The 72,089-nt window shown below is 37.2% G+C and overlaps 1 protein-coding gene across 1 annotated transcript; it reads right to left on the bottom strand.

Moving 5' to 3' along the window:
* Positions 1-35,834: 35,834 nt before the first annotated feature.
* On the bottom strand, positions 35,835-63,774 carry SLC17A6 (solute carrier family 17 member 6). The gene is made up of 12 exons (XM_088175383.1): positions 63,131-63,774; positions 59,847-60,099; positions 58,837-58,955; positions 47,564-47,678; positions 45,413-45,500; positions 45,224-45,310; positions 44,183-44,325; positions 42,034-42,183; positions 40,661-40,793; positions 39,849-39,959; positions 38,293-38,420; positions 35,835-37,953 (listed from the first exon to the last, which is right to left on the bottom strand). The coding sequence occupies exons 1-12, from the start codon at positions 63,214-63,216 to the stop codon at positions 37,621-37,623; spliced, it is 1,746 nt and encodes a 581-aa protein (XP_088031509.1). The 5' UTR covers positions 63,217-63,774; the 3' UTR covers positions 35,835-37,620.
* Positions 63,775-72,089: the final 8,315 nt, after the last annotated feature.

Raw genomic sequence — 72,089 nt, 5'->3', positions numbered from 1 at the left:
AAATAGCTCCTGCCCATTTTACTGAATGTTCCTTCAGTATCCTCTCCACCTAGTTAAAGAGCAGACAACTTCTGACATGTGATGAGAGATTCTGGACCTGAGGTCATCTAAATTCAGGACACGGTCTGAGCACAGTGTGGTCTGTGACATTAGGATGCCTGGGCCTCCTCCCTGGAAGAGCAATTGTACATAAAGGTGGTTATAAACTCATCCTACAAAATCACAGAGTCACAGAATGTTGTTTTGGAAAAGACTGCTGTAAATCACCTGGGTCAGCTCATTCTACAGCAGAAACTTGTTCAGTTGGATTTTAATATCTCCAGCATTGAAGGCTCTGTGATATTCTTGAGAAACCTGTACACCCTTTGACCACTCTTACAGTAATCAGGTTTTACTTAATTGTAAATTACATTTCCTGTCTTTTTATTTCTTTCCATTGCCTCTTCCCTCATGGCTGGTGTCCCGGCACCAATTCAGGACACATAAATCTCCTTCGAGAAAAGTGGAAAAAAAGTGCTTGTTTAACAAGCAAAGTACTCACAAACACGGGAAAATGAATAATATTAAACAACGGAACCTCTCATTGTTCTGAAGTGATGGCAAATTCAGAGGGAGAGTCTTTTCCTTGGGTGTAGCTCGGCTCACTCAGTCTCTTATCAGTCCCTCCTGTGCTAGAAAATGCTGCATCCTGGGCCCTGGTGGCCACAGGCATCAGCTCCCTGTGCAGGTTTGAATATTTCCAACAGGGAACTGTTCCGCCTCAGCCAGCTAAACAAACTAACTGAAAGCAAAGGAGAGTTTCCTCCTGCTCCCTGTCTGTGCTGCAGACAGCACAGTGCAGGAGAGAGAATGCTGAAGCTCTTATCTCCAGGTTTTTGAACACAGCCACCTCAGACATTCCACTGCTTCTCCTTCTCCCCCCCTTCACTCTCAGTCCAGTTTTAAAAGCACAGAATTCAATATCCATCATGAGCAGAACAGACAATTGGGGATACAAGCATCATATAAAGTAACCTTAGGACACCTGGGCACCACCAAGAAGTATCTGGCTCCTTCTCTTCTCCCCTCCCCACCACCCAGCACTTAATCTATTGCTGAGATAGCCAAGAACCTTCCCCAGCCTGGAAAACTCAGCCTGTCCCAGCTTTTCCCATGTGACAGATGCTTCAATCCCTCAGTCACGTTTGTGCACCAGTTATTGCCACATCTCTTTGTACTGGGGAGCCCAGACCTGGAGCCAGCACTCCAGTTTGTGCCCTGTTAGTGCTGAGCAGCAGGAAGGAATCACATCCTCTGATCTGCTGGCAACACTATTTGCAATGCAAAAAGTAGTCTTAAAATGAATATGTCATTTTAGACAACTCATAAAAAATATTTTACTAAGCTAAAGAGGAAAATACGTAAAACTACTAACTATTCATGCAAATAAATTTTATGCTTTTTATTTTCTTATCCTACAAATGCTTGTCTTATACTTTCCCCCATGCCTTCTTTTTTTAAGAAAAAGTGTTTTTGCAGCCAAGTTGTTTGTGCTGATGGATTTAGAGGATTTTATTACCAGGCAGAGGTATCCAAGTATGTGTCATCTCTTAAACAAGTGCTGGGTTTTTGACTGACATGTCATGGAATTGCAGGCTTTTTTCTCTTTGCCTCCAGAATAGGCACCCTCCTATTTCATAATGCTTTGCAATTCATCATTTGGTTTTCTCATGAAATCCCAACGAGCTAGTTTTTGACTTATTGGCTGAACTATTTGAAACTCAATTTATTTTGGCAGTTGCTGATCACAGGTTGTTGTTGCTATGATGTTATGAGGCTGAGGCCACAAGAAGAGAAAACGGCAGACCAAAACAGATGAGATTCTGTTTCTGCCTAAATCAGTAACAAAATATGACTGAGTTTGTGAGGCCAGGATCTCATCCGAAGTAATTTTTCCATGTTCCCCTTCCTAAATCTCAAATTTCCTTTAATTCCTGAAGAATTGGAAATTTAGCATGAGACATATAAAGCAGCAAATTGTTGGATGTGGATTACACTTCAACCACGAAAGCCCTTTAGAACAGATATGAACTGTGCCCACCTCCATATGTTCATGCAGTTAACTCCCAAATCGGTGAAACCAAGGGTTTTTTTCTTTATTTTCCCTTTTGCTCTCCTATCTGACTTCTCTTTGATTGCAATGGGCAGTATTGATAGTTCCCCAGAAGACAATATATGGGAGGGTGTTGCTGAAAAACTCAAAGGCAAATATAAATTAATAAAACAGATGCAGGTATGTTTTCCAAGGTCTGGCAAGCAGAGAGATAATTAAATTTGGATTTAGGAGGTATAGAAATCTTTAGCAGCAAAAATTTGAGGAAGAAAATCCTTAGAGAGTTCTGCCAAATGTTAGAATAATTATCTCTGAAATAAAGCTTTATTTGCTTTCCTTCATTGACTGTTGTAAATTCCAGATGCTGCCAAAGCTTTGACTGTTTGATTGATTAAATTGATTATTTTGTTTTATTCTAGAAAACTGTATTTTATACAAATTACATAGCAGAAACACAAACTGTATTAGTGAGACACTGGTAGGTTAAACCTTCCCACACCTTCTCACATCTTAGACTTCTTTCAGAACATTTTTTGAGATTTCAAAAATATACCTGCTTTAGCATGCATGGCAGAACTGCAATATTTTAGCAGTTTGTTCCAATATATAAAGAAATTGGAATCACCAAAGATGTCTCACAGGAATAACCATACATGTCTTACAGATGTCTATGGTCATACCTCTGCTCTTCCTAAATACAGACACTACCAAGTGAAAATGATCTTTGTGTCTCATCCTCCTCACTACCTCACAAAAAAGCACCCGAGTTCCAAATCCTGTCATTCTTAAGTGGCAACATCTCCTGATTGATGAATGTTTATCTGTAGCCAAAACATTTATATTTTCCAGTATATAAGGAGGTTTGGTTTTTTCCCCTTAAAATTCTGAGCTGTTTGTAGTAAGCAGACTTTTTAGGTAGAATAATAATAAAAATACCTGAAAATAACATTTTCTATGGAATAATTTGGATGGTCTTCTATTGAATAATTTTGATGGAACACTTCCTTCAAAACTGCTTACAGGACAATTTAATATATGGACCTAACATTTTCTTTTATTAGATCTTCTCATAAGCTAATTATTCTGTTTCATTTTGATTGGTTTTTTAGTGTTGGATTACTAATTTAATCTAAAATGCTAAGAAGCAAAAATGAAAACTACAGAGACCAATTTCAGATGGAAATACACTAATATTAAAATTTCCCATATGCATTTCTAAGCCTTTCTGTAGTTTACAGTGTGCTTTTTGAAATGTGGCAGGGAATTAATCTTGCAATCTGCTGAATTTTGATTTCCCAGTGGAAATCAACCAGGAATGGACAAGGCTACAAGCAATGTAAAATTATCCTTTGCACAGGGGAATGCTCAGGACTGGTTCTGTGTGATGGCAAAGGAAGCATTTGGCAGTGGCAGCAGATAGCTGAGGGGAAAAAAAACACTGAGAGCTCTGGAAAACTAGGTTAGCCATGGTACCTCTTTGGAAAGGAAAAGATTCCCCCACAAGTATAATTTGCCATCTTCACTTTTCCATTCCCAAAGGAAGAGTAAAGCCAGCTCTGCACGTCTGTCTTTCCCTCTCTCTCCCTCCTGTGTAGCAGAATTACCTGGGCTGTGCCCCTTCATCTCTCATAGCTGAGCACACAGTGCTATCCAGACAAATTGCAGGCATTTCTGATTAAAAGGCATTTCTCTGAATGACTGTGCTTGACTTTCCTATTTTTACCTCTAGATATCATTCTTTTAGTAATGGAAAAGGGAATCCAACTACCAGAATGGCAAGGAGTTCTGCATGCCTGTGGCAAAAAGTGGCCCCAGAATGAAGCTGCCTTTTAACCACTATGGGTTACTCTATTCCAGCAATACACAGGGGAGCTAAAATTTGTGTTCATTTCTGTTTTGGTTACAGCTTTTATATTGGGGTTCATCTTTCCTGCATATCCTGTACAGTTATCATTGACTCACAGTAGATAAAGGAAATTCTTTGGGTTTACAAGTTAAGTATCTATTGCAGTTTAACTGAACAGGAGGGTTTGTATAAATAACTCTACTACTCACATAATATACAGATGTTATCTTGTGGTTATGTCAATTTAAAGACAGTCTGTTTACTAAGTAGTGTAGCATGCTGTATCTTTAAAATTAGACAACACCTATGTACATAAAGTGTGCCTTTAGTTATTATCAGCAAATAAACCTTTAGTAATGAGGTTTCAGATCTATTGGTTCAATGTTGGAGTAATTCTCTGTGGAACTGACTTCAGCCCATTAAGCAAGCCTGCTTCTGCTCCCATGGTTGTTAATTTGACAGGACTGTGTCACATTAAGTAGAACAAACATGTTTTCACCTGCTCAGCCATCCAGAACGGACATGGCTGTTACTCTAACAACTGGATATTGATTGGAAGCATTCACCCTTTCTGACCTAGGGCTGGTACATGGAAACAGAGCCAGGACTGATTAAGAAATTGTATGTGTTTGTGCACATGTGTGCAGTGTTAATGGTCCACATAAATTTCAGGCCTTTTGAATTCATGTCATGTTAATGCTCTGAGCACGAGATCTGTCACTCATTTCCTGCAGAAGCTGCGAAGCCTCATTTATCTTTAATTATTTATTTGTCTGCATCCTTGTACCCATCTGGTCAGACCATGCTTTCAGGGTCCACTGCCCCATATTGAAAAATTTGTTTATTAGCTGTAGCTCCAATAAAACTGTCTCAGGAAATGATGAAGTTGAAGAATTGTTTAGATTTGCTACTGGTTTTGAGCTCGTATATGGCATAATTCAGTAGATAGCAGTGTGCTAGTTTTGTGTGTTCTTGATACAGAGAATATTGTTAGTTGGTCATTTCTGTAGACAGCCAAGAAACAGAAGAACTGAAGGAGACCAAAAAAATAAAATAAAAAAGGGGGATTTTTAATCCGTTAATGAAAGCAGGCTACCTTGCAATATCAATGTTTGATATACTGCAATCACTTCCTATAGATTTTGCTCTATTGCTTACATTTAATGCACACCTGGATGTGTACCTGGTCTAATTTGCAGCACAGAGAGCAGAAAATGGGGTGAATTGTTGCAGTATCCCGTGCTGGCCAGCTGTGGTGAGCCAGTGTGGAAGGAATACTCTGCTTGCCTTGCCACAAGGAGAATCATGAACTTACAGGTAATTCACCTGGTGGAGCCATGTGCTCTCACCTCCTGCAGACCTTCCTCAATTTTTGATGATTTCTTTTCTTTTGATATTCTTCTCAATTTTTTTTTCTGCTCCCTCTCAAATATTAAGGTCTTCAGCAACTGTGCTATATGACTCAGTAGAATTATGCTGCATCTTCCCAGATTTACTGTTTCTAAAAATAGTACCAAGATCTGATAATAAGTTTTTACTTATGAAGGAACTACCACACGTTGTCTTAAAGGTAAAGTTGGGCCACTCAAAGTGAGATATTACAGGATTACATGCTTTAGAATTCACATGCTTTTAACATGGTGATAGAGGAATAATCATAAGGGCTAAATATCTCTCATATGTTTTCTGCAAAGTAAAATATGCACATATGTAATATATACTTTCCACTATTTAATGTGGATTTTTTTTTTCCAGCACTAGAATAAATATTTATTAAAAATACAGATACTAAAAAAATACATTATAAAAGACTTTAAATAGTTTTTAAAAAATTAATTTTTAAAACTTAAATACTTAATTTCCAATGTAAAACACTTAAGAAAAAATATAATATTATGAAAAAAAATTGAAAATGAATTTTTTTTTTCTTATTGGTTTCAAGATATAACAAACAGAAACTAAAATTGCATTGCTCTTGCATTTCTCTCCATAAAGCAGGAAGAAGCAATGCAACAATGAAGAAAACAACACTGAAATTTATCTGAAAATAGGAAAGAAATTTTATGGGCATGATTCATTAAAATAAAATACATATACACTACAGTGATGAAATTGACTGGGAAGAGAAAATGGAATAGCTAAGTAATAAATGAGAGGTCCTGAGCAGCAAAAGATAATGTTCATCAAAGAGAAAAAATGATGTATAGGAAAATTTCTCTCTACAATTTTAGTGAAATACTTCTACAATGAAAGAGCTTATTAAAAATTATCAGGTTTATGGAAACAATTTTTCCAAAGGATCTGTTTTGGTATTGAAAGTGCATTTATTCCCACCTTGTTTTACTTTCAAGCACCTGGAACAATCAGAGGAAATATTGCTTGAAAAGCCTTCAAGAAGAGTATGTGGGGAAATGAAACTTAATATTTGTTTACTATAGCTCATAATTTGTGAAGAAAACAATCTCAGAATTTTATTTTGATACTCTGCTTTGCGGGGATCATTGGAATTCAGCTGAGTGGACATGATGATGAAAAGTGATTCTGGCATGACTGCGTTTGAAGGGAATTAAAGATTCATGGAAGCTCTGCAGAGGGAAGAACATCAGAATACACAATTAGTCATAGGGGATAATTCTGCTATGATTTTAAAGTGATCAGTGCATTGCTTTTTCATACTATTAAGCTATAAATTATTTTATATTATTACCCCAGAAAATCAGGCTCTTCATTACAGAACAGTAGTGCTGCAGGATATTATATAAAAGTAATAATGTATATAACAAAGTCATCCATCACACTGTGATAAGCAGTTAGTGTTGAATTGCAGCTGGTCAATAATACTCTTCTAACTTTGTTAAATGTTGGATTTTGATGAATATTTCATTTGGAAATTTTAGATGTATACTTTAACAGTATTGAGCTTTATTGGCACAAGATCTTTCTGATTCTTAACATGATTTATATAATCACAGAATGGATAGGGTTGGAAGGAACCACAGTGGTTCATCTGGTCCAACCTCCCTGGTCAAGCATGGTCATCCCATGGCACAGGATTGCATCCTAGTGGTTCTTGAATATCTCCAGTGAGGGAGACTCCACAACCTTTTGAGCAATCTCTTCTGATGTATGGTCATCCACATCATAAAGAAGTTTTTCCTCATATTCAGGTGGAATTTCCCGTGCATCAGTTTCTGCCCATTACCTCCCATCTCATTGCCTGGCACCACTGAGCAGACAGAGCCTGGTGCATCCTCTGACACCTCCCTGCAGACACTGGCATTGGCAGGTTCCCCTCTCAGTCATCTCCTCTCCAGGCTGAACAGCCCCAGCTCCCTCAGCCTTTCCTCCTCAGGGAGATGCTCCATCCCTTCATCAAATGGAACAAATAAGAACTCAGTAACTTTTTATTATCCTTTTAACTTGATAGTCCATGTTGGCTCCAAATCAAGTTTTGAGAAGTATAGAAAAGATGATATCATTATTTCAACTCCACTGTAGTTGGTAGTCCCCAAATTTAAAGCCAGAGAAATCCATGCTTAAAAAACATGCACCTTGTGAGAGAAAACTTACAGAAAAAGCAGTATTCTTTGTACTTGTAAAGACAATGATTGAAAGCAAGGTGAGGGTGGTATCATATAACTGTGGTAGAGCCAGATATCAAACTGGGGGTGTAATCAGACATAATCATAGGAACATAGAATAATATGAACTGGGAGGGACTTGTGGAGATTGTTGGCTGCAATCCCCTTGCCCTCAAAGCAGGGTCAGTTTAGACTTGGCTTTGCTCACTGAGAAGATTGTCCAGTCAAGTTATGAATATCTCCATGGACAGAGATTGCACAGACTCTCTAAGCAACCTCTCTCAGTAGTTATCTACTTCCACGGCAAAACCAAATTTCATATGTGACAGCACTTACAACTTTTCACTTTGTTTCCCCAGTGTATATCCCTACAATTTCAACTCCATTCTCCTAAAAGCAGTGGAAGATAGCAGTAGGACTGACCCTCAGGCATCTCCCAAAAGCTTTTCTCTGAGTGCATCCACCTTCTCCTAGAACACAGCATATGTAACTTGCCTGCCCATGCAGCTGCCTCTCACTCACCTTGCTCAGGTGTGTCAATGTCTTTCACACAGAGGGACACCCCAAAGGACACTCTCCTGATGGCATGCCAGAAGAGAAGCAGCAAGCCTTTGCTCAGTTTGCTGGGTGCAGTTTGCTGGCAGAGCCTGGTGTCATTGGCTGGGTGAGCACACAGCTGACCCTTGCTCTGTTTGTTCCCCATTTCTCACTGTGCAAAGGTCCTCTCCAGCCAGTGGTGCCCAGAATAATTTAGGGTTGGCATTGGATTCCTCAGAAATAGTGGCCTAGTCTCCCCAGGTATCTGCAATAGACAAAGAGGCTGATCCTGTGGCTTTGATTCATGTATTCTTTACAACTGTACCAAGCTATCAATGTTTTCATTATCAGAAGGGTCAAAGGGTGTGAAACTAATGTCTGGCTTCGAGGAAAATAAATTATTGTTGAGGAAGCTGCTTGAACCAAGCCCTGATTTTAACTGCTCTGTATCAGCTTGATTAAATCAACGCTGGATGGGACTACCAATAACATTGGTGGGCTTTGATTGAATTGCAATGCTTCAGGCAATTGTGAAATACCTTTTGAGTAATAAAATGTTCTACTTTTTGTCCTCTACTTTATTTTAGTTTCATCTGTGTAAAAGGAATATATTTTTTCTATATCAAAATAAGAGAAACAAGTCTGCAAATTCATTAAATCTAGTTGAGTGACAAGGAAAAACAATTAGAAACTGGTAATAGATGGGTATATTGATATTTGGGTATGGGTCTCTACCTACTTTTACAGTAGGGCAAGACTTGCAATCGAAGTAATTGTTTACTCACTGATTTTTTGTAAAAAAAGTAATATATATGTTTTCCAGCAGAAAAGGATCAGAATCTGATTTATTTTTGTTTCAGATGTGCTTTTAAATTTTCTTGTGTTTTCTTTATAACAAGGACGTACATACACAGTCTTGTGTCTTTCTGTCAATGTTCTTCCTGAAATTCTGAGACTAAATGCACAAAGGGTTTTTTTCCCATATGCTGTAAACAGCAGTGTGACTGGAATGAGAACAAATCTGCCACACAAAAATCATTTTGATCATGCTCAGGAATCCCGATCAACATTTTGGTTTTCTGTATCCTTTACTTGGAATGAATAGGAATAAATATATCTATCTCATCAACCTAAATATATTTCCAATCTGATTCATCCTGCAAAGCAGATTAGAGCATCTTATTGCTATGCTGCTGCTTTTCCTTCAGTGGAGAGAAGTAGTTGATAAAATAGATGTTTAAATCCTCATTACTCAGTGTTTAATAGCAGTCAGCAATTTAAATAAGAGTGTTCAAATATGCTACAGGTAGTATTTGTGCCTCCTGCCAGCTCTCACTGTGCATGGTTTAGGATTTAGGGTTTCAGTACTTCCTTTAAAATGCCAGTATTGAGATAAAATGCAGGACTTAATTTTGAAGCTTACAATGTAATCCAGTGTATTTATTGAAGCTAAATTTGTTCCAATCAATGCTCATTGGTTTTAGGTGCTCTTTGAAGTCAATAGAATTTCTGCCCTAACCCCAGACAGATTCAGGAATATCACCAAAATTAACTTTTAGATAACTTTAAACTTAAATCTATGCTATTGCAAGTATATATATTTCCCCCCTTTTTACATGGCAACATGATTGTTGGTTTCTTGGAACAGCTGGGCCACTGGATTCATGATCACTTCTGAGAATATATACCTGAATAATTCCTACAAACTGTGTGGAGTTATTTTCCTAGTGAATGGTGTCATTTTCAGTCATTGATTAAACACAATTCCTAAGGAAAATAAAAAACCCTTATATCTTCCATGGTTGTGTTGCACAAATTAACAATTTTTCCCAAGACACAACACTATTTTTAATATAAACATTAAGCACATACTTAATTTGTTAGGGTTTTTTTGTTAATATTCACAGAAATTGCTATTCTGTGGCTCATGAACTGTTTCATGAATAGCTCTGTTGGTAGAAAAAAAGACTTAGTATGCAGCACAAAATAAGTTGCTGATCTTTTCCTCCATATACATCATTTTAAAGTTAAAATCAACAGAGGATTCTTTTTAACTACTTAGTTAGGCTTTTGTTGTTGTTGTTGTGTGAGAAATGCTGTAAAGCCTTATGTCCTGTAAAATACTAATAAAGGATTTTGAAATTCTGTGTTGCTTTAGGAGACACAAGTCGGGATCCTAAGGTGTGCTCCTCTATCTGAACAAGATCCCTGCCTTTAGGTATTGATTAATTCTTTGTAAATGAGAGCCACTGCTCAGTCAGTCTTTTGGGCTGTTAAAAGTTCACAATGTGATGGTACACAGTGTTGAACTAGTGTGGAGTGAATTAAAATTATTAACAAGTCTCCCCTCTAAAGACCATTAGCTAGGTAATAAATCAACAAGGGATACCACAGCATGATGAAACTGTTACAGCCCACAGTTATTACAACACATGGGGCACTGTCAGAGGACTTTAATCTCCCTCAGGAAAAATAATTTATTACAGCAACATCCTCTGAACTTCCCTTGTTGATATAAAAATTATTGGAATGAAACATTTGGCAAAGCAATATTAGCATTGCTAAGCAGCTTGCATATAGTCATTCCTTTAATGAATCCACATCAGTACCTTCAGTAGTGAATACAATTATCTGATTTTGAACCAAAAACATGGTGGAAGCAAAAATCTTGTAGTTGAGGCAATTTGACAATAAACATATTTCCTTTTAATTTTTAATGATGACAGCAAAATGTGTATACATGAACTAGTATAAAGTTCTTTATTTGTCTTCAAGGACTGCCCCGGTTATCCCACTGTATGCTCGAAATCATGCAAAACATCCTTCTGCAGGCAGAATACTTCCAGGCTTGGGCAGAAGATGTGTCTGGTTGTGCCTTTGACACACGTTTGTTTCTCTGGAAAGAGGTGGAAAGAGTTGAGCTATCCTTGAAAACTTCAGTGTCACCCAGTGCCCAGACACTGCCCTGGATTAAGCTGCCATCAGTGGCTCAGTGCTGGTTCCTTGCAGATACCCAGGGAGACATGATGTGCTGTGACTGGGGATTGGTGATTGATCTGTCAGCAAAGAGGATGTGGGTCACTGGATCTGCTCTGTCTGGGCTGCAGGCAGCTGGCTGCTTTAACAAGAGCAGAGTAGCTGAGAGCACTTATGTCAAGAAATACTTCTAGTGCCTGAGCAGTCAGGTTTCAAAGAGCATAAAAATGGCTTGGACTGATATCTGCCCTGTATTATTTCCATATGTTGCCTCTGCTGAAGGGAAAAAAACAGAATATCTGCTAGGCCTTTGGACAAGGCTGGGGAAGAAAATTGGCTCAGAAATCTTTGCCACCTTTTTCAGTATTAGATGAAAAATTTAACTGCACTGCCTAAGTAGGCTAGCCAAGCTCAGATGTGATGAGGTATTAAGTAAAACAAGCTAAATGTAGGCAACTGAGAAATTACTTTCATAACCTAAATATGCAGTCTTTGATTGTACTGGGATTTTTGCTTTGGTTTTCTTGGGCTTTTTTGGGGGGGGGTGTGGGTTGTAGCACCTTTGTTCCAAAGGTGTATAGAAAATCAAATGGGAATTTTTTATCTTCTATATAACTTCTAATTCCACAACTGAGTGGATTGACATGAAGATTTTTGACTTTTCCCCCATCTGTTCCAGTTCTACACGATCTTTTGAGTATAAGGAAATGCCAATAATCTGTTCTGAAAATAATGAAGACCTGTGTATTCTCCTTCCCCCAGTTACATACCTACATGGAATTCGTTATGTGGCCTGATGCAGACACCAGCATGCAATGCATGTACAATAGCAAACATAGCTATTTTCATTAATGCATGTGTTAAAATATTCTCATTCCATGATGCTCTAAGCACCTGTTCTGTCCAGGAATGTGGCATTTCAGGAAGGCCAGATGGGTTGAGCCTGAAGGGCTTCCAGGGAAGAAGGAATTGGAGATCAGTATTGAACTACACTGGTGAGTCAGATCCAACACACGGACTTAGGAAAGACATCCATATATTGCCAAATTTACTCATAAATGTTGTACTACTCATTTAAGTAAAGTTACACAAATATATATCTAAACAGGTTTTTTTGTTCTTTTTTCTAAAGTGGTCAACTTCTAACGGTTTTATTTTCTTAAGTAAATATTTGAATAACCAAATGTCTCCTGCAGCACCTAATTCTGTCCACAAAAGCATGTATTTTTCAAATTCACAAGGAATTAATTTTTTAGAGCTTCTGGTTGCACAGACCATTGGAATTCTTGGCCCCTACTCTGTTAAATAGACCCAGTTGGGCAAACACGGAGAAGCAATCATGCAGGATACACAATCATATTTTTTAGTGTAATGGCTAGGATATGCTTAACAGAAATACCAGAAACCTGTAAAAGAGTTACAGCTATTCCTGGTAGCAACAGTAAAACTTCAAAAAGCCTTTAGTCTACCCTTGTCCTGTAATTTCATCTTCTCTTTTTCCTTTGTGTATATTTCTCAGGCAAAATGCTAACAGTAAAATCATTCCAGACATGTGTCTTCTATTAAATTGTTGAACTCAAGAAACTTACAACACTCCATTAGAATGATTTCCCCTCTCCCTAAGATGCCCTGCCACAAATCATAGAGCAACTTTAAGCATTACTTGCTTATTCCTGAAAATACTGTAGTACTGGAAAAAAACACTGAAAATCCCTTCCAAAAAGAGAAGTTTAATTCTGAGCTATGGCTCAGAGGCATTGCAGGCTTCTGCTCTAAATTACCTTAGATGAATTTGATAGCCTGGGGTTGTGTTAGTAGAGATTGATTGAAACATTAGTTGGGTTTAATCCTGCTGCTTGGGAAAAAGGAATATAAATTGCAAGCAGAATGGTAGCCCTGAACGAGATGATCAATACATAAGCTCTCCCAGAAATCTGAGGTATTACATTTCATATTAAATTATTTAATAGAATCTGTGCCAAAATTAATATGACCCGTATCAGAAGGGAATGATTCACGTTTTTATGAAATTTTATTTGTGCAAGTTTAAGTTCATTTTTCAAAACCATGATCACACTTGCCATTTTTATATGGCTCCTTGAAAGTATTTCCCCAGAATAAATCCCCTGAATTTTCTTTTGTGTGAATGGAATTGAACCTTCTAGTTAAAAAATGATGAACAGTAATTAGGACATAAATTATTTAAAGGTCTTGTAGTTTAAGCAGACATAAAAACTGGCAGGCAATTAAATTCATGGCAGACTCTAGGGGATACTGGTAGAAACAGGTGGAAGCAAGTATTTTATGAGATCTTAGGACAAGCTTAGGGCTCAGGAGATGGTGACATGGGGATGAAAACTGGCATTTTTCAGTCTAATGCTGGCTTAACAAGATGTATAGGAAACCTTATTACACTGGTGTGAATGTCCCCTGTGGGCCAGAGCGAGGCTAAAGCTGCACATTGAGAGCTCCAGAGGGGAAGAGCCAGCCCTCTCCTTGCAAGATTCCTCTTGCTCCCATCCCTTTATAGGCATAAATATCTGTGGTGTGCACGGCCTTTGGGGACCAGTTTCACAGCTACTGTGAAACCGAGTGGAGCAGAGAGCATTCTGACAAACCAGCAAAGCTTGCCAGCATCAGGAAATTTAGAGGAGGGGATGCTCTGATGCATTGTACCTGCCCCGCCCACATAAAAGCAGGAAACTTAGGATAAATAAATATTGCCAAAATCTCTCTGCCTAATCAAAAACAAACCATATTTAAAAATTTTCGCCACCAAAAATTTTGTTTAATATTTATTTCCCTTTTAATGTTAAAACTGGCTATTATTTATAGTTTTGCAAAAAATTATTTTATCCTAATTTACATTTCTTTTAAAGAAATGCATGACCATCATGTTGAACCACACATCTCTTTTTGTTAGCTGTGTGAGCATGCAGTGTGTACAAATCTGTACATTTTTATTCTCCTTACTTATGTTTTACATTTGCAGTAAGTTGCATGAAATCATAGGTGTGGTCAAACAAGCTGGGTTAATAAATGTATACATATTTAGTATTTTCTTTGTACATTGAGGCACAGGTTTCCTTAGGCTGCCTGCCTTTATTTGTGTGAGCAAGATGAAGATGTGCAAGAACTGACTACAAGAGGCTATGCAATGATTCTCTTCAGATTGCTGAGTCTGTCTTGTTATTTTAATATATTTCAAGATATCATCACGTGGTGGGTTGGTTGGTTTGTTTGTTTATTTGTTTTCTGAGCATGGTCTTGCCAAACAACAAACAGTCATCTAATATAAAACAGATCTTACAATCTGACAGTATGTGACAGTACTTTTGAAAGCATTATCAAGACTCTACTGGATGTGTTACTGCCTTAATGTGTTTTTTTCCTCATTCTCCCAGGAGAGTGGAAATTGCAGCTCAATAATACAGGCTTTTAATGACTTCTTAGCACACCAGTCCAGTGAGGTTGTAGACCAAAGATGGTTGTTCTTTTCTGAGCAGGTGGAACACTCTGAATGCTACACAGAAGACAGAAAATTCACCCTGTAGAAAAATTAAGATTTCAGCAGTTATTCCTGTTCAATTTAGAGAAAATAGATCTAAAATTCAGAATTTCTAGAATTAAAATCCTGGGGAAAAGATGCTCTGAAACATTCCGTTTTGTTTCTACTCTGTGTATAAGAAAAACTACAAACTTTCAGTTCAGAATTGCCAAAACAGGTTGCTTTATTCCTGACACCTATTTTGATTTTCAACTAAATGATGTTTAGTTGAAACAGTGAAATGAGCATGCTTCGGCTTTTGGCAGAGAAAGGCATTGTTAGGCAAAATAATTGTTCTATTTTTCCTAGAAGACAGTTTTATTTCTATTTCGTTTAGTTGTCCCTGCTAAAAAAATCTCTTTAATATCCAGACTCTGCTATTGGAAGCAAGCTGAAAAACCTTTGGATCTGACTCCACAGAAATCTTACAATCATTTTCTTGATGTTTTGAGGTACTTAAATAATGATAAAATCAATGAGGACATGTAGAAGGGCAGATTTAGGCACTATGCTATGCAGTGTACACATTGAATTGTACAATTTCATGATGCAAAATAATACTGTAAGCTATTAGGGCACTGTTTCCTGTTTATAATCCACATCTGATTTCTGTACTGCAGAAACAGACTTAAAAGCTACAGAAACCCCTAAAGAATTGATTATTTTTAGGTCTTGGGAGGGTTTGTGATCTTTAAATCCAGCCATATTTCTTTAACGAAATCTGTTTGTGTGTAACTGTTGTAATAATGAACTATTTTAAATACCTAAAAAAAGCTTTTTGCTTGCATTACAGCTTAGCACACCATGCATAACACATAGCAGAGCAAAAGTAGTTTCACCACTCATGAAAGCAGTCCTATATATAGCAGGAATTTGACTAAATGATAAAGTCAGTAGGCTTACCAGAACTTTTATTTCTTTGCTGTAAAATGAAAATACAGCTAAATATGCAGATAAATAATGCATAGTATTGCTGGGGAAACAATTTCCTTTTCAGATTTTTATACATTGTCATAAATCTTAAGATACAGTTTTCAGAGTTACACAGGGTATTTGACTATTTCCTTTTTATTTAAATTGCAAATGAGCATATAAATGCCAAAGGCCTGGATTTTAAAGCACCTTGAGGGACTGCTAATCTTATTCATGATTTTTCTTCCCATTTAGGGAAAAAAATATTTGAAGTAATCATACTAGCAGTGATGTGGAGAAATATCACAATCTTGAAAGTATTTTTCTCTCTGTAAGACAGAAAAAAAATCATAAAATGGATACTAGTGATTAAAAAGCCTAATTTATAAATTAAACAGTAGTTACTACATTGCCAAAGTTACTATAGCCTGGAAATGTGATTAGGACCCCCACTACACTAAATATTGTACATAGAGTGTAAAATAAATCATATCCCCAAGAAAGCCTAAAATCCACACAGAAATGAAACATTAATGAAAGCCTTGCCATGATAAGCTCACATATGGGAGACTGAATGAGCTGCTGTGGAGGCTCCTAAAGCACCACATATTAAAAATACTTATTATGGCTTCATCCTTTGTGCCAAGATTTACTTCATTTGAGAATTTAAGTGTCATGTAAAAAAAAATTATTTACTTTAAAAATAACGAGCCTTTTTATTTCTATTTAATAGGAATCTAATAACTTTGACTTCTTTTCTGTACAACAGAAAGCCATTCTGTATTCAGTTCCACTTAGAGACCAAGGGGTCTTGTAATGCCAGCCTGGCAGATCCTCTCTTGTTTGCTTTCTCAGTTTGTGGAAATCACAAAGTCTCTTAGGACTGGCACAACACAAAAAAAAGTTAGGCTTAGTGACAATATGCAATGCAAAGGCAGAAGTACTGACCAGGGAACTGTAAAACACCAAGAGGAAATCATGATGAGAAAGACATAGCTTGATCTCATCTCCTTTCTGGGAATTAAAAAGCTGACACTGATCCATTACTTCTCTCAGTCCACTCCCAAACTCTCCATGGGAATCAAGAATTTCAACTTTTTTTGCCTGACTTGAGGCCTATCTTCTTTCAGAATAGAGCAGAAGCAGGTGCTCCAAAATTTATCTAATTACTCAGTGATACAGGGACTAATGTGGGGTTTAAATCAGTTCCTTCCTTCCTTCCTTCCTTCCTTCCTTCCTTCCTTCCTTCCTTCCTTCCTTCCTTCCTTCCTTCCTTCCTTCCTTCCTTCCTTCCTTCCTTCCTTCCTTCCTTCCTTCCTTCCTTCCTTCCTTCCTTCCTTCCTTCCTTCCTTCCTTCCTTCCTTCCCTCCTTCCCTCCTTCCCCCTCTCTCTGCTTCCCACTTCTCATTCCTTTTTCTGTTTCTCTCTCCCTCCCTTCCTTCTGGTTTTAGTCATCAGCCAGTAAAACACTGTAGAAATAATAAATTGTCAGTCTCTACTGCCTAAGCTGCCCCAGCTGTGTAGAACAATTAAAAATTCATGGAGGTCTGCAAGAGAGAAGCCAGGTTTGAGACAAGGGAGAGAGCCTCCAGTCTGGTGAGGGCATTAAGTCAGGAAGGGTGAGATATGCTTCTTTCCAATCAATGAGTAATATAAGAATTTAATTATTTAGTGAAGTAGATATTAGGAATCTGATCTCTCTTCTCCATGTGACACTGATGTGTTACTATTTCTGGTTCTCACTTCTGGAGTAAATTATTCATGTATATATACTGCATGTGAGATTTTGAGTTTATTTATGTGTAGAGTGTTACACATAAGGGGAAGGTTGTCCCACATTCATATATAGTGTGATGGGCTCTGAGATGAGCATTACCATTTAGGAACAAGGCATTGGAATCATAATACAGAGATGCATTCTAGGTCCAGTGCTCAGCTAAGGGCAAAAAGAAAATCAAACATTTGGAACTACATGAATAGGAAAAGATAATGAAAGAAAACTGCATTAAATCATTGTTTAATACATACATCTATGGGTAGTCAACATCAGAAATGTCATGGACAGTTATGGTCCTCTGATCTCACAAAATATATACTGGAACTAGAAAACTTCCAGACATAAGGAATTTAAAAGAATTGAATGATTCTTATGTAGACAATGATGGCTAGAAATCTTCAACGTGGAAATGAAGGCAGCTTAATCAAGACAGAAGTCTTCCAAATCATGAGTAGGATAGTGAGCTGTCATTTGTCTCATCCAACATAAGAAAATCAGGACTATCATATTTGAGCTGGAGTGGCTGACAAAAACCAACCAAACAAAAAACTACAAACAAAAAAACCCAAAACATAAATAGCAAGGAAGTTGGGGCTGACAAAAAACAAACAAACAAAAAATCCCAAAACATTAAAAGCAAGAAGAAAGTTATGGTTGTGTTAGGCCTGTGAAACTGTTTGCTTTAGGGCATCTTGGATGACAAAATGTATTTTTCCAAGAGGGGACTAACAGGCATTTGGAAGAGAGATTAATTGATGATTATTAAGTAGACAAATATCAGCAGGCTTTGGGAGTTCTCCAAGCTGAAAATGGTTGGCAGTTAGAAGAGCATAAACCAGGGAATTACTGCATATTCTTGCTTTCTTTGTACTCTTCCATAGGAGCTCACTTTGCTTCATTGTTAGAGTCAAAGCAGTAAGATGTAGTCTGACAAAAACAGCAGTAAAGATGAAAGAACTGGGGGAAATATCCTCATACAGAAGAGAAAGGGTAGATTTCTTGCATCACACTTCAATGACCTTCAGAACATGCACGAGAATGCCCAAGAAGCCTATATACTTCTATGGAGCTCAGTTTCAATCTTCCAAATCTCAGAATAATTCTTTAGTCGTTGTCCAGTAGTTTGTCACTGAAAATTCTGTGGAATAAATAACATAATTTTGTTACCTGATAATTCTGTAGTCTAAAAGTTAACAGCAGTAAAACTTTCTGGTGTACACCCACACGTTTGTTGAAATATGTGTGGGTCAAATGATTCATCTTGATCCTCACAGACTTTTTTTCATATCCTTGCAAGTCAGAAGATGCATTTGGTTATTTAGAGATTAAAAACTTCTTTTTTTTTTTTTTTCCCCACAACCAAAAAACATATGGGCAAAAAAGAGACCAGATAATGTTGTACCTGCTAGTCTGATTCAGCAGTTATGGAAAGCTGCCTGGTGTTACCAGACTTGATGCAGACCTGAAATGCAAATAGAGACTTAAATGTTGCTTCCAAAGCACTAGCAGACCCATTTTTAATAATCACTTATTCAGAAACATTTGGAGCAAGCCCTATTCAGTCTGAAGATTAATTCTTAGCAATTCTGCATTAGAAATTCACTGTAAAAGAAAACCAAAGACTGTAATTTCTATAACAGAATCCAGCTTACTAAAGAAAATAATAATAGTATCATGTTGTGGGTGTGATGTTGAGAGGCCTGTGTTAAGAATATTTCCCAAAGGTATCTTTTTCCTTTTAGAAGTAATCTCACATGTTGCAAGGACTAGAGATAAACGTGTGAATCCAAATGTGTACTCTGTTGCTGTTCAGACAAACACATTGCATACACACTTCCATTACATGATCAAGATTCATCTTAAAATATTTAACGTTTTTTCCCCTCAACAATACAGAAAGTTGTTTTAGGATCTTGTTGGTCAGATAGTTGGACAACTGATAATCTAATTTTATTAATATAATTGAGTTTATACTTTAGTCCTTATCTTACACTGTTTCAGGCTTCAGACACTTCCCAGGTTTGTGTTACTGCTGAAGGATATTGAGATAAGACAGATTTTCAGATTTCTACAATGATAGAATATATTCCTAAACATCAGTAAGTGATGAATGGAGGATCCCATTTACACTCATTTCTAACATAAATATTTAACCACTTTATCCCTACAGTCTTTAGTTCCTTAAGGTTCACTGTGTCTCCTTTGAAAATCTTCTTATGTTATTTTCAATCTTTGGAATCTTAATGGAGATTCCAAGGTATATCTCTGTAGTGGTCTGACTGACACTTTTTCCCATTCTTTTAAGATTTAATTTTGCTCTAGGTGTAAACCAGTTGCTGTCAACATCCAGAATCAACACCCAATTTCACAAAAGGCATTTTAAACTTACTGACATGCCTTCTGTTTTGTTTTTTTTTGGCCACTTTCCCACTAGCCTAAAGTTTAATCATAACTATGATTTTTATTCTGGTAAGTTGTGTCTCTCTATCATTCAAAAGCTACAATGAAATACTGATTATTTCTGATATGCCAGTGGCATTTTCTCTTTGTCAGGGAAGTTGTTACAATTCAGTGTTGTAGTTCTTATTGGAGGACCTCATCTTTTTTACACTCTCAGATTTTCAGTCAACTTATATATTCTAATATCCTCAAAATTATCCTTGAACATTTCATTGCAATAATAAATAGTTTGTGTTTTCTTCATCAAAGTCATTATATTCAGTTTCTTTCACAATCTGCTCTATGGTAGAGAAAGAAAGGGGTAAACCTCCAGGGGTGTTTTTCAAGAGCAGAGCTGGTTTTTCATATTGCAAGCTGGCAGTGACATTATGCAGTGCTTTAGGAGGTGTTCTTTTTATGGACAATTCCCTGGTGACACACACACCAGAGCAGCAATGGCAGCAGCAGAAGCAGCTGAGGTGGTAGCAGGTTTTTAGTGGATGAAACACAAGAACTTGCCAAACCTATGAGAATGTGACCCATAGGAGAACATGTTGCCAGCTTCTTCCCTTTTATAATTTTTCCTCTTTCTTTTTCATCGTATTTAACATTTTTCTGAGACTCAGTTTTGTAACTCTAAATACCTTATGGCAATGAACAGGAGAAATGGGGCCTGCTCTGATATGGAAAATAGACAAAGAAAATATGCCAAAAAAAATGTTTCAAATACTGGAAAAAGCATTTGTGAAGTGCTTATGACCCTCTTTGTCTTCAGATGCTGGTAGAAGCTGAAGTTCTCCATTCCTTGCACAGTTTATATGCAGAATAAAACACTGTTAGCTTCTATCCCTAATTAGATCTGCTTTATTTTTCTTTCCCAACCTTTTCTTGGAAAAGAATATCAGCCTTAGCTCTTTGTAGAGAACAGCAAAAGGCTCACTAGGGGACTTTGCTGCTCTATGTGTTATGAGCCACACAAAAGCTCAGCAATTTCATTAGTGAAGCAATGAAATGTGGGGACATAGATAAATATGTGGCCTCCTTCATCTTCTCTCCTTGCTATTCCCATGTATGTAAGCAAATCTTTTAATGAAGCATTTTTTTATTTTGTCTATTTTGACATTTTGACATGTCTTTATTTTGTCTGTCCTTTTATGTCCTTCCCTGGTCACACCAGGCATTGTGTCACATCAACACAAATGAGAAGTTTGGAGACAGAGTCTTCAAATAAAAGATTGCTTCACAGGTGAACACAAGCTGTTTTGAAAGCAACAAGAGCTCTGTTCTCAGATGGTGAAGCAAGGGCATGCCCCTAAGGTTGAAATGCTGTATTTTGTCTGAACAATTGGGATATTTTCTTCACACATGGGCATTTAGTTTCTGACTGAAGACTAAATCGTGTTAGGTAATGAATGTTGTTACTTGCATATTTGAAAAAAAAATCCAGAATTTTCAAATCAGATTGATTCTGCATTTCTCTGTGAACTAATGAGTTTAATTTAACATGCAGATACCTTCTTACCATGTCTGTCAAGGGCTTTCAGGCCTGTTTTACAAAGGCAATAATTGGTGGGTTTTGTTATGTCTATTTTAAAGGTATATGTGATACTCTTTGCACTGCTGAAGAAAATAAATTTCTGTCCTAAAGTTTTAAAATCTAATGAATAATTTCTGCTCACTGAACTAGTTATGTGTTTTCACTGTTACAGTCGCACAGCTTGAGAAGTCTTGACATGATTTTTTTTCTCTGCTGACACTTTCACAGCTGATCCAATTAATGATGTGCTGTATAAAGACATTTATCTAAAAATTATTATCTGTTGTCTGTGTGCATCTATGCATGCTTCTTTAAGAAAATGCTCTGTATCTCTGCAACAGTTTATGACTATCATGTGGTGCAGGAATTACCATGGTAACTACTTGTGTGCATTTTTTTTATTGTAGACTACAATGGGAAGGTAAGAAAAGCTGTGCAAGTTGGTGGCAATACAAGTTACCACTGTCCTTGCTTTGCCTAGCCAAGTCACTCACTGTGATAAAAGCATTGCTGTTGTCTTAGGACAGACTGTTCCTATTTTATACATTAAATCCAAAGTAGGCGTATTTTATTGCAAAATTAATTAGATTTCTTTTATATTTGTGATTTATGGCACAGAAAAACATATTTGCTTGCATTTAGGAAAGAGGAAGTGGTCTTTTGCTCATTAATCTCAAGGGTAAACTATTAGGCTTTCTTATTCTTCTGTAACATTTGTATAGAAATTAATACATTTCTCAGAAAAGGAATTCACAGACTCCTACTCCTTGAGGAAAATATATATTTAATGTTTAATGCTCTTTGAGAAATATGAATGCGACATATGAATGCAGAAAATTCAGTAAAATTGCATTTTCTCACATAGGATTACCATGGTTGCTAAAGCATTTTTCTTTGAAATGCTACATAACCTGAAATACAGATATTAATTTTTAGGAGATAATAGTTGAATTTAGAAATGTATATGCCCCAATAATATAATTTTAATATCTTCCAAGGGTTGCTTTGTGTGAATGCTACCAAGACAGAGCAGCAGTCTGTGCATGTAATCTCATTCACTGGCAATTTTTCTGGTCCTTCAAGGAGCATTTGTTACTCATTCACTGCATATCTGCAAAGTTAAGAAGCTCAGTGCCCAGTAAAATCTTGTTTCTTGCAATTCACTGCTTAAAGGAGAACAATAGAAATTTTATAAATGGAAAAACAACTCTGTGCCTTAGAAGGGAGCCTCCAAAAGGGAGATAGAGAAATAATTTTCCCCATCAAATTATTTAGAACTAGTTTTAAATCCTGTGAATTGCTGAACATGTTCAGCACTCACAGCCTGATGTTACAGGAGTCCCACTTACAGAAATGAGTAGAGATTGTATTTCCCAGCAGCTTAACCAGAGTTTTCAGACTTTAATGGGTCAAGTCCTCTATGAGAATCAGTAAATAAGTTGGGCTGAAATTAATCAAACTTCAATCCAATAAATCCAGATATGATCTATTTTTAGTTCTTCACCAAACCCATAGTTCTATAGTACATTAGTGCTAGAAACTGGGTGCTGTTCCTGGCTCTGCCCATAGCCTACTACAAAAATTCCTCCTGGTCCTTTCAGTGTGTAGTTTACTGAACTTGGCTTTTCCTACCTGTGAGAGAGCATCATGCTCTCTTTTCTCTTTGAAATGAAATTTTTCTGTTTGGAAGAAAATGTCTTTGAAATCACTCAGGTAACATATGAACAATCAGGAGCTTTAATAGCATAATGAAAAAAAATTTAGATCAGGTGCATTGCAGCCCCATCTTTCTTCTTTGTTCAGTGCTCTTCCCCAGCCGTTCTGCACGGTCACAGAACTGAGATTGCTGGAGCAGCTCCTCTGATGGTCTCCCAGCACAGCACGTTCCACATCCAGTCTCCAAAATGCAAGCCAGGTGAGCAGCCACTCCATTTCACATGACAGCAATCTGCATCGTGGAAGACATGCCCAAGGAACGTCTAAAAAGTGGTGTTAAGAAATATGAACTGCTTACATTTTTCTCACACATTCCTTTGAATATTTGAGAAAAATGTTGAGGAAAAAATTTGAAGGGAAAAGAAAAGATTATAAAGACTGCATTCACAGTGATTTGTGCTTGTACTGGTGTTTTATATCAAGACTGTAGCAATTTCATATATGCTACTTGAAAGACATTGTCCTAATAAAATTTAAATTTCACGGGTTCCATAGTTGCCTCATCTGAAGCTAGAACAATTGCCTCCATGTAAATTCCAAACAGGTAGAGGGCCAAAAAAAGGAAAAACAAAATGTTACATCTCGCCTGAATTTGAAAAGAGAATTCTGAAATTTAAATTATTTTAATTTTTATTAATTAAATTTAATTTAATTAATTAAATTTAATTTAAATTATTCTGAATTTTAAATTATCTTTAGCTTCTGATTTTTCTCCTTGTCAATATCACAGCCTGCCACCTGCTAGATCTAAAAGCCCCACAAGGCTGCATTATTTTCCAGTACTGAGACATGGGCTGATGTCACTCCTTGTATAAAACCATAATCAACTGAGTTTTCTCTTGAGTTAATTCCAGTAATGAAATTAGCTATCTTGACAGTATTCATTGGTAATGCACAGTAAATGCCTCTACTCAGGGGTGACTATTATGTATTTCTTTATATTAATTTCTTTTTCCAAACTTGTACTGAATTTCATTTGGAGAAAACCGTATTACTATTAGTCTATTAATACATATCTTCTCCTCCCACTCAAGAATTTTTAGAGATAGTGACCTTAAGGGAAGTTTTTGAGCATCAAATTACATACCCTATGTGCTAATTCTTTAAAGGGAAAAAGGGAGTTGCATGTGTCTGATGCTTTCTACAGTATAATCACTCTCTCAGTGCTGCAGGTCCTCTTGGGAGATTCCGAGTGATAAAAGCATGCTTCTCTGGATGTAAAGGCTTTGACTGAATATCATTATAAAACACTGCAAAAAAAGGAGGGGAAATGTATTAAAATTACTGTTTAAATAGTGAATTTGTTAGGACTTTGAATACTTGAAAAAGCAGAATTTGAAATAGCTTTAGAACTTTTAACAATGTTGTCCTTCTGTACATTTTTTGTGCAAAATAAGTGCAAAATGTATCAACTGAACCTTAAAAAAATCTTATCATACATGTACAGAAAGATACACACACTGAAATTTCAGAAGCATCTCTACCTCACCTATTTCCCAAATATCAAGTGCTTCATTAAAGTATTCTTTTAGGAACATTTCTACTATACATTTACTGTGTATCTGGTATCTTTAAGAGGACAAAGTGAAACATATTGTGTGAGATTTTAGCAGACTTAACCTTGTACAGCGTCAGGGGGGACACTGCCACTAAAAATGATAGGACAGCATATTCTGTATGTTGTAATCCTGAAAGGGGCTCAGCCTGAGCCAAGAGGTGCTCAGCTTTCTTCTTCTCTTGCTAAAGGAGCTGTGTTCTGCCAAGCTAGGTAAGAAATGGGCTGCTTTGCATGTGTTCTTCATCAGATGATGAAATAATAGAAATGTTTCCTGATGATCTCACGGTATATCCTATTTCCCAGTCTTGACACTGGCTCCCAGAAGTTTCCTCAGGTTCTCTGAGCAATATCTGATGGTGCTGGAGTGATTGTGCATATCTTTTTGCAGACTGTGCATATAGTAGAACTAATTGGCTAATTATTACAGTTTTCAGTATTTGTTCCTGAAAAGCAAAGATTACTAAAAAAAAAAACAAAAACACCAAAACAAACATTTTATAGCAGTGCAGGCTTTGGGTAAATACAAAAATTGTTTATGAACAAAAGAAATAAAGTTGGTCCAAAGGTTTTCCTCTGTATGTAATTAATCTACTTCCAAATACAAAATATTCACAGAATATTAACATAATGTTTTGGGTTGGAAGGGACACACAAGGATTATCAAGTTCAACTTTTAGGTGAATGGCTCCTATGGGATTGAACTCACAAGCTTGGTGTTATTAGTACCATGCTCTGACCAACTGAGCTCATCTCAGGGTCATGACATATGACATATTAGTGACATTTTCTCTATTATTATGCTTCATAACCTTTTCTAAAGATTGCTAAATGCTATTTCAGGCTTAACAACTATATAATAAATATGTGATCTTGTTTTTATATTAAAGGGGACCCAAACAAAACTAAAACAGTGATGTACACATAACAGCATAGCTTATCCATAAAGATCTCCATCATACATTTTGAAGATACATGTCTCAGGCTAATAACCTTTCACATTTCCCCATTTCATCCGTGCTTTGTCCTCTCATCCCCTTCACTGTGACCAGTATTCATATTCCAAACCTTGTGGCAGCTGTTAGATAGTTCCCATTATTGTAATTTTATTTTTAAAAAGACAGCTTGCCATAAAACATGCCACATATTTTAGAATTCTCATGTGAAGGGAGTGATGAGTAGCAGATACATGGTTTGAAGGCACAGCTTTTGTAAGGAATCCTTAGCTCTCCCTCGCTGCTCCAGTGACTATTTTTCCCCTCCAAATGCCATATTTGTCATATGAGCAGAGCATATGACTGGGGGGACACAGAAAAAGTCATGTGTGAATGCTTAACTTTGGTGGTGAGCATTAAAAGGTAGATTGCTATGTATTTGCAAGGCCTTTTTATGCCAGAGTCTTGACAGAAAGATTCTGAAATGGAGTAAAGGGAGAAAGATTTGGTTTCATAAGCTTTTATGAGAGAGGGGGAAACAGGTGTTTATGAGAGAATAAAAATGAAACTCAACACACTTGCCATATTTGATGTGGAATTCTGTTTAAAATTTTCGGTCAGAGAGATATTCCTCTTCATACCAACGTGGTCTATCCAAAAATCCTGAAAGTCATTTATCTTACTGAAAGGAAAATCTTAACAGTTGTCATGTCAAGCTCCCATCATAGAACCAGAGAATGGCTTGGGTTGAAATGGCCCTTAAATATCATCTAGTTCCAACCCCTCTGTTATGGTGCTTGTTCACAGTATATAGGATTCTGTATCTAATCAGCTTGGCATAGAGAGAGGATCAGGAGTCAGAGATAAAGGATATGAGACACAGGTCAAAGTATGAGTAGCCAGAAATATCCAACTAGACTTTGGAGAGTTTGGCACATTGTGTTGCCAGCTCTTCTTTGATGGTATCAAATATAGTAGCCACACTGCTTGTTTTTGCATACTCAGAAAATGGAGCTAGTAGCCAGATTTTCTCTTTGAAAACAGCTGTTTGAAAAAAAAATAAATATTATTAACTAAAAGATGGGCAGGCAACTCAGAAATACCAGAGAAATATAGATGACATAATTCATGCCTCCTGCAAACATTTCATTCTTTATCTAAACAAAGGACAACACCTTCAAACTGTAAGCTTCATCACTAGATTGGTAGCTATGAGATAGAAAAAGGTTTTTGTATTCTCAGTTATTATTTATTTTATATTCAGTATTTTTCTCAGTATTTGGGTGTTGAACTGTTCTTTGTCAGTTGTACAGTATGTAGAATTTCCCCCCTTTGCTCAGAACCATTCATAATTCATTGCCTGGATTTGACTAACTGTATCTTTCATGAATTTAAAAATAAGTGAATTTCTTATACTCTAGTGGCTCCTTGTGGAGTTGCCTTTTTTAGACTAAACTGCACATGATTCACTGTTCAAGGGTTGTTTTTCTATATTTGCTATAATGTTTTGATTTTTACAGGTTTTGATTTTTGAGTAAATAGCTAGGAAAAATCATCCAAATATTTGGACACAGAAGTTCTTTATAAAGTAGTTCAGCAGTTTCATGATATGTATTTTCAAACTGATTTATGGGGTTTTTTGCCTGACTTTTTATTCACTGTGTGTTAACTCATTAAAAAATGTGCATAAATGAAATCTTCCAAAATTTAAATGACAGATGTATGGGGCAATAATTATTGACCTGGCCTGAATCACCTGAATACAGTAGAGCTGCTCTAACAAAGTTGAATGACTATCTCTGCAACCCTGCTGCTTTGTTTCTATCAATATTTCCCCATCCTCTCTTGTCTGTTTCTGCAACATACATGACAAAATGAAAATATTCTTTCACAGAATAAGAAGCTAACTTTTCAGAAATTGATAATTACTCATTTAGACAGTTAAATCAATATGGAATACTTAAAGCCTTGACATTTTTCAAAGTATGCATTGAAATATTTGGGCTCCAGAATAGCATATACAATCCTTACTTTTGTCTACTGAAATTTTTAAAAAGATGCTCCACTTCATTGCACCCAAAGGAGCAAATATTTATCTGTGGGCAGTGTTCCAGCTCCTGAGGAATCCCCATGAAAAATATTCCATGGGTGATGGCTATTTGGCTACCATTATTACCATTATGGCTACTCTTACCAAGGGCAGGAAGCATTGGCATATGGACAGGTTAGGGACAACAATTTTGCTGTCCAAGTGGTTCTCTGGGTGAAGGAATCAAGTGAAGCTGAGATAACAGATCCGGGTTGGTAACTGCACTTTGCAGATTGAGGCTATCGGGTAGTGAGTCAAGGAACACGAGCTGGGAACTGGGCATTGCTGTTCTCATAAAGATCATTGGCTAATTGATTACACAGAAAACAGTTCATGTACATGAAAAAAAAAGCAATTTGTTCCATTAATTGACAAATGTGTTTTGACTGAGGCAGAGGATTGTTAGCAAGTTACCAGGAGAAGGGGATGATGTTTTACTTGAGGCAGTTGAATGCTACCTCAATTAAGTGATTTCCTTTTGTTCTTATTCCAAAATTTTCAGACTGAAAATTAACAAGCTATTAAAAAAAAAAAAAAAAAGAAAGAAACAGGAGCAAAACTTCTTATAGATATTAAGTAATTTTACTTCTTATTTCTGGCATGATGGAGAAGATACAGTCTGATTATGGTCATATGGTGCATCTGATTAATGGCAATAGAGCATTTTTAACTGCAGCTGATATGGGGGTTTTATTGTAAACTTAAGTCGTTTTATTTATCACAAATTGCTCTTAAAAATCACAATTAAAATTCTTAAATAAGTGCCCTATAGGTTAATTATAATTTTTGTGCTTTGATATTGTTTTTTACTAAATATACCATCAAAGCTCTCCTGGTACACAGGTACTGAGGAAATGGAGATCAGTGTCTGAAGCCCTAGGATACTGTAGTGATGAGTACTACTGAGCTGCAATTGGGGAAAATAATCATCCTCTCTTCAAATTAGGATTTAAATGGGGTGATGATGCTGAACAAGGAGAAGAAAATGTATTCATTAGTTTACGTTATTGCTTTGTGTACTGAGTGACGTGGAGATGTCATGAAAAAATATATTAATTCATTATGCATTTTTTTATAATATATGTGGAAAAATAAGTCAATCAAGGCTGTACATGCAAATTTTAATTCTGGTGTTTCCTGACTGCTAGCACTTGTCTTTGCAATCTTCACACACACACAGGCACACAAACACACACAAACACACAGAGGAGCAACCAGAATTTCCAGTGATTCTTCATTCCACATGCTCAGTTTGAGGTCTGAGCATCACCTGGTTGCAGCAGAAGACAGGAGGGATTACAAGGTGGGTTTTTTCTTCTGTTTGACTTTAACTTCTTTTAAAGCCTCAAGGGAAAAAGGAGAGATAACTTTCTGATTTTCTGTTCTTTAAGTTGTAATAAATTTAACACTAAGTAGTGAGGCAATTGTGAATGTGAATGCAAAGCACATAAGCTGAGTTTACCTAGAATTAATAGAGTTTTAAAAATTGAAATTTGAACGGCTGCTTCATGTAGACATTTTAATTTCTTCCATTTAATGTATGGATTATGTCACATTTTTGGTGTCATATCAGATTGGAGGATTACCTAAAATGTTGCTTTTAGAATGAATTAGATTGAAAAAGACTTCTGAGATCATCAAGTTCAGCCTGTTACCAAACACCACCACGTCAGCTAGACCATGGCACTCAGTGCCACACCCAGTCTTCTCTTAAACACCTCCAGGGACCATGAAGGTTAATAAGAGAGGATCCTGCTGAAAGATGACCCCTGGTAAAGTCTAGGATTCCTTACTTGATATTGTGGCCTGTTAGAGGTTAGTCAAAACATGAAATCAAATCCAAATGGTAAAGTGTGCCTGTGTTTTCTTAGTAAGGCATTTTATCTACTGCAAATATAATATTAGTATATTGCAAAATTTACCCCAAACCCTGCTGAATGTCAAAGTTGTTACTGACAATCTCTGTTCTTTCTACAGATACAGACTGAGGAGAATAACATCTGCAAATCAGTGTCCATTCATAACTCTCTCATTAGGAATATAATGCTGATTTTTTTGTCATATATTCTATTAATCACAAGAAAAACAGAGGACTAATTAAATTTATTTTTTTATTGCAACAAGATAAAAAGTGCTTTAAAGATTAACTGTAATCTTGTGCACTAATAAGAATTAGTGCCTAAAAGCAGATCAATAATTAATCTCTATTTCTTCCTGTACTTTGTTATTAACACAAATTAATGGCCACACACACACCAAATGTGTTGGAACTCTGAAGTTTCCAACACCCATTCATCATCCATGCAAAGATGGGCTGCAGTATTTTTCCCCAGGAGATTCACATCATTTCATCTTAGATGTCACAGGGTGGCTCCTGCACTGTCTATTCAGGCAACAGAAGCAAAGCCACACAATGTGACATCAGGCTTCAAGTTGCCTTGTAAACACTTTTTGTCCATATAAACTGTCATGTATGCTCATCAAAAAAGGGGTTTTAAAGAAATTTTAATTCCTAATAAAAATTATATGGACCTTTTATTTTGGAAGTGAATGAAGCTGCCCAGAAGTGTTTGCATATGTGACAGATTTGTACCCTTTTATTAAGATAGTTAACTTTCAAACATCAGCAGTACAATTTTGCTAATTGATTTTACTGTCTTCTCTGATGTTTGGTTTTGTAGCTTGTTTTGATACTGACCTTTAAATCTCTCCCCTTAGTCAGCTGGAGTATTCTTTTCTGTCTCATTCTTCTCACACCTTCCCTTTTCTGCATTTCTGTGTGAGATTTTTGTGAGATTATTCCAGGAAGAATCACATGGTATGTGATTTCATTGTAGAGGAAAGAAAGCCAAAGCTGCTTGAAATGAAAGAAGTAATTCCACAGGGAATGGTTAAGCCATGCCACCAACATGCTGCTGTTAAAAAACTTGTATATAATTCACTGGTTTTTATTATATATTTTTTATTATATAGCATAATTGAAAGTGATATATTTACAAGACTGAATTAATCAATAACAAAAACTAAAGTAAGCATTTCCAGTCAGTGCCTCCAGATTCAATTGTTAACCCAGGAGGCTTTTTTTCTGATGTTTCTCAGGGCTGTTTAATTTTTTATGGGATTTATTGCATTTTTCACTACTGACAGAAAATTAGGTGAGCATTAATGTGTATTACCTAATTGATACTGGAACCAAAACATCTGGATCATCTGTCATTTGGGCTCCATGGCAGCTGGAGATGGACACATCCCTTGGTGACCAGCAGCCAGACCTTCCCCTCTTTTGCTCTGTGTCATGTAAACTTTTTTTTCTTTGCTTCAAATGCTCTTACCAACTCATGGTAAGTAGTAGAGGTAGGAGATTACAAAAGATCAGTCCAGTGAGAGGAGGATCTGGACATTTCTTGGAACACGAGAGGCTGATAAATGAGGCTCTGACCCACTGCAGCCACAGCCCAGGAGATTTCTCAAGCTGACCCAATTCTCTGAAGTCCTGTGAGAACAAAGCTTTCATTCTAACAGAGAATTAACAAACGCCAGGAGCTTTGAATTTGAGGGAAATATAGCAAGGGCCTTCTCTCTATTTCTTCTGTGCTGTTGGAAGGGAACACAGAGTGAAATCAAGTGGGCAGGGGCACCGTGGAGAATCTCCTGCCTGCTGCTGACAGTTTCAGAGTAGAATTTCAATGCTTGCAGAGCGCCTGTCACCTGGCAGTGTTCAGTCACTGCTGAAACAGGGACAATTTTGAGGAACCTGGTTTATCTTCATTGCAGTGACATCATTGTCTTCAAAATACATTGCCTCCATAGGGAGCAGAATTGGATATTTTGATAGAGGAATAGCATTTGGTTCTCCGAAGTGTCACAGTCTGTGCATTGAAGTATCAGCTAGGGAATTAATCTTAAATGAGCCCCAATAATTAAATGTTAAATAGTGCTGCTATTTCAACGCAACAAAAAATATTTCAGCTTGCATGTTTTCCGTTAAATAGTTTTTGTGTCCTCTAAAATAAAATTAATGCACAAAGAACAAATAAACCACTGATGGCCCAAAGGATTCTATTCTAAATAAAATGTGGAGTATTTCAATTTAGTGATATAAACGGTAAATTACTGTTGCATAAGGCTGCATTGTATGAGCAAGTTTCTAGGCTAATAAAAATATTCTTAGGCAAGAAAATAAATGAACTAGAAAATGCTTTTTAGAAAAATATCTTTGTCTTTTTACTCATATGAAACACAGTCATAGACACACAAAAATGTCCTTTAAAATAATTTGCCTAAAAATTAAATTCTGTTTTCTTAGACTTTGATTTCTGTCTTTTTCAAAACCAAATCTCTTCAGTACATAAAAATGAGTGAGAAATGGTTTTAATTGGGTAAATATGATTGAGGTATATGGAAAAAAATCAAAAGTATGTTTTCTGAAGCACATATTTGGAAAGAATATTTATAGTTTGTAATTTTTTAAGTGTATTTCATTTTCAGGTTGTTTAAAATGAGCCAAAAAGTTTTTGGAGAATGTATACAGACATGCTATATGTATTAGATCTTTTTTAGAGTTTTGACTGAGATTATTATATTTTTGTTATTAAAGGGCTTATGTGAACAGTATTTTCATGTTCATGCAATGGTCAGTACTGTCTCAGAAAGCACAGCCAATCCATTTCTTCATAGTCCCATCACTTCCCATCACATAGTGCATCACACCTGCAGTCAATAAAAAGCCACTGTGAGCTGTCACCTTCAGGATTCCTGAAGCAGAGTTAGATGGTCAAACTTCACCTGACAGTGCTGCCTTGTGGTTTTCTGTGTGAGACTTGTATGTGCCAACCAGCACCTTTTATACATGCATACATCACCTCTATATAGATATATATATCTGATTTCAAGTTTAATTCCACTAAGCAACATTTACCAAAAAGAAAATAACATTGGAACATTCTAGATTAAAACAGAAAACCATTTTGTCGATTGTTCTGATGCTGAAGAAAATGATCATGTTCTCCTCACAAACTCTTTTAGTGCAGGGCCATTGGTGGCATCTAGCCAGTGTTGGCACATTCAATTGATTATACAATACAGCCTCTAATTAAATGGCAATCTTCCAAACTTAACAATGCAGTACTTTCTCTTTTACACACTTTCTCATAATTCTTTTTCTGCTTCCAAGCATCATTTTTGTTGGGGTGCAGGTGCAAAAAGCTCAGGGCAGTTAAGGTCTCTAAGTGTCCCTGTGACCCTGCCACAGAATGTGGCAATCAGCTTCTGAGCCAACTTCTGGCCCCACCTTAACCCAGGAGAGGGTGACCACATATTCAGGACTTCATACCCAGATTTTTTTCTCCTCACTGTCACTTCCATTTCAAACCATTCTATGATTCTCTGTGAAAAAGAGGAATTTTGTCAGCTCTTCTGTCAGGTTTTCTTCAAATTTCCTACAATGCTTTATTTCCTATAATTTCTAATTTATCCATATATTTTATGTCTGACATTACATCTGTTTCATGCTTATTCTCTACCTACTTTCTCATAGATAAGAGCCTGTCACGAGTTAGACAAATTTGTTGACAATTTTGTATTGTTTTCTACACTTCACCTGTGGTGTTTGAGAGAATGTGTCTTCACCTGAAACAAAAATTGCCAGGATTATATGTTTCTAGTGTTACAATTTTACCAAGGAGACTTTTGCCAACAATAATTTTGTGACATTAATTCCCAAACATGGAAAATGCTGTCTAAGCCCTTGACCTCAGTATAACTAAGTACACAGGCTTCTGCAGTGGCTTATAAATACACAAATAATACATTTCATTCTTTGCTGTGCGTGGGGTTACAGCTGAGTGAAGAGACATTAAGCAAAGCTAGAATAGCAACATGAGGCACACTAGCTGGATGGAGAGGATATCCATAGATATCTAATTAAAATCTGACTGTACTTCTAGGTCCTTTGAGTATTTACTCTTAAATCTCCCAGTGCAGTGAAAATTATTCATGTGAAAGACACAGACAAATTCCAAATAAGTACAAAAGCAGCTGCTGTTAAGTAGCTAATCTAGACTTAGACTAGCTTTTAAACTCTTTCACAGCTTATCATGAAAGGAACAAAACATTTCATCTTTCAGAGGCAGCAACTGAGACTGTGATGTTATCTTTCTTATGGTACAGCTTTGAACTGTGACATTTATTCTGACTTCCACCCTCATTCCTATTCCTAGCTTCATGCTGAAAGAGAATTTCACTCGTATTTGCAGATATTCTTTTGTAACTTTTATTCAACCTTTACCTTGAGGCTTTCTTTTTCCCCTTAGGAAAGTTTTTTTTTTTTAATTTGATCAGTTGAATTTCATGATCATTTTTGAAAGCAAAGAACACTTTATGATAGCTTTATCTCTGCAACAAAGAGTATGTGTTAACAGAAGGCATCCCACTGAGGGAGATTCAAATATTTTAAGAATTGTCAATTTGACTTATACTGTCTATATGGAATCATTTGAGGACATGAAGGTGAACATCTGAGGTGCTATTCCAGCCCATCTAAATGCAAAGCTTTTCTAACAATTTAAACAGAGCCTGGATTCTGCCCCTTCCTTTTACTTGCCTCGCTGCAAAGATAACCAAGTAATAAATAAAAATGTCAGCAAACATCACTTTCTCTTTTTCCAGCCTAGTAAGTGAGCAGGGAGTACCAGATGGGGAACAGAACAGAAACTGGTGACAAGACAAAACCATCAGTGAGTGTGAACATTGTCTGACTGACAAACAGAGATGATTCCAGCTCCTGAGACTTCCAAAAAGGGAGCACCACCCCACACCCGTGCAACAGGCTTGAAGAGCAAGGCTTTGAACCTGAGCAGAAGAGAAACCTCTGAGCAGAAAGGGTAGAGTTCAGAAGAGGCTGACGAGGTATATTTTAGCAATGTTACTTTATAAAAATGAAGTAGCAAGAGATAAACATAAACCTATTTACTGAGAAGAAATATGGGGATTTAGATGAAGGGTCATGTCCCCTCAACTCTCCTTTCTCCTAAAGCAGACACAGCTGCTGCTGCTTGTCTTTGAAGAACCCAATTATTTTCTGCATTTCCCCCTTCTTCCTCCTCTGTCATGTTCCTGGTAATTGCTTCCTGTATTTTCACATGAAGAGGAGTCTGTGAAGAAGTAAAAATCTTTAGACCTATCATGCTCTTTCTCCTTCCCAGAAGAATGGATTCTTCTGGTCTGCCATTGAAACGGGAGGTGAGGGAGCAGAAGCAGAGAGCTAAAAAAAGTAAATGTGGTGGTTCCTTGAGGAGTGTAGCATTCCCAGACAATTGTTGGGTCCTCACTGAGTTGTAGCTGGCTGAACAGTGCAGTGTCTAACGGCTGGATTAAAGTCTCTCCTTTGTTCTACATAATTCAAAGATCTCAAGCTAATAAGAAAAAAACTCTACCTATATTTAATGAAAGGAAATTATTGAAGTAATTCCAAGATACAGAACCTGTAAAATTAGACTGAAAACTAAGAATTGATTTTTATTTAGTTTGTATTATCTGAGCTGTCCACTTACCACAATAAATACAACAGTAATTTTGAAGCTCCTACTTATCCTACTTTTGAATCTTTCAGGAAGTTTCTATGGCAACGTCACACCAGTCCATCAAAACATTTAGCATTAACTTTGTCTGTTAACTGACTCAGCATCTCATGACAGCCAGCCTGTTGGTGAAAAGCCCTGGGCCTGTTACTGCTCTGGTTAGCGTTCTGAAATCTTTTGTTCAGTTTGATGTTTCTGCATTATTCTACTTGGTGAAAGAAAATTATGGAAAAGTAATTAGAAAAATACTTATTTTTAATATAGGGTTTCTTGCAGTTACTGACTGCTGTGGTGTTTATCTAAAAACTTGATGGAAAATAGTGTGTTTCAGTTAAGAAGCCTTGTTGCATAATCAAGAAAGAGAAAAATTCTGCAAACAGCAATGTGTAGCTTTTCATTTTCTTTAGAGAATGCTGATCTATGCCAGCTTTTTCACTAGCACAGATTAGTCTGTCTTTCCCAGGTTCACTGCACCTGTCACACACCTGTGCCAGCCATCCTTATGAGAGGACAAACAATCCTGAGACAGGTGCCTGTCCCAGCACAGTCATGCACACGGCTGGAGGCCAGAGCAGACAATGTAAAATGTTGGGGATGGAGCAGGGCTCCCGTGTGAGACTCTCTCCATGTCCATAGCAGAATTTTGCTCTGCAGTGACTATAACCTTTGTCATCTATATTAAAACACATCTGAAAATTACAAGAAACTATAGTGGTCCTTTTTATATAAAAGGATAAATAGAGCGTTTTATTAACACTTTTTGCAGCAACAAAAGTGACACAGTCCACATCTTTTTCATTAAACACAGCAAAAGCTATGGTCACGTTTTACATCACTTTGAGGCACAAAGCAAAATACTTTTTTCTTAAGGTCAAGGTATGGTTTGCATTAAAAAAAAGGAGAAAAAAAACAATCCTCAAGTTGTATATTGCGGTAGCAGGGTTTCCAATCACTAGCACAATACAATGAACAGACCAAGAATCCAGAATGGATTATTACATACAATAATAATCATTTGATTGAATTAAGAAATGGATCATTGTCATTTTAGAGTATTAAGAAGTGGTCTGGTGTTGCTAACTTCAGTTGGTTCAGTTTGGTTCAATCCCAACAACCCCAAGTATATACAACAAGCTAAATAAAGGTTAATATATCATCTAGAAGATTATGCACTTCATTATGCATTGCACTTATTGCTTGGTACACTAATGTTGCAGTCACTGTTGAGTTATGCTAAAAAGACAAGCGTGATGCTTGTTGGCTTCTTTCAACCCAACACTAGTTATTTACCACTTTGGTTTATTGTGAGTTTTTATGTTACTCATATTCAGTGTCCATTATTATTAGGTTTGAGCGAAAGACAAATACATCTTTTATTTCAGGGATTTCTAAAATAACAACATTTTTCTATAATTACAGTATCTTCAATAAACATATCTATGTATACAACTGTGGCACAATGTGTAAAAATATGAAAGCTATTAAGGGAAGAATAAGGATTAAATTATTCTCTGTTTCTTCTATTTGTTTCAAAATATTCTGCAAAACAAATGCATCATTTTTCATAGGGCTAGTTGCTCATAGTAAAATTCTCTTTGGAATTTTGTAAAAGACTATACTTTTTTCTATGTTACATTGGGGATTTTTTTCTCTTTCTAAAGACACCTGTACAAATTCAGAATATACTGCAAAGAATAGAATAATAAAGCTTGTTTTTTGATAAAGGGATTTGCCAGGCTGCCTGAAAAATCAGACTTAATATTTTATATTGTTTTATATTAGTTGATAAATGCAGGGAAGAACATGACAATGTCTATAATTTCATGAGATTCTGTAAAGAACAGAAATAAGAATTTGTGCCCAAACATTCAGTATAAAACTCCTAAATAATTCCTTTATTTATCACAGAGTAGCCTGCAGCATGTAATCACGATAAACATACAATATGCCCTATTTGTTCTTTAGGCTTGATACAATTACCATTAAGGGAATTGGATCAATCCTTGTAAATGCCCAGGACTCAACCTTTCTTCTTTCAGAAAGTTCTTGTCCTAGACTAAACACACAACTACTACATTGCACTGAGTAAATGTGTGTCTTTAACACAATCTCTTTCAATACAGTGTAACAAATATATAAGTGCATTTTTAATGATCAAGTAATTTTGGCTTTCTAAAAAGAGCATTAGATGTGCCAACTTGGTTGCTTAGTTGTGCTTTAATCTTTAATTATGAGTTTTAGCTCTTGTATACTCTAAAGTATCTACTTGCCTCTATAATTTTGACCAGTAAACCCTTAAAACTCTAATGTTTATAGAACAAATATAACCTAATGAAAGTGATAACATCACAACTCATACAGATTGCACTTTGATGTATTTTTTTACAGTAAGACCTTCCTGTCTGATATGTGTTTACATGTTTATACCACATTTTATTTCTGTGCAAACAATCACAATGAATTTAATCACAAACACTACAAAATATACCAAATATTTAGGTTTGTTATGAATAATCTCTTTCCTTGTAGTTGTATGAGTCTTGTACTTCCTCTTGTACAAATTCCTCTTTTTTCTCCCAGCCATTAGGCCAGCCACCATTCACCTGGGTTGTAGCACCGTAAGACTTGGTGGTACCATAATTTACATAATTCTGAGTAATGTCCCCTGTCTCTTCAGCTAGTTCATCTTCATGAATAAAGCCACATTTCTCTTCACTTGTCTGTTCAGGGTCTGCCCAGGGTTGTTTCTCTCCTGAAGCAAATATGCCATAGAAGATCACACCTCCGTAATGAACTAAAGCAGCAATGAGGAAGACATACTGCCATTCTTCACGTGTCTGTAAAGGAGAAATTTGCCAAATCAAAGTTGCACACAGATTTACTTAACTCTTCTGAGCTGGAGGATTTAAATTAGGGATTGAGGTTGTGATAGCAGAGCTAAAACATTTAAGAGTCCATTTTAGAAATATTTATATCCATCTTTCTTTGAAAAATTTATCAGCCCACAAAAGCATCAACCTAATGGGCATATACTGAAGCATGCCTCAAATTTGCATCCCTGGATGGAAGTCCCAGGCTCCAATATGGATATCCTGGCAAGCTGCATTACAGAAAGGTCTTTCTCTTGAAACCAGTTGTATCAAACTGGAAGATTTGAAAAGTGGATTTCCATTTACCTTGTTCTTTGTCATTGCTCCAACAATTATAGGGCAAACCATTCCAGACAAGGTCCCGACTCCATTAGAAATCCCCATTAAAATGCTAGCATACCTTGGGGCAATGTCTAAATGGTTGACATTGAATCCTGCAATAGAAAGGTCAGTGAGTGTTCACACCAAGAGCAGAGCAGTGCTTCAGATGAGAAAAGTGACATGACATTGTTACTATCACTTATTTGGGCTGCTTAATTGCATTTCTTTATTCCAATGAGACTTTTAATGCTTACATGTTCCTAGACAGACTTTGAGTTTTCATTTTCTTTTAAGAAAACATTTTAAAGGAATACCAGGTTAATTTTCTCCCAAAACTGTGGTTTAAGAAAACCCCAAAACCTCCCAGTAGTGTCTGTGTGGACTAGAGAATCCAGAAGATATTCAGGCAGGGAAAAAAATTGTATTTCATAGTCCCTTACATGACCATTTCATGCTGTAAATAACATGTCTTTTCTTCTTCCAGTTTGTAACATGTTCCTTTCCTACTGCCCATATTTTTCTTTTTTGTCACATAGACCAGCAGAAGGGAGTTCTTTTCTATTCATCAGTGGTAAATCAGAGAAAAAGGCACTATCTATAACATAATTACTAATTAATTTTGAAAGATATTTGCATGCTCTCTTGCATTTTCTGTTGAAAATGTATGCATTAACTATTTAAATAATCTAAAGAGACAGAACAAATTGTTCCCAAAATAAGTACTTAAATAAGTGAAAACAGAAACCAAACCTTTGGATACAGATAGTAGAAGGGGAAAGGCAGGTAGTGTGATATGGTCAATACACTTCCCAAATTGTACAAAACAAGAATGATACCTTGCAGAATGTGTGATATTAAGGACAGGTTTGATTGGAGGAGATTTTAGATGTTTGGCACAAAATGAAAGAGAGCCTGTTTGAGACATAAGGAACCAGCATGGGAGAGGATACGAAAATCACAGTGGGAAAACAAGGGGGGCAGGTGATTTGTGCTTGGGGAGGGGAAAGGCAAAGGCAAGGGGTTGATGAATCAGCAAGAAAGGGGAATAGCTGAACTTTAATTCAGAAAATAAATTCTAGTAATTAGGCCACAAAATAAAATAATATAATAGTAACAGGCCCCAAATTAATAAAATAATACAATATTAACAAAGCAATAACCAATAGACAGTGGAAAAAAATAAAATACTTCTATTTAAAATAAGATGTGTAAATTTAGGTATCATTGTGCAATACCAGTCCATTTGTCTTCTGTGTTTGATTTCAAGAAAAAATCTGTAGTGTTTTAACACTACATTAACATTTGAATGAGAGTCTAATTTGTGCAATGAATATGGAAAAGATTGAGTTATTTGAAAAGAAATATTTTAATATAAAAGCTGTAATAACAAATGTACATTCTTTTGTAATGATCATAAATAATGTCCCTTGGGAATTCCAAAGTGAGTGGGCTTTTTAATTACTATCCATGAATAAAAGCAAAGCTAGATGTTCTGTTTCTTAAAATAAAATAGCTTAGTGTTAATAATAATATAATCTTACCAGATATGGCAAATCCACTAAAACCTACAGCAAGCACTAAGAATGAAATAGCCACTCCTTTGCTGTGTGAATATCCCACCACGAGAAGAAGAGTTGCCTCCATACCAAAACCTGGTGAAATAATAAATAAAATCAGGCATTGAATTAAATTCCCTCTCAAATACTGCAGGGCTTAGGGTGCCGTGATATTTCATAGGAACAAAAATAAAACTTTACCTCAGAATGGAATATAATCGGGTATTTCTTTCATCTCTAAAGAACACATGTTCTTCCTCTCTCAAATAATACTTATTTTACTCTTTGTATACTAATTTATTGTTACTTTCTGTAGTTTTAAGGTGAAAATAAATACTTTTGTTGTGGTTAGGTCATTCCAGCCAACTCTCATGGGAAGATACATTTAACCTGCTTGTGCATTTTCCAGCCCTGTCCACAGCTAATGTGGCTTTAACATGTCAGAAGTCAAGGATGGAATCCCAGAGAGTTGTCTGGGCTCTCTTAGAGCACAAAGTGTTTAAATGAGGAGCTAAGACTGAGTAAGTAGCTAAGAGTAGACAAATCACCCTCCAAAAGCTCATCTATTTCTTTAACACTCTAAATGGTTTTCCAAATACCAAATAACTATATGGAAATGGTGAATGGGAGCACCTGTGTTTTCTTTTATTTAGTAACATCAGCATTGCATAAAAAATGCAGGAAGGATTGCCTCCCAAGAACACACAACTGTGCAGCTTGTTTCTTTATTCTACACAGAACACAATATGAACATCAAATCCCTCCAAGAAACTTTTAAATAAAACAGAAAGACTTACCTCCACAGTTCATTATCTTTCTCACATTAGTCGTTGATACAATCTGTCTGCTTCTTAAAAAGTCAGCAATTTGTCCCCCAATAGGAACAATAATTGTCATCACTAAATGCGGCACAGCAGATAAGATACCCACCTAAAATTAAAATTAGAATTAGCAAAGTATAAACCATAAGAAAACATTAATTCTTCATTTCTTAAATATTCAGCAGCTAATTAATTACGTCTTTTCAATGTCACACTCTGTGTTAAAACTAGAAGTCTTGGGTTATGAAATGAACAAAACTAGTAAAGTTTTTATTTTATTTCATTTTATTTTATGTTATTAAGTACAGTGAGAATTTTTAAGAAACTCTGATGCCATGACACTTTCTAGATTGTTTTCATATATATATATAGTTGTAGATTGTTTTACAGTTTATATAGATCGTTTTCATAGTTTATATTTAAACTAAAGCTTTTTCCCCATCACTCATAGTCCCTCATCAGAATTTTCAGAAAATTCATGATCAAGTGTGTAAAACTGAATTGTTACATTTCTTCTGGTGTTTAATGTAGCTTTGCAGTAAGCCTCACATGCCTAGACAGATTCCCTATGGATCATCATCACATGCACAATTGTTATTTATCTTTGATTTCTGACCAAGCTGAAAAGAGCATGTGGGCAAAAGCTATGTCTGGAAAACTTTGTATGTAGTGAAAGACAAAATACTAAATATTGGTGATATTCAAAGTGCTATACATAAAAATAAGACACAGTACTTTTGTGATGACTGTTCAATAGATTGCATGTGTGTATTCATATTTACCTTACAGGTCTGATCCAAGATTCATATGAATCACATGGAACCTTAAATCACCCCTGTATCTCACATCTTACCACCATTTAAATTTCCTTTCTAAATGAGAAAAGGGGTGCAGTTCTCACCACATTAAAGGGATACAGAAAGGTGATAAATTACACTATCCTTCCTGGAACACAATGGCCCTGCTATTTAAAAGGCACCTGGAAAAATCCCTTTGTCAATGCTTTCTATACAGCTCTGGTGGGATTCTGCAACCCCTGGGGATCAGGGTCTGCTGACACCTTTCTAATACCAAGCATGATCTGGTTTTGAGCATTTAATTTGCCATGTAGCCCCAAGTAAATCATCACTAAATCTCATCTTTCCTCCCCTTTCTCTATCTTATCCTTTGTCATAGTCTTGACTTCACTTATTCGTGCTGGTCAAGGAAACAAAAACTGGGATGAGTAAGATTTAAGATGCAAATCCATGATAAAGATTCTTACCACTTTTCTTTCCTATTCTTCATAAATACTACAAATGTAGATGTGTATTTACTGAAGATGAAAGCTTTACATACTTTTTACATACCTTGCTTATTTCAAATCCAAACACTTCCTCAAAGTAAGCAGGCTGACTAATTAGCAGCAAGTAAAAAGTCCAGCTTCTACAGAAGTTTGCAACTATTATTGCATAGACTGGCATAGATGTAAAAAATTTTCTCCATGGTGTTTTATATTTCTGAAACATAGAAAGGGGATCCAGTTACCACGTTGATCATTATCAGCTATCCATCTTCCCTTCCCTTAACCTTTTTTAGCTGTGGTCCAACAAGCACATATATGTACAGCATATAAAATTACTACAAAATGCACAAGTGGAGAAACTCAGTGATCCTTAATTGTATCACAACACTCATATACAAGTGCTTTTATCTCAGTTCATATAAATATGAACATACATGGACATAAGACCAAAATAATAATGTCTTTAAATGACATTTTAAATAATAATATCTCTGAATAATAATGTCTTTAAAAGACAATGTTGCTGTATGTAAGGCAACAGTCAGATTTGACACTGTAACTACATGTTTTCATTCAGATTTACTGCAAACATGTATTTTAGCATTTAAATCTTAATTGCAGTATTCTACTTCTTTTTTTTTTTAATCAAGCCTCAGCTGAAACTGCTTGGTCAATATATTTTTTGTTTGTTTTAGTGTATTTTTAAAATACATTGCATAAAGAAAAAAGAAAGACAGATGGACAATCCTGCTGAGTCCCAGCACCTGTCCACAAACCCATCTGTGTTGATCCAAACACAGGATCCATACCCAGATAAGTGCTTGAAAATCACTTCAGCAGGAATTCAGGCTGAATTCAGTCTATTTTTTATTTGAATACTGGCTTTTCTTCAAAGAAAAACAGCCCATAGATAGATATGTGCAACTCCCTGTATACCTATTAAATTACACCTAAGTGAGAGGTAAGGATTAATTAAGTGACTTAATTAATGAGAAGCCAGCCAGAAAATCTGACTTGATGGTATGGGAAGAATTTCAGCTTAAATATTTTAGAAGCAACTGAACTATTGATATAGGATAATCATTAAAAAAATGTTTAATTAAAAAGCCAGAATAAAAATTAGACAGAAATTGTACAGTCTAAATTAGAATTGTATGGACATCCTTCAAAGGAACTAATTTCAGATTTTCAAAACCATGAACTCTACTGAATGCTGTTGAATAATCAATTGACAGGCCCTCAATAACACCTAAAAATGTCAGCTATCAAAAAACAACTCTTTAATATTTTCAGTTCCTTACTTATTACGAAACAAAGATTTTACTAAGATGAAAATTGTTAATTCCTGAGTTCAATCAAGAATAAGTGTTCTGACCAAATAGAAAACATAATGAGGGTCTACTGGGAATGGATGGTGTAAAAATTTAAGCAGATGAAGTGAGGCTTAAACATTTTTTTTTAATTTTCCTGAGTGAGCAAGCCTTACAATAGTTTCTTTAAAGCTTTTCAGCAGTTACAGAAATAAGATGACTATTAGCATGAATGGCGTGTCAAGTGGCTGGAAAATTCAGAGTTCATACATGGTTTTTAGCAGATCTTGAGAACAAAACCAATACAGAGCTAAGATTATGAGAGGCTTAATGTCTCAACCAAAATTTCTGCAATAATGGGAAACGTTCTTATGGATGTCAAAGCATGATCTATTGCAACTTGCAGTCTTTCTGGCAGCCAAAACATAAAATAATAAGGATTGGCATTTTCTGATGTTCTGGGGAAGTCAAGAGACGCTGGGTAGTGCTTTTCCTGCAGTTTGCTTTTAGGAAGAGGAAAACCGTCCAGAAATTGCTAAGTAGGAAGGAAACTGACTTTTTCAAGATATAAGAAAAGTGGAAATAAAGTTGAAGTTTCAAACGTAGCTGTGACTCTTTTTTATAATTTGGAGAAGTAAAAGAAGCATGAATTCCATGAGTCATCTGCTAGGAGAACTAGAACCTGTGTTCTCTTGGTGCAAAATCAGTATCCACCCAGAAACCCACCAGCAGATTTAAGATCTTCCCATCCCCCAGGAACACATTTGTTCAAATTGTTCAAAATACACTTTTTGATCTTAAAGGAGAGTGTTTGATTTTTTTGTTGTTGTCTTTGTTTGGGTGCTGGCACATTTATTTTTCTGACTATGTCATTGGAAACCAGTGTGTGAGTAATATTCTTACTTCCATTGCACCTAGGAGGTTGGCACTCTCTCCAATGCTTTCTTCTATGTATCTCCTTTCTTCATCTGTGATTGTAGGATGCTTTGCAGGACTCTCATATGAAACCAAAAGCCAAAACATGTACCAGACTATACCAAAGCTCCCTTTGGAATGGAAAGAAAGACTTTAAAAAGAAATGCACAGTAAAGCAGCAAAAAAGGAAGAAAATTCTGTGAAGAATTACAACAAATTTATATGGCAATTGCTGTCAGTGCTTCTTTCCTGATTTCTCTCAGTAGATATAACTCTCCAACAGAGAGTTTGATCCTGTGAATAATACTTGTGCAAAATACATACAGAACTACAGCACAGCAAAGTAGTCTTTGCTTCATTTACAGAATTATTTTACTGGAAGTGAATATTCACTGATTTTAATATCAATTTGTACAATTCAATGCAATGAAACAGCTTCCATTTCATTTCACTAAACTGTAAATGAAGGCCCATTCAGCTTTAAGATGATGCTTTTTAATTACTGCACTAAATTTTTTACCTGCAAAATAGAAGACTGGCAATTTTTTCAACATAGCAATGCAGTTCCTGAGCAGTTTATTAAATTTCTATAATGCTTCCACTTCATTCACATAAATGCAGAATGAATTCCCTTGGGGCATTCTTTACTGTCAGGGTAGGTTAACACAACTGGTGTGAATAAAGTTATGTAGGTCTTTAGATTAAAATAAGAACAACTTATTGAGGGCAGTGTGAGAGATGTCAATGTGAGCAGAGATAACACAGATCTGCACAGAAGTTTGCACTGCTTGTGCTAAAAGTGACAAAGGCTTCAACACGAGCTAGCTTTTCTTATTTTATCATGTTGCTTTCTTATACTTTTCTCTCTAAATTCTGTTCTTTCATTGTCCTTTTCTCTAGATTGTATTTTTAGCTTAGAAGCCCCACTTCTCTGTGGGGTTTTTGTCCTCTTAACAGTGGCTTTCTCATTTTTGCAAAGGGTGAGGTGAGTTCCTACAGTACTGGAGTGAAAGGAGCAGAAATGCATACCATACACATAGAACACAGAAGACCACCCAGTGTATTGCACTAGAATCCCAGCTAAAGGCATTGCAATGACAGCTCCTGCATAGGAACCTACAAAACAAAACACGTGGATGAAAAGGAAGGAAAAAAAATCAGTTTCAAAACACTCGTACATTACAAATGGAAGGAAGACAAAAATACAAAGTTACTTACCACAGAAGGAAGTGGTTGCTAATCTACTTCTCTCTAATGGGGGGGCCCACTTGCTCCAAATTCCGTGGCAGGCAGGGTAGGTGACCCCCTGGGGAATGGGTGTGCCACAGGTTAGCTGATGCTGGTCAGTCACTCCGTTAATCAGTCTTTGCACGAGTTTTTATTTTTAATTGCTATAAACAAGAGGCTGAGAATGCTTTGCACTTTTGTAGCAAAATCTGAGCACAGCCACAGAAAAATGCCAATATCTATTTGTGTATCACTCCAAATCATTAAAGAGAGGTATGAAAACATAAAACAAACATAACATTTCCTTTTGCTCCCCCTCCTCCTTCCAGGAAAGAATTGCAAATAATTAAAGAGAAAGCATATTAGTGCACAAGAACCAGTCAAAGGAAGAATGAAAATAAAGACCCTCTGAAGTCTTTCTAATGCAGGACCAATTTATCCAACCTTCATTCTTAAAATCTAACATTCAAAGTATAATTTAGGAAATACACATTAAAGTGCCACTGCTCTAAAACTAGAGAATAAGATCTATAACCGTTCAGAAATATACTTTTAAGAGAAGTTTTTCACTCTGTCTTTAATGAACCTTCTTGAGAATGTAAAGCAAGTAGTTGAATGCTATTATTTGACTTGATTTTAAACCAGCTACCATTCAGGTCTCTCTTCAAAGCCTTTAACTTAGGAATAGGAAAACTAAACCTGCAGTGTTGAAATTTTAAAAATGTTGTATGAAATGTACAGTAATTGTACACAAATTTCTGATTAAGAATTATGGTATATGCATATATCCATATATATATTATATAGGTTATATAGATTCACTTTTCTCCTAATCTGATACTTTGTTTCCTCTGCAAAAAGCAGAAAAATTAATAACTTTTTGCAATTACTGAGGGTTTCATAAATATTGAGAGGAGGAGCCTCAATATGCAGAAAATTGTAAAATCACTTCTTCTGTTTTGAAAGAAGATCCTATAACCAGTTTTCTGCTCATTTCAGTATTTTAACAGTTTTTTAAAAATATTTAAACATATAATCATAAGATTGTCATTATTTATCATAAACTTTCTTCACAAAGTCTTATTTGGAATGTTTTGCATTCACAATTCCTTTGAACAGTATTGGAGGCTTGTGAGTCTACAATAACTATTTAATTGTGTAATTAATTACCCACTTGCTTATCTTCCTCTCATCTTTGCAGTAAAAAACGCCTTTTTGTGCATACAGATCACTTGCCAGGAATGGACCCAGATTTATACACTTACACTTTAAGAAATTGGTTGAGAATCACCTAAATTTCAGTCACTTTCTGCACTGCTTTTTGGAATCTTTTAATACAATGAACTGCACTAGTTAAAAGTAGTTTAAGTTTTGTGGCCCTGAGGAGCAAAGAACCAGCCATCAGTGAAAAGGGAAAGGAAAGGAAAAAGGAAAGGAAAAAGGAAAGGGAAAGGAAAGGAAAGGGAAAGGAAAGGAAAGGAAAGGAAAGGAAAGGAAAGGAAAGGAAAGGAAAGGAAAGGAAAGGAAAGGAAAGGAAAGGAAAGGAAAGGAAAGGAAAGGAAAGGAAAGGAAAGGAAAGGAAAGGAAAGGAAAGGAAAGGAAAGGAAAGGAAAGGAAAGGAAAGGAAAGGAAAGGAAAGGAAAGGAAAGGAAAGGAAAGGAAAGGAAAGGAAAGGAAAGGAAAGGAAAGGAAAGGAAAGGAAAGGAAAGGAAAGGAAAGGAAAGGAAAGGAAAGGAAAGGAAAGGAAAGGCTCAGTTAGTTTTTTCCTCTTTCAAATTATGGTAGATCTCTTATTCATTCCAACAAAAACATGGCATGGTCAGGACTTAGGTTTTTATTATATGCTTATTGTGTGATGCTGACCAGCAAGTAACTGTTGAGAATTACACCAGTATAAGCCTTATGCAGTACAGGAGTTTAGTGAAATGTCAGTGCTAAATGCATATCCCACAGGCTTCTCAGCCAAAGAATATTTTACTGTGAAATTCTATAGCTGAAGGAATATCAAATAGCTATAATTCATACATTTAAATCCTTTACACTCAAAATCAGGAATAAATTTACAACAACTTCTATCTTCCTTCCAAAGCTACAATTGCTAGTTAAAGGCTAACAAACATTTATTTTATAATTTTTCCATACCTCTACAAGGCCCTGCAAGATCCTGACAAAGATGACACACCCGTAGTGCACCCTGGCTGCAGATGGTATTAGCATGTTGAGGGAAGATGTCAGCAGTATAGCAGCACCAAATACTCTGCAAAGGTGGAAAAAAAAAAAAGGGAAAGTAAACGACTTCAGTGTTGTTCCAATTGATTTGTTCTACTTACACTCATTTATCAATATAGATGTTCCCTACATGGGTTCTTTATATGGGGAAGGTACTGCCTGGACTGGATGAGTGTCTGCTTCCATCTGGTGTAATAATGCCTGGGAAGACTCAGGCCAAGCATGGGTCCATTTATCGATTTAGCATAATTTCCTAAGGAAATATATCTGATGTAATCACAGGTTTAGATATTACTTTCACTATAAACACCCACTTTACTTTAATTTTCACACTAATTTCAACCAAATCTGATTGAGTTCTCCACCCTCTGGAAACAAAATTAGGAATTGTCTCTAAATGGTTTCCTAAAAGAAATGGTCAGTAAAAGCATTTCTCATGTGCTTTAACTGTAAGAAAGTGACACCATGCATTTACTCCTTATAAAGCAGAGGAAAATCCACTTTCATACAGGCCAAAAGCATCAAGAAGAATTTTTGAGCTGAGATTTTCTTAGACACAAGTTAATCAATCTGGAAACATATCCATAGAAAAGAGGTCATTCTTACTGTTGTTTCTTCAGAGGCTACTCACTGAAAATTGCTCATTTTGATTCCACAGCATCCTAACTTCAAATAAAGCACATTACAAAGTCTAAATAGACTGTGTGAAGTGGTGATTCATTTTCAATTCCACTGATTTGACTGAATTTTTATTTGATTCAATTAATATCCACCTCTTGTAAGAGGAAACCATTTCTCCAGTATTATTGTGTCTTCTTTAGTATAAAGCTATATAATGCAATTATAAATCTGATGACATATCATGGTATCTGGTGTGGAACTGATTTGACAGAAACCTTTGAATTTGTTTGTGTTCTTCAGAAACTGGTGCAGTTCCATAAGTCAGTGAGAAATAAACCTTAAGGCTAGAGAGGCAGGATACTTGGGCTAAAGAAGCATAAAAATTCTCCTCAAAGACACAATATTCCACATTCTGTATTTAGAATCAGTCTGAAACAAATCTTCAAATAGCAAACTGAGTGTGAGCCACTTTCATTTGACACAAAATAAAGGGCATGGTAAGGAAGCTTTGCTGAACAGCTCTTAATCTTTTCTCCTCGTTGTGCTCCCTTTGATCTCCATCTCAAGTCAGAGAACATTTAGCTGTCTGTACAGAATATTTCTGCCTTTGCTTGTCAGCACGTTCAACACATTTGCTGGGACTGCCTGGGCACATGATTGTGTTGCACCATGAGAACTATTTTGACCTAAATTGTCTTCTACTCTTGATTTCTTTGTGTGTAAGTTTCCAAAACTGCATGCACTTCATTTCCTTACAATTTAATTCCTCCTTATGTTCACATAAACTCCAATGGTGACTTGTCCTGTTAAAATCACGTGAAGATAGAATATTTTAAAATGTCATCTCTTTATAAGGATGAGATTTACGAAATTGTTGCAGTAGGTAATTGTTTCTTCAAGGAAATTGACTCTAGTTTTTTAATCCTGTACCTGAAATCAGCTTTTATTTGCACTCAACTGAAAGCTGTGTTTCCCAGAATTGCCTTTGTTCTCATGTTTACTAAAAAGAAGCTGTTTCCCTGAGTCTGTTCCTTTCAGAAGACAAAGGAAAATGGAACTGAAGGAATGATCAGAGACATGCTTCTTCCAGATTAAAATCTTGTCTATATTTAGACACACAAATACTGGAAAATATTCTGTTACATCAGGGTGCAGATGATGAAATAATTCCACAGCATAAGTTGTGAGTAAATTCTCTCTCTGATCTATGCTTTATAAGAATGATTTCCCAAAAATCTAAGGATTTGAAAGTAGAATAAGCCAGTATTACATTATGATTTTTGCAAGAAATAACTTTTTAATTTTTTTGTGTGAATCCCTATTAAAAGTGATATCATGCATGGCTATTTTAGTGACTCCATTTCCTCTATAACTCTTAATCAAGAGCAAATAAATATTTCTATATTTGCTTTGCATCTCTCAGTGCACAATGATAAATATCATAAGTATTTCTCCTTTGTGCTCTTTAATCTTCATACATTTATTTCCATAAATACCAAATTCTACCTAACAAAATATTCTGATATAGTGCTGGCTTTTGTAAAAACTTACTGGTTTATTGCTTTAAATATCTCACTTAGCAATATTTATTATTATTATTATTTAGATCAAGTAAAAATTATTTTGCCCTACAGTCAATCAAAACATATTTGAATGCAGCTCACATTTGAATATATTTAATTGGGAAATGGAACACCCTGATTCCTCCTAGGGCATTTCTAAACTGTTTTGCTGACTCACACAGCAAACCCTCAAATTGCATAATCCTTTTTTTTCTGCTTACATTTTTTTCTGTCTATTAAACTAGTGATTTATGATCCTTTAGGTTTAATTTTTCCATCTTGCTCAATTTTTCTACAGCTTTAACTGCAGCAATGTGTTAGAAAGCTTGGATTTCTTACATTTTCATGGCAAATTGAATGTGTGTGTGGTTCCACTGTCGTATGCATTGATGGTTAATGTTCATTCTCAGACAGAGTTCCCTGCAAAACAGTTTCCAGCTTCTTTGGGAGTGCTCCTTCCTCTCCACACCCCACTGCATTTTTATACAAGTGTGTGTTTGCCCTCTTGATATTCTGGTATCACACTGCATGGAGAGGTGTGGCCTTTATTGGGCACAGATTTAAAGCTGCTCCTCCTCTCTTCAGCTGTTTCCACAGCTGGGCTCTGGGGTGAGCCAAGCCTTGCTGCAGGGTGTCCCTTGGGCTGAGCTCAGCCCAGGAAATCCCTGTGGCTGCACTTCCATTCAGAGGTATCCCTGAAAATCCATTTGATTCTGGGCACACTACAAACCCCACAGAACATTTTAATACCGTGGCAAAAATTAAGAGCTTTAGCAGATTGAGAATAAACTCTGGGAAAACTGCAGAGAAATATCACAGAGCTAAACAGGTGAGACCAATGACACTGCCAGAATTCTTGGCCCTTGCATTAGGATGGAATTAAAATGTCATGATATGTCTACAGCAGCCCCTAGCCTTGCAAAAAAAATTCCTTTCTGACTCAAAATCAGCAACTCTGCAACTGTATCTGAAAGGAAATAACCATATACAGAAGAAGACAATAAATGCAGTAATAGTCAAGGAGAGGGGAAAAAGCCCAATAAATTCTGGTCCTCATCAGTGGACCAGAAGCAGTCCTGAAACAAAAAATTATGCTTTACTTATCTATTTCTATTTCTAGACTGAGTAGGCTCAGTCCCAAAAATCAGAATCTAACATTGATCTTCAGTGTTTTGCTGGCATTGGCTTCAAAGGTCGTGAACTGTGACTTAATCCTCCTGTAATATAAGTAGTAATAATAGCAAAATCCTATTTGAATGCAAAGCATTTGGGATGGGAGAAGAGAAAGAGAATTATTTTGACAGCTCACGAGAAGTGCTTAGAATGGAATGAGGTTGCAGGTAGAATTAATCTATTTGGGTTTCAAGACAATTTACTCATTTTTCTCTTTCGGACAAAAGAAAAGGAATTGTATTTGTTTTCATCTCTGGATTTCTAACGTCTGCATCTGTGCAGCAGCACTGCTGTCATCTGCCTTTGTCAGGCAATTCACATGACATGAGCATTCTGCAGTGTGTTACAGATATTGTTACTCAGCTGGAAGCAGTGTCAGCTCAAAAAGTGAGCTGAGCACAGTGCACTTCAAATGCTGAGTGCCAGATGGATGACATATCACATTACATATGGGGTATCTGAAAGTAAGGGGTCCTGGTTAGAGGCACCCTTTTACCTCAGTGACTGGGAATGAAAATTGCTGCAAAGAATTCATAAATGTGTATGTGGTGGAATCAATTCCTCATCTGAGTCCCCTGTATTTTTATTTATGTCAATTTTTAATATATTTGACAAATTCCACTATTATCAATGTCTCTATTCTCTGAATAAGTCACCTCGAGAAAATGAAACTTATAGATACCAAATATATCCTTTCTAAAGCATATGAAGTATCTTGGCTAAATTTGTCCTTTAAAAAAATTGAAAAGTAGCTCTTTATGTTTAAAACTGATTTTTAATATATATTTTTAACAAGAAAATGCTGTAGTTTTAAGATGTGTAAATATATGCTGTGTCAGTGAATTATTAATTTAATTTCATTAAAATTCAAAATAATTAAAGAACAGTAAGTCTTGGTCACTTACAACTACAGAACATCATTGTGTGTATTTTAACAAGCACGGGTGTGAAATGCCATGCAGAGATTAATGTGTGCCAGCAGCCCAAAGTCCTTTAGCTCTCTGCCTTCTTCAAACCCATTGATGCCACTGACTCATACCAAAACCCCAAACAGTTTCCAGGCTGCACCTTCCATTGCTTGTTCACAGACCTGTTTTTTGGTATGTCAATGTGTATTTTATAAAAACTTGGGTGCTGTTGGATGACAGCACCATTGGAATTGATGCTGAATGTAAAAGAATCCTGGGTCATTAAATTCAAATTGTTGTTCTTACCAGCAAGTGCATTACATTATCCTTTCATAAGCAGATCAGGTTCCATCTGGGTAGTTATAAACATTTGCCCTACTTAGTAGTGGTTTTTCCTTTCTAACTTTTTACTTTATGTATCCAGTATATGTCTTCTACCTATGTTGTTTTATTTTAATGGTTTTAATCTCTTTCCTTTCCACAACTGCAATCCTATATTCTTTCTTTTTGCATCACTAAGCAAATCAAATCCTCTACACCTTGTCTGCTTTTTTTTTTTCATTCACTTGCTCACTCTACCAATAGTCTCTCTTTCCTGTTTGAATTCAGCTGGGGATTCTCTCAACCTGTGGTTTCATTTTACAACTCATTATATCTATATATGTCTAGATAAAGCTCTGACTCATTCCTTCTAGCTCATTAGCTTTGGGACAGTTTGCTCTTTAAATGTGTAATCTGCTAGATAATGTTTCAAACCAGGACTATCTCATTCAAATCACCTTTCCCACATGCAGGGCTCAGGCTGTGGTTCAACTGTCTCTGCTGATTTAGAGATACATAACACACTTATCAAAAGAATCATCTGTGGGATTAATTTTAAAATTTTTGTGGAGTTGTTTGGGACGATAACTACCAGCTGTTGGACTCAAAAGCTGGACATCTGTGCTGCTTTTTGGAATGTTTTCTGATACATGGGCCACATGTTAGAGCTGATTGTGTCAGGACTGCTCAGGGCAAAGGCAGATTCCTTCAGAGAAAGGTGGCAGTGATATCAGTGCTTTTATGCAACCACCCTAGATAACATTTTGTTGCATCAAATTGTTTCGGGGCGAAGTAACAAAGCAGGTAGAGGTGATTAAGGATTCCTATTGCATAGAGTGCCTGCAATTAATGGTCAGAAGCATCCCTGGGTTTTGTTTCAGAAACTATTTTATTTATTAGATACCACTGCTAATGCAATAGGGATTCGTGTAAACTCAGGATTAGAAGAGAACTTTGAGCAGAGTTATTTGGCAGCATTATATCTGGATGATATAATCCAAACAAATCAGAAGTTTCTTTATCAGCTTGTTCTGAAAGGGGTGTAATGACATAGGAATTCGAATTGGGTAATCTTTAAGGTCTCTTCCAACCCAAACCATTCTAGGATTCTCTGAAAGTATCTGGTGTAATTTTACATAAACTGTGTAGTGAATTTTGTAATTATTTCAAAGAATTTTCATCAGTGAAGGATGGAATGCAAAAATATACTCAAATTTCAAACATAACCCTACTCTTGTAGTTATATCTCAACAAGGAGGGCTAAATTCTGAAAATTTTATATTTAGTCCTGAAAACATTAGTCAAAGATAAATCTGGTTCTCTGCATTTTCTGTCTCGAGGGTTACTTCCCTTCTGTATTCAATTACACATTTCTCAATGTTACACAGCTCAGTGTATTTCTCAGTGTTATACAGCTGCTTCTCTGTACCAGAGAAAAAAACAGTTTAGCCTGTAACACTCTTGCCTGAGGTGCCTTGAAAGCTAAAATTTAAACACCATTAATGATGGTTTACCTGCTTCCTATGTACATAAGTATTAACTGTGCTTTTACTAACTCTGCAAAGATTACTTTTGCTTGATAATAGTGATTTTTTTTCATTTTTTCAGCTGTTCTTCATATTCACCTCCTTGACTGAAAACTGTGAGTAGCCACTCATTTGGAAGACTTACTCTATATGTATTGATTTTTTTTTAATTATATATCTATCATTTCACTTGTTCATCTCCTCTGTAACCTAAATACTCCTGATAATATTTGTCATAATCTGGTTGTCTTTTTCAGTCTGTAATCACACTGATAACCCTTTTTGGGATAACTTTTGCTTATGTTTACATATTTCAAATCAGCTAAGTAGAACTGAAGCCATTATGGGGAGACACTGTTTAGTTTTCTGTGGCATATATAGTCATTCTGACTTTTGTCTAGTACAGGCTAGTTTCTCCATGACTCTGTTGACCTCTCTACTGTAAACATATCCCTGTGAAATGCTCACCCTGACAATTTATGTTTTCCTAAATGATAGACAGAATGTAGTGGGGTTTTTTTTATGAATTGAGCCCTTAATTTGCATAAAACAGCACAGGGCTAACAAAACTGGGATTATGCCATGAATATTGGAGTGGCACATGAACTCAGCTGGCCAAAAAAACAGAGAGAATAATCTACCTTTGCCATTAGAGAAGAATATTTATTCCCAAGCACCAGTCCCAGGTTGAACATGCCTCATAGGAGAATCACTTAAAACCAAACCTCCTTAAAAAGAGTCAGTGGCCAGAAGCCATAGTAAAACAGCTTTAGCTGACTTTCTTAAATCGAGATAAAGCAGGTTACTTTCATTCATATGTGTTTATGGGAGGAGGGGGATGTGCTCTGTGCTCTTCATACTAAATCCTATTATAAGCCCTTCATGAAGCATTAATATGTAAAAGTCGACCTCCCGCCATCTAATCTGGTATAATAAGGGCTCGGATACATTATTAATTTTTGTCACACATCTGAGGCCCCCTTTTATCAAGCAAAACCCCCATCTAAATCCCTTGTTGCATCATTAAATTGTGAAAACAGCTTCATCATTCATGACAGAAAAATGGAAGGACCCTGAACCATATGGCAGAGGGAGCAGCAGTACCAGCCACCAGTTTCCCCAGTCCCCTCCTTGCAAAGACTGGCACTTTAAAGAATCTGCAATGCAGCAGGGTGACAAAATCACCTTGGGGCTTTTTGTGCAATATTGACTCCTTTGCCTGGAAACACACGAGCCCCACACCAGTGCCAGGGATCAGAGACCAGTTCAGTCTGCAGGAGTCTGGACTGAATTTGAAGGCTGGGGTTGGCAAGTGCAGCTCTGGGGGGGTTTCCCTCACAATGCAAGGTCAGTTTAAGGCCTCAGAAGTTCAGAAGTTGGCACTTGTTTAATCATCCACTAATCCCCTACTCATGCTGTGAATCAATCATTGTTTGCAAATCAGAAAACACACAATATGCCTACCTGCTGAAAGAATGGAACAATTTCTCTTTTTAAAATAAAGAAATGTAAAAACGTGAATTTCTGGGACATTTTTCTATTTGTATTTCTAAACCAATTCTTTACCTCAAATCTTGATGCTTGTTGTCATTAAGGCTGTGTTGGAGAGATCCTGGTTTCACTGACATGCTAATGACAGTTTCAGTGAAAATCTGTGGGACTCTGAGACAACCTGCACTGACAGTTGTCTGAAATATCATTCATTTTATTCATACAAATAATCCTATCAGATTACTTGCTGGGAAGAAGGATTTAGCCTTTAATTACAAGAATGGCACTTGAGAAGCAAAGATTAATTTGAAGTGAAATGATAATTTGTATAATTTCTTTCAGATTAGAGTGACAATGATTAAGAGTTCATCATAGATGAGAGATAATTGCATTGTAAAGAAATGTAGTATAGTCATGTAGTTACATTTTTAATGTGAATAGTGCCAGGATTTGAGCTTTGACAGATAATAAGAAATATATGTCATCAGCATAGGTGATTTAAATTTTTAGAAAATTGGCATTCTATTCTGCCCTTTGTGTCTCTTTGTGTTAGAAGGTTCTAATGTTTGAGTGTACACAAAGGAGCTAAAATGGTCACTCAGCTTTGTTTTGTAAAAAGTAGTCTGTGATTATTGCAGATTCACTTTTGAAAAAAATGCTTGGCACATACAGCCAAAACTGGAATTTCTATTTTAAATATATATCTGCATCGGGAATTTATTATCTGTGGTGTAATCTAACAATACCCTATTAATTTCAAAGAATCTTTCCTGATTTACAGTAAATTTTTAAACAGTTCACTTAGGAAATCAGTGAGGAAATACTGCCACAACATTTTAGTACTGCTTTTGGTAGGGCAAGGGGTTTGTTATAGATTTCCAACATAAAGTATATTTAAAAGGTGGATCAGAAGTTTAAAATAGAATGATATTAAAATTATTTTGAGATGAGATGAGATGATAAAACCGAGTACAGTTTCACACCTTTCCATATGTGTGTGACAGCACAGCAGGTAATTTATTCACAGACAGCTGAAGTAGCATGAATGTGAGATAGGGAATATTAATGTGAATTAAATTATTATATTTCTAGATTAAAAACAAAGCATGTGCTTACTTATAGGACCACATAGCCTGAAATTCACTATGGCACCAGCCCTTAACACTTGATTATCCCTAATATTTTGCTTAATTATTCCTCTACTGCAAACATTTCACAATAGCTAAAACATAACTTCCATTATAGGAATTTAAAACCCAATGAGAAAAACTATCACATAATTTCTCTGGTTCGATCAGTGGTGGGTAATCATTATTGTTACTATTTGAGCTTTTTAAAATTTGTATGGCTGTCAATTGCTGATTCTTGTAATCTCTTTCCAGAGGACTAAAGCATACACTTATACCAAGCAATTTTTCCAGTGGAATTACATGCATACTTACAATCAGATTATCTCCTAGTAATCTTTTTATATACATGTATCCTGAATACATAGTTCTTGCTATTTCTTTCAGTAGGCATCACTTTAGACTGTCATTTTTGAAGCAGTTAAAGATCTCTAAAGCAATCTCTAATTTTTCAACACCCATACTAATATGAATGCTCCAAATTACCCACAAAAATCCAAGGTCAACGTCATTGACTTAAATACACTCACTGCACTAAAGAAAGAAAAGCAAACGTTCTAGGATTACACTGATTACTTTAGTAGAGCATCAGGCTGAAAGACTGTGATGTGTTTCTAGTCCCACGTGGCTTAGGATCCCACTCAGTGAGACTGCTTTTCAGACTGGTCCCTCCCTCTCTGATGTTACTTTGCACTCAAGTATCATACATTGAACAGAATTCAGTCAAATAAAAGTTGAATATATCATCTGATCGACTGGATCTTTTTGTACCCACAAGTTTATCACCATTTATATATATATTCCCCAAATGACTGATGAAATGTGAAGACCACAGCAAGTCTCAGCAGTATCATAATGGTGTATGAATCTTTGAAAGGGTAATAAACTCTAGCCAGATAACCATCAGTCTCCCAAGGTGATAAATATCACTAGTCCATTTACAGTTGTGAAGAACACAAAAAGAAAAGAAAAGGTTTCATCACACCACTTGGGGCAGATACCCCAAGTAACCTGGGCTCCCTACAGAATATATAGGCAGAGGGATGCCTGGGAATGATACAACACACCTGAGGCATGAAGTGCTTCCACAGGAATAATACCTAACTAGATAAAATACACCTAGTTTAACTGGAGTAGTCCTCAGTTATTGTCATAAATGTAAATGTTTGTGAAGAAGAGAAAAATCTGATTGGAACCTGTCAACTTGTGTGCTTCTACTACTGACTTTTCCTGGCTATGTCCCCACCATTGTCTTGCAAATCTCTGTAGTTGCCTCACTTTACATCTGAATTCAAATGACTTTTCTGATGTTGTTTGGGTGAATGAAGACAGCTTTTGATTCTCTGGGTCAGATTCTGCAGCCTTTAATCTTGACAAGTTACAGACTGTGTAAAGATGCAAAAATTATTAAAGGAGGAAGAAAAGGTAAATAGTCCTTTGCTGTTAATTAATTAATGGCATTAATTAATTAATGACTATTAATGGCTATTTGAAAATTCCTTTTACATTTCTGAATATTAGTGTTTTCTCAGTTACAGAGCATCTCTCCATTTGTAAGTACTAGTTTCTACTGTAGATCTCTCGAAAAGCTTTTTATCTTGAGGAGACCATTTTTTGCTTTAGCCACACTCTCTCCTTGCTCTCAGTCTCAAGCACACACATAAGCCATGTCAGGCTAAGCCTCTCTGCCCATCCAGGCCTACCCTTAATGTTGCCCACTCCTGAGAAGAGTTAAAGGTATATGGGGCTGAGTTTAGTGTCCATTTGCACTTGGTGTGGTACTGGTTTGAAGAGTGGCACTAGGACCTTTGCTGCTTCTGCAAACGATGAGCCTGTGGCATTAAGCATGGATGTGAAAGCCTCATGTGTCTCGAATACTCAGTGGATCTAATTAACAGGTAGAATCGCACCCAGGGTGCTTGAAAAATTGCCAGACACCATAGAAACGAGACCTTAAGTCCCCAGACCATCTGCACTTCCTTTTCATTGTGGAAGTCTCATTTAAACATGTTTTTCGACCATTCTAAATTCATTTATGCTTTAATGAGAAAATCCTGCCGACGGTTTCCCTTTTCATTAAAACAAAAATCACAAAATTCTTTAATTTGATCACTGGGGGAAAAAAAATATCTCAAGCTTTGATGAAATAATGAATCTTTGAATTTGCCTCTGAATACGTTTTGTTTGAGTATCGTTGCCACAACCTCCTTAAGTGACCGTCTAAAGGAAAAGGAAACCAACATGAGACATCCCCCGCAAAACCAGGGTGTTGCTGGAAGGAGGGTGAGCAATGCACCAGCACGGTGGAGTTCCCGGATCGCAGGCAGGCGGTCCTTCCCTTCCTAAGGCGCTGCCTTTGAGCGCGGCTTAAGCTGCGGGGGTGCAGCGGAGCCCCGCCTGTCCGGAGCTCAGCCCCGCTCCCCCCGCGGGTCCTGGCGCTTTTTAGGCGCTGTTTACCTGTTTGCTGCCAGCCGAGATGAGATGTACCCTCCGGGGATCTGGGTGATTATGTATCCCCAGAAAAAAGAGCCGTGGATCATGCCAACTGTTTCAGGATCCCAATTAAACTTCGCTTTCTTCCAGTGCGAGGGACCGGGACAGAAAAAGAGAAAGACGAGAGGAAGGCTGTGATTGTGCCATTTCAGAGCCTTAGCTTCACCCGCAGTGCAACCGAAGGGGTTCGGCTGCCGGCTCCGGGCTCTGCCCCAGCCCCCACGGCAAGAGCTCCATCAGCAAAACCAACCCAGTAACAGCAACAGAACCGGCACCGCCCGTACCTCCCGGGACAGAGAGGGGCAGGAGACCGTGTGCCCGGAGCATCTCGACCGAGGCACGGCTGGCGGGGCCGGGCAGGGCAGAGCTGGGACCCCCGGCTCACAGACACAGCCCTGCCCGCACTTACCTCTTACCTGCGCGGGCAGCAAGCCCTAAGGGGTTTGTCTGCGGATTTGGGTGTTTAAGACTCATCTGCATTTGTCACATCTTTCCCACCACGCTTTAACTCTCTTTAAAATGGCTCTTATCATTTAACGCCTTTTGTCAGCGCAAATTCACCGTGGTGTTTTCAAACATTCCTGCAAAACCTCCCCGCCTCCTTTACGGCGAGCTGCACCCGCTGACAGTCCTTCTCCCATCCCTTACGTTTATTTTAGGAGATATCTGTGCTTTTCAAGTGGAAAAGACAGGGCGGGGGGCGAATTATCCGCACAATAATACCGCGAATTAGGGCTAGGAACTGAAATGGAAAGGTAGAAGTAATCGGTAGAAATTGTTTCTGGGTCAAGAACGGGATTTCCGTCCTTCGAAAGGCAGGGGGAGGGGGGTCCCCGCCTCGGGACTGGGGAGTACCGGGACTCAGGTGAGGGGAAATGCCGCGAAACCATCCAGAGCCCGTCCCACCTGTGCTGAGGTGTTTGACTGAGAGTTGTACTGGGAGGATGTGGGATTTACGAGGGAAAGGTTCCCACCTCTTTAATAATTTTTCCTCCTCGGTGTATGGTGCTGTTATTGACCATATCCACGATGGCCACTCCCAAGTTACATCGGATCCCGAAGGAAATGCAGAATCCCAGTCCGCTCATGATGGCAATGATGTACCTCCGGGGCAGCCCGAAGCAGGTACAGTCGCACAACGGCGCTTTCTTTTCGGGCACTTCCATGGGCTTTCCATCTTCGGTCAGCTCGATGGTGTCCCCGGGCTTCTGCCTCTTCTCTAGGACTCTGCCCAACACAAGAAGGGAAAGTCAAGGCCTGGCCGCCTGCAGACACAACAATTTCGGTGAGCTGGAGGCTTAAATTCACCGTTCCGCTCGCTCCTTTGGCTTGGAGATTGATTTGAGGATTTATTCTTGCTTCCCATTCACCTTCAGCTGTTCTTTAGCAATGACCTGTGGGAGTCACGATTAGTCATCCCCAACTCCCCCCGCCACCCCTCCGCAGCAGCCCAGGGAGGAGCTCTAGCTGAGAATTGCTCATCTATCATTAAAGACTTCTGCTTAAATATGTAGGACGCATCAAGAAGACATCATCTGTAACCACTGCAGAGGCGCCATGTTGGGCAGCCCCAAAGGTGCAGGAATAGAATCGGTTCTGGAGGTTTTATCACCTCCCTGCTGCATTAGAAACACCGAGGGGATGATCTCGGTGTGCACCTCGCTTTCGTTCTGGGAACAAAAGAAATGTTAAGAGAAAAAGACGGGAGGGAGGAGCGAGGAGGAGGAGGAGGAGGAGAGGGCGATATTGCTATTTATTTTAGATTTGCAAAATGGCTGTCACATGCAGTTGAAAGAAAACATGACCGAGAACTGGCATCTCCGGAGAAGGCTTTCCCAAAATCTCAGTGCTCAGCTACACGTTGTGAGCGTGTGATCATTTAGTGGTTAAAGCTGCTCTGAGGAGGTTAAACCTGCTCTCTCCTTGCCCTCACTCCCTCAGTTTTACTTGAAAATCGCGTCCCCTAGAAAACAATCTGAAGGAATCTAAAGGGAAATGGTTGTTTGAAGCTATTTCCAATCAGCTGAAAAATACCACGAAAGGTTATTTAGAACATTTAGATGTTTGTGTGTGTGTGTGTGTGGAAAATCTTTTAAAATGCTGTGTCGGCAGCAAGAAAAATCAGGTTTATAGAGCAAACGTCCCATACTGAATCCCTAAATCTTCTTCCGAAGTCACTGAGATATTTAAAAACCAGAAAAGATAACCAAATATCTCGTCTTGAGAAGCAAGTACGTGACCATTTGCCGACACTCTGGACTCTACAACCACTGCCCTCACCTCTGCTGTAGAAGTGTTTTCTCACTCGGAGGAGCATCTCTTTCAGTTTAACTCATGCGGCTGATAGGGCGGTAACAATTAGCAGAATAAGGCTTAAAAGGTTATCCGTGTTCGGGAGAAAATACAGGGATTTTCTCCGAAAGCTACTCAGCTGAAATACTCCTGATTTTTCTTATCTGGGTGTATTATTTCCATGCTTAAAGATCGCGGCATTAAGAAATGTCTTAAAGTTGTGAATAAAATAAACCACCGTGGGGTTTTGTTCAAAATTCGTTCGTGTGGATAAAGGGTTGGAGTGTTTTTTCCTTGAATGGGCGTCTTGTCTTAGGGAATAGAATGGAAATCAATGTGTAAGAGGCAAGAAAGAAAATTGTTTAGATTCTAAGAAGAGTAAACAAAGTACTTAATTGCCGTGAGCTGAAAAAGATTAGCAAATCACGCGTTTGTTAGTCGAGGTGTGAATTCAAACGGAGTTTTGCTGGAAAATACAAGCACCGTTTCTCCATTATTCACTGTGTGATTACAAATAGTAGAGATAATAGTTTTATTTAAATGTTGTAGCTTTTAAGAACAAAAATTAAAGTTTATTTCCTTAATCATATTTTAAGCAATTTTTCTGGATTATCCTTTCTTCTTATTATTAATTTTCAGCAATTGAAAATTACTTAAATATAACGATAAACTGTAGGAAATCGAATGCATTGATGATGACTTTAATTTTACTTTTGGTTTTTCTTAATGGTACACTTCCTATGAAAATGGAAGCCTTAATTTTGTCTGTATCACTTCACTGATATGTCCCCTTCCCTTAAAATGGCAGCAGAAGTTGTGACTCATGCTGTGAAACAGCCTGGTGTCTGTGCCCAGCACTGCCGCATAGGTATGGAAAAAAGATTTTTACGTGACCTACCCATGGCAGACAAATCCGCAGTTACTTTATAGCTGCAATTCGGGGGGGAAAAAACAACAACAACAAAAAAACCCCAACAAAACAAAAAAAAAAAAAAACCAAACCAAAGCCACACCACCACCACCACACGAACAAAAAACAAAACAAACAAAAAAACCCACAAAAAACCCAACAACAACAACAAAAACAATCAAAAACCAAACCAAACTAACAACACACCCCAAGACAAACCAAATATTTTAGGGTAATTTCTAGCAGACAGTACAATCGAAAATTTATCGGAATTCCACAGACTATTCTCAAAGGCTGTGGAGGTCACTAAAGTCACCAGATTGGATGGAGAACGATGTGTGAACTTTAGAGCATGCACTTCGTAGGTATGCAAGAATCTGGGCTTATTTATCTCTGTGCTTGACCGTGATAGAAATGTTCTTTACACACAGAAATATACAGGAGTGATGCTTTTGAGTTTAGCAATTGCAGCCGTATATAATTTATAGAACAAGCAGATGCTTCTAAAGGCAGATGGATAAATAATTAAACACATTCCTCTATATGTTTCAGCTTCGGGAGAAAAAAATCGTTCGGATATCAATTATTTATGCATCTCCATGTTTACCTTCATCTGACGACGAACTACACAAAGGACAAGACTAATCAAAACCAGAATTTTTTTAAAAAATATATTTGTTAAGGGCAGGGGGCAAGAGCCTGTGAGTGCATTGCAAAATTAAGATGGAACAAAAATATAGGTTGCTGCTCTCTCCTGATTATGATTTCAAGATGGGATCCTGTTTTTGTCGAAGAAAGGTGGGGTAATCTTTTACTACATCTTTTCTGACACCATCTACGAGTCAGATAGAGAAGTTACGAGGGTGCCATATTGAGCAGCTTCAGCACTAGTTTCCAGGATCTAGATTATATCCAGCAGAATCGCAACAGCTCCCGACCCTGCCACCGCTAACCTCCCCAAAGCATTCGACCTCCTGCAGCAACGGGCGCTTAAGAAAAGCTTCCAATTTTCTTTTTTTCTGGAGAGTGGAATCCTACAAGAGATATCTGTCTTACCTGTAGAGTTGGCCAAGAGATTTTCCAGCAAAATTCTTCAATCCCTCCTTGCCGGGAGTCAAAATCCTTTGTTTTACCGACTCCATTCCTGCGGGGATGCTCACCGGATAATGCTCTGCTCTGGATACGGCACTGCTACGAGCAACGATGGTTCATATTGGTTTAATCTCTTAACTTTTCGTCCTCATTCAGTGGCTATCGGTTCACCTACGGGTAAAGGGAGAATGAGAGGAAGAGTGCGCGTGTGTGTGTGTGTGTGTGTGTGAGCGAGGTGGAGACGGCGTGCGGAGTCGGGGGGGGCGAGGGCGAGCGAGCGCGCCTGTGTGCGGCGGCGAGAGGGGCAGGCAGCCCTCGGGGTTCCCGGCAGCACGGAGTTGCCAGGCACGGTCAGGAACTCTCCTCGGCCTCGCAGGGCTCAGCAGCGGCGGGCGGAGGCAGAGCCATGCCCGGCAGGGCGGGGACCGAGGTCTCGGTGCGGGGAGCGTGTGGAGGCAGCGCCGGCTCTGCGTGTCCCCGGCGCAGCGCTGGCGGGGGCGGGGTGCGCTCGCCGCCCTGGGCACACGCTTGCCAAGTCCCCGGAGCCGCCGGCCGAAAAGGCACGGGCGGAGCGGAGCCGCTGCCCCCGCCCGCCTTCCCGCAGCGCTGCCCGGGCCGCGGCTCCGCTCCGCTACGGACGATCAGCACCGCGGCCAGCGCCGCTCCCGCTCCTTCTCCTCCCGCTCCTGCTCCTCCCGCTCCTTCTCCTTCTCCTTCTCCTTCTCCTTCTCCTTCTCCTTCTCCTTCTCCTTCTCCTTCTCCTTCTCCTTCTCCTTCTCCTTCTCCTTCTCCTTCTCCTTCTCCTTCTCCTTCTCCTTCTCCTTCTCCTTCTCCTTCTCCTTCTCCTCCCGCTCCTCCCGGTCCCGCTCGTGCCCCGCTCCTCCCGCGGAAAGGACGCGGTGTCTGCGCAGCCGGTGCCGCTCCCGGGCACAGCGGGCACCGCCGCCACAACGCTGCTGTAAGGCGATAAAAACCCGTTCCAAAGGTGTATTTACCTCCGCGTTTGCTCGCACAGCTTATTTTAGATGGTGTTAGGAATCCGTCAGTCACTGCTTTCTCTAAAGCATTTAGTATTTTCCATCTTTTTTTTTTTTTTTTTTTTGTCCTCTGTTTTCATGCCTCTGAGTAGGCCACTGTAACACTCAACCTTGGTTTGCGGTACTTACAGCACTGGAATGAACTGAGCATATTCTAACAGAATTATTTTTCCTTTCAGAATCTAATAATAATAATAAACTTTTATCTCTTCGAAGAAAATTGAAGATGCAAAAATAGGCATTTCTTTCTAAGTCATAACCATTATATTTCTCTTAGATTTCATTTTAATCTTAAAGTTTCTGTAATGTGCTACCTTATAAAAAATTACAACTTGTGTTTTAAACAAGTCCTTCTAATATTATTAAGCTCCTTCACTTGCCCAGTTGGTAACTAAATGCAAACTGTATTTTCAAAGGAAGATTCCCTGATGAAAACATATTGTAGTTGCAATAGCCTAAAAGCAGCTGCCTTTTGGATTTATAGAAATATTTCTTTCAAATATTGCCCTCTGCTGGAGGGTTAATGAAGTTTTACAGTGCCAAAGCACATTTTTACAAGACCAATTATTTTAATATTGGAATTCCCATAATGACTGACCCATGTAGAATTTCAATAATTCCTTTTAAGATTCTGAAAGAACTACAAAGTACTAGAGTAGAAAATAAATTATAAATAAACCATGTAATATGTAATTGAAATGTTGCTAATTAGCATCATAACACAGCCCTGATTTCTACATCAGGGTAGCTATTGGATGTGGTTTGCAGCATTGTCACTACCATTACAAACCTGAGAGGATTTTTCCCAGAAGAGGAAAAGCTGCACAGTTACATAAGCACGTCTTCCCAGTGTATCATGGCTTCACTGTGCCATTGCAGATGCTCAAAGGAAACCCATATTAATAGATTTTTCTGAGAGGCAGCAGGAACAGAATATTGTTTTGCAGGGATGCATTAAATGGGGTTGGATTCTGTAATTCAAGCCTTTCAGAAGGGTACTGAGCCTTTTTCTGAGCTGGAATTTGAGGTTGTAAAGCCTGCCAGGAAAGGGGGCTTTGTTTATTTATGCTGTGCAAGGAGTTCTGGCCCTTTTTTTTTTTTAGAAAGCTCAGCACTGTCATGGCTTTGATGCTATGGCTAATAAGTAGCAGCAATAATTATTAGCAAAATAATAGCATTTAATAAATAAATTATGACTGATTTGGGAAAGATAAATAATTTGTCATATCACACCAAAATGGAGAAGAAAAGTCCAGATTGTACATTCCTAGTTGTTTCTCTTAGTAGAGGAGAATTAATTAGTCCTTACTTGCATAAAATATGCAAAGTAGAAAGCAACCTTGGAAAGTAAAATCCTGTAGTGACTGGGCTCTGCTGCTGTAGCTACCTGAAATGGAAATTTTATGTCTATCAGGTGGTACATCCAGATATTACTGAGTCACGTCCTGATCAAGTTCAGCTGGTTTGGCTTCACATGAGAGCAGTAGGCAGCTAATCTCATTGGCTCTACAGAATTTGTACAGTCTTGTCAGCTTTTAAAACACGATTTTAACCTTGGTAAAATCAGCCATTTCTAGAAGAAACAGCACATGACATTAATCAAAATTGTTATCAATAATTATTTTTATCATAAACACCTGTCACAGTCAGACCACTCACAAAAGTGCACTCAAACTTCAGTGAAATCACAAGGGGCTCTTTCCACTGGTGTCAGTGGAGCAGGGGAATAGGACATTATTCAGAACATTCTAGTCCAGATGATCACTGCTAAATGTTCACATATTGACCAGGAGGAAAGAGATTCAGCCAAAAGTTGCTAAGTAAAAAACTGCAGCTCTGAAATGGCTCTAACAATATCTGTGGGATGATTTGGTGCAGTCCAAGATGCTGCAGATGGCTGTGTTTTTCACATAGAACAGAAAACTTATTGTTTCATGATGAAATCTTCCAATTAAATACAATTTTCTTCACATCATTGGATTTTCTTTAACTTTTGCTCATGTGAAGGCTAAAGGATTGAGTCTTTACCTGCCCTTTTCTTTCTATAAATAATTCATTTTTAAGAATTTCGAACTGAGTTATTTCAATAAGTTAATTGCTTTTGGAGGTGGAGAATTACAGATGTGGTTCTTAGCTCATTTTTTCTTATTACTATGTATCTTATCTCAAAATTTTCTACAATGACCTTCAGAATAGTGCCTAAATATTGTATAACTCTTTTAGAGAAGTTCAAGGTCAATACACCAATAAAAATCCCTTCTCTCTAAGTTTTAGTCTTTCTGAAGAAAAGTACACAGTAAACCAAAATTTTCATCATGGTACATACTTGTGGCTTTAAAAAAGTTATTATTTAAATCCTATTTTTGATCTTATCTTTGCTGTTCATTCACTGCAAAATGAATTTTCTCTTTCCCAAGTGTCATGCAAGCAAAATTTATAAATGAACAAATATTTATGAACCATTTTGAAAAATAAGCATATATGTATTACTTTAACTTCATAAGATCATACATTGAAAGTCTAAGATATTTTGTTATTGCTGTTTACTGAAAGGTGACAAAATACTGCTCTCAATAATACAGTGTCATCTTCAGGAAATAAAATTATGTCTTTAAAATCTTAGCTATGCCATTAAACCCGTGTGTAATACAGACTTCTGGGACTGAGGAGACCATAAACATGCCTCAAAAATTATGAATTATGACCTAATTATTACTCCTGTTCATGGTACTGTCTACTAAATCCAATGGAATTTGATGCCACCTGAAGAAAAAGTAATTTTTTACCTTCCTTGGTACTATGGAACTGTAAAATCACACAGCAATACCAAAATAATCATCATGCTTGCCAGGCCACCAGAAAGAAGATTTTCTGGAAGAAGCAACAGTTTTATAAACCCTTTTTAGTAAACTGTTTATTGGAAAAAAAAAATCATTCATTAAAAGAAAATATTTAAATAAAATCTTGTGCCAAACTTTGACTTAAGAGGCAGAAAAATGTGACAAAAGTATTGTTTTAAACCAGGAATTTTCTCATTCTTCCTGAAAACTTGCAAGGATCGCTTCCTGAACATCTTTGGTAGGCTTTTGTCTTATTCTCCAGAGTCACCATGATTCACTGCTGGACAAATCCCTTGAAAAAAGGCACAATTCATCACTGTGAGGATTTAGATGTAGTGTCCATGTGTTGACAATTAAAGATGTGTCTAATCCAAGTCAAAACTATACGAAATTAAAACGATATGAAATTGAGTTGACAACACTTTATAGATAATTTTGCCTTTTGGAGGCATCATCCTCACTATCCATGAGTGTCTAAAGCCATATTTCATAAAATGGGCTGTGCCTATAGCTCCAGACCTAGGCTGTGAGCACAAAGTGGTTTTTATGTCCTGTTGAGGGGTGTATGACACAATGGTGCAAAAAGGAACAGCTGTAATATGGTACAATGCTCACAGAACCTCTTTCTGCTTCCTCACAATCTGAGATATTTACATCTTGAGTGGTGCTTTAATTTCCTGAGCTGCAGGCCAGATTGGTGATTTACAGGTCACACAACAAACGTGGCAGAAGCTGAACTGTTGGATCAGATCTTGACTCTACTTCCACAACAACACGATTATCCTTCTTATCTTGTGTCAGAGACAGAACATGCTTGGACTGAAATATGCTAAGGAATGCCTGTGTCTGGGCAGAACTTACACATTCACGTGGTATTCTGGAAATAGAAATCCAGAACTTTGGGCCACGATCACAGGGACAAAGAGAAAAATCCATCAGGAAGCTGGCCACAGAGGAAATATAAATGTGGCTGTGGACTTTGCCAAGCAAAGCTGAGAGGTTTTTCCACTGCTTCAGCTAAGTTCAATATATGGCAGCTCAGTGCTTGCAAATTGGGCTGCTTTTTCAGATGCCCTTATTCAGTTGCTAGGATATTTTTACATTGGAGGTTTCCTATCAAATTTGCCCTAAACCAGGACAATTGCTTTGCCAGTAGTCTAAAAGGCACAAGAAATGAAACATGATAGACTACAGGAGTTGCACACTCATTTCTTCAAGTGGTTTCTAGTTTTAAACCAAACTGGTGGTAATTTGCTCAGAGATCTCTGCACTAACATAGATGATGAAATATTCTAAAGATATGCCACAAAATCCAGGGTTTTGTTTATTTTTAATTAATTTAGGAACATCTTGTTTCTTGAGATGTAAATTCTTAGTGTTCATTCTAATAATGCCTAATTATCAGATAATCTAGCTCATGTTGAAGCTATTCCTGCAGCCCTCTAGTAGTAAAAGGACTAGGTAAATGACTAGAGGTCAGTCCATTTTTATGTTCTATTGGTATTGCAAATTTCACAGTGAAAAAAAAAATCACTAGATGACTTGCAGTTACCATATAGGACCACTCCATGGCTGGAAATTTTTCTGTTATGTTACAAAAAGATTCATTTATTTCCTCCATCCTTCCTTTCCTGTCTAAAATCTAGTTCATTTTTAGTATTAGCAGATAGATTGTTAAAAAACCCCCAACAAACTAATAAAAATCCACCCATAGGTAAATGTCTTTTAAATCATGAAAACAAAGATATTGCTTTTTACTTTTTTTTTAATGATATCTGTAGAGAAATTTAACAGCATTGAATACATTTATCTTAAAAGTAAATGGAGATGCTTATATTCTTCCCACATATTACAGGAACATCTGTTCCTTTGAATTCCAGTACTGTTCCATGAGTTACATGCAGAGGATCCCAAAGGACTGGAAGCCATCTGTCATTTTACACAGACAGAAATGCACCTTCCTCTGGGGCTCAGCCACAGCAACAATTCCCTCAGTACCCAAGACAACGATGCAACACTTGGTGAGTGGGATGCAATTACCCTTAAAAAAAATTAGCCAAGGATTTGTGACTGCAGCACAGTATCCTATCTTTTATTATGATGGTGATTAATGATTAATGCCATTAATCTGTCATTACATTGCTATTGCAGGGTGACCATCACTAGATTGTTTAACAGCTTAGAAAAGGCTTTTATGCAAGGGCCAGTTTGGCCTTAGTGACAGTCAGGTCTCGTTTCATTGCATGAGAAACCTTGTGAAAAATGAAGCAATTGAAGACTATATTGTGGTGGCTTTTTATTGCAAGAATTAGAAAATCAGAAGCAGATTTTATAAGGCTGCAGTAGTCCTTTACTTTCTGTTTACTTGTCTTTTAGCATTATTTTGAAATGTATTAAGAAAAGTTGGGGGAGGAATTTCCATTCATTCAGATCACAAGCTGCACTGATCTGAACAGGGCTTAAATGTTCTGAACGTGCTTTCATTTGCTAGAAGAGCACTCTAAGAGATACCTAAAGTAACATCAAATAAAGTAACATAATTTGATCAGGAAACTATTCCTGGTGGGGGAAAGCAACCCAAGAAAACCCATAATAAATATTTGGAAAGTAATTGTGCTTAGTACACAGCACACTGACGTCTGAGGTGGTGGGACAGGCTCTGGACTACCATGTTGGGCCTGAGATTGATATCACAATCTAAATTTGTCACTCAGTTCTAATGTGCCTCTATTTTTGGGGGTTATTCTTCTTTAGGATAAATATTGATTTTTCAATAGACTAAATTAACACAAAAATACAGTAAATGCCATGTGGGAAGAACGTATGTAGATTCTTTTACATATAAAGTTGTTTCTCTAAGGAGAAAGACATACATATAACTCTAATTAGAATCTATATCCACAAATACAATTTATTAGTGGACACTTGCCCATTTTCACGTGCTAAGCCATAACATTTCTCTGTAGAAGGATATTGAGACAATGAGTAGAACTCATTGTAACAAAACATAAAAAAGGAGGGAATATGTGTTTAGTTGATATTTGGGGTTAGTGGAGTCTGTAGAAAGTAATTGTTGTGCTCTCTCAAGAAAGAAATGTGAGGGAGACTTTAATTCATCCTATATTTGCTTTCATTTCTTGACAAGCTGACAACCATCATGTGGATTCAAGACTGAATGTAATTCATTTATTCTCTTGAATTTTCTTGGAATTAGCATAAAATCATTGTCTCCAACATGGATCCAAAATAGAAGAATATGAAATCTGTGCAGATTTCTTATGTCATATATTTGCATCTGCATCAGATAACACTAATCCAAGTTAACAATGCTAGCATGTCTTTAAATTACTAATATTGTAATAAAAATACTCCCATCATTTTATTCATAATATAAAATCAAATATTGCTTGTTTTGTGAGCACAGAAACATAAAATCATAGAATCATTAAGGTTGGAAAAGACCTCTAAGGTGACTGAGTGCAGCTGTTAATGAACACATCTGACACCCTGAGGTTTCCTGTCCTCAGTAACTCTGAGTAACTCTCAGTTTTCTGCTGTCCTTTCCTTACATCAGGCCCTGCTCAGGATCTGTGACAACTCAGATCCTCCCCTGCATGTTCTCCAATGCTTTCCTGTCACTTAGTTCTGTCATGTCATCAACATCTCTTTTCCCTCTTCCTTATTGTGCCCTTTCTATTTTTCTTTACATTGCTGCTTTGGGTAAATTATTTTTTTGAAAATGGTAGGGAACTCGTAATTCTGGCACATTTACATTTCTGCTAAATGGGACCAAAATGGGTTCAAAAGTGATTATGAAAGGAAATGACCACACACACACACACAAAGACGTCTAAGTCTTATTTTGTTACAAAATAGGAGTGAACCCATCCGTGTTAAATGCTGTTGGTTGTGCTGATCTCATGTTTCATTAATAGCAGAAGCTGTCTTTGATATTGCTGTGTCTTTTGAGGGACAATATGTGGGCCTTCTCTAAATCACAAGGTCTTCCCTCTTTCATAAATACTTCAGAAGTGCTAGATACCTTCTTTGGAGAACATGGCCATGGATTTGAAGGTAGAAAAGTCCAAGTGTTCTTGTTCTTGCAAAGGAAAACCAAAGACTGTGAAAGATTTTACAGGAATCAAAATACTGAAATGCTATTCTTGTTGATACGTGGAATACATAAGATGTTTCTTCTCCCCCAGAAATATTAGAGCAGCACATAAATTAAGATGTCAGGAAAATATCTGCTTTATTTTAGGGCACTGCTAATGACCTCAATGGTGGTTGCATTGTGTGCACAGGGGGAGGGATCAGGATGTTGCATAGATAGATTACTTCAGGTCAAAGCACTCAACCTATCCACTTAAAAATACCTGTGATCTCTAAATGTAACTAAAAATATCAAGTTCTTGATTCAGACACCTTTTCTAGATGTCAGCATTTAGCTCAGATTTCATACAGATTTCATTTTATAACCTGGAGTTTAAGTGTAAGTATTTTACATCTATTTTTTCTTATTGTTTGTTATAAATAAATCATCACAGATTTGGTAGATCAGCTAACTGATTCCCCTGGAGGAAGTCTGTTGATTTTTGTATGACTCAGTCTCTGTGTGACCAGTTCTGATGTCTTTAGCTATTCCAGTGTTTCTTCTATGGGGGAGGTGAATTTTAATTACATATTTAGTGGCCTATTTGCAAGACTTGGAAGTTTGAGCAGTTCAAAAGACTTGTGCTGAACCTTCTTCCCTTTCCAGGCTCAGGGTTTCCTTGTCTGTCTCTTAAGCTGGTGTTTTCATCCTGAAAGCCAGGACAAGCATTTTCTGTCTTTTGGTTTTCTTTCCAACAGCCCTCATCTTAATAGTTGACATCTGCTGGGCGTTTGCCATGGCCTTTTACTGAATTATATCTGATTATTACAACTCATTCTGTAGCTGAGTCACTTTCTCCTCTTGGGGCAAAGATTTGCTGGTTGCTTCCCTTTTCTACCCAAAGGCCACTCTTTTTTGGGCAGTTCTTCACTGGCTTTTTTTCTTTCCAGAGC

This window comes from Sturnus vulgaris, chromosome 18 (assembly GCF_052056855.1).
Source record: "Sturnus vulgaris isolate bStuVul1 chromosome 18, bStuVul1.hap1, whole genome shotgun sequence".
NCBI lineage: Eukaryota > Metazoa > Chordata > Aves > Passeriformes > Sturnidae > Sturnus > Sturnus vulgaris.
The sequence above is the reverse complement of the archived record's forward strand: the minus strand, read 5'-3'. Positions and strand labels throughout refer to the sequence as shown.

Excerpts from the sequence above, each read along its gene's own strand:
- SLC17A6 (XM_088175383.1), bottom strand. The coding sequence starts at position 63,216 with ATGGAGTCGGTAAAACAAAGGATTTTGACTCCCGGCAAGGAGGGATTG. Across the intron at positions 45,501-47,563 it reads TCTTGCAGGGCCTTGTAGAG|GGGGTCACCTACCCTGCCTG; the intron begins GTATGGAAAAAT and ends CCCATTCCCCAG. Across the intron at positions 37,954-38,292 it reads GAGCAATGACAAAGAACAAG|ACACGTGAAGAATGGCAGTA; the intron begins GTAAATGGAAAT and ends TCTCCTTTACAG.